The 54,230-nt window shown below is 38.5% G+C and overlaps 4 protein-coding genes, 1 long non-coding RNA gene and 2 pseudogenes across 6 annotated transcripts; all 7 read right to left on the minus strand.

Annotated features, from left to right (window-relative positions):
• Positions 1–2,691: 2,691 nt before the first annotated feature.
• On the minus strand, positions 2,692–3,873 carry LOC144648961 (trace amine-associated receptor 7e-like). Its single transcript, XM_078508412.1, has one exon. The coding sequence runs from the start codon at positions 3,824–3,826 to the stop codon at positions 2,993–2,995; it is 834 nt and encodes a 277-aa protein (XP_078364538.1). The 5' UTR covers positions 3,827–3,873; the 3' UTR covers positions 2,692–2,992.
• A 2,752-nt stretch (positions 3,874–6,625) lies between these two features.
• Positions 6,626–7,861, minus strand: LOC144648562 (uncharacterized protein KIAA1958-like). The gene has a single exon (XM_078508087.1). It carries the CDS (start codon positions 7,859–7,861, stop codon positions 6,626–6,628), a length of 1,236 nt encoding a protein of 411 aa, XP_078364213.1.
• Positions 7,862–10,259: 2,398 nt separating this feature from the next.
• Positions 10,260–12,299, minus strand: LOC144650342 (melanocortin receptor 5-like). The gene is made up of 2 exons (XM_078509998.1): positions 12,210–12,299; positions 10,260–11,206 (listed from the first exon to the last, which is right to left on the minus strand). Exon 2 carries the CDS (start codon positions 11,139–11,141, stop codon positions 10,260–10,262), a length of 882 nt encoding a protein of 293 aa, XP_078366124.1. The 5' UTR covers positions 11,142–11,206; positions 12,210–12,299.
• A 2,963-nt stretch (positions 12,300–15,262) lies between these two features.
• On the minus strand, positions 15,263–16,153 carry LOC144650966 (melanocortin receptor 5-like; annotated as a pseudogene).
• A 2,634-nt stretch (positions 16,154–18,787) lies between these two features.
• Positions 18,788–29,426, minus strand: LOC144650475 (uncharacterized). 2 transcript variants are annotated; one of them, XR_013570123.1, is made up of 3 exons: positions 29,173–29,426; positions 21,298–21,344; positions 18,788–20,222 (listed from the first exon to the last, which is right to left on the minus strand). It is a non-coding gene; the product is annotated as an uncharacterized LOC144650475 (long non-coding RNA). The 2 variants fall into 2 exon arrangements; XR_013570122.1 differs by lacking the exon at positions 21,298–21,344.
• Positions 29,427–40,810: 11,384 nt separating this feature from the next.
• On the minus strand, positions 40,811–41,675 carry LOC144648814 (dopamine receptor 2-like; annotated as a pseudogene).
• An 8,431-nt stretch (positions 41,676–50,106) lies between these two features.
• On the minus strand, positions 50,107–50,991 carry LOC144651139 (histamine H2 receptor-like). The gene has a single exon (XM_078511033.1). The coding sequence runs from the start codon at positions 50,989–50,991 to the stop codon at positions 50,107–50,109; it is 885 nt and encodes a 294-aa protein (XP_078367159.1).
• Between the last annotated feature and the right edge of the window lie 3,239 nt (positions 50,992–54,230).

The raw sequence follows: 54,230 nt of genomic DNA on the forward strand, positions 1-54,230 counted from the left end.
CTGCATATATAGCCATGAGCAGATGGAAGACATTTTGTTCAGGCGATTCGATGAGCAGCATCACTTTATTCGGCAACAACAAACTTCATCTGACTTGCACAATTTGTTAAACATGCGTTTGATCCCGAATTATAGAAAACCTCTCCAGTGTTTTATTTCATCTTTCTTTTGATAAAAAATCTGGCAAAATAGACACTTGTGTTTGAAGAATGAACTGTTCCAATAACAAATGTGTAGTTTACACTTCATTATTTTATTCTGGATGTTTATGTGGCCCAAAGAGTAAAGACCATATTTCAAATATACTGCTTATTATTATTATTATTATTATTATTATTATTATTATTATTATTATTATTATTATTATTTGTTGCCGCATGAGAAAACATTGTCAGTAAACCAACTTGATAGCAGATGTTTTTGTAAAAATCCTAATGAGTTACGCAAAAGGTAGTTGTTGTAAAATTTATTCGCTGAATAATTCCTTTCATGGAGCTTCGATTACCCGCCTATTTAAAACCGACATAGTACTAGGCATTCCACGGGAAAGTGTTTATTTCTTGCTATTCTAGATTGTTGTTAAAGTAAAAAGACTTTAGAGCTATATAGTCTGGCACGAGTCGAGTATATACCACAGTAAAGCGGAATTAATTTGGCAAATGTTTACAGACGTTTTTGAGTTGCGTTTACTGGGAAAGATCAGTACAAAGAACTTGCCTCTGTTTAGCGTCTTAATATGCTTCCGTTATGTTAAGTGCCATATTTTGCACCACTTTAGTCTTTCAGCTAACATCTACCACAACCTGAAGATAGTTCTCAATAGTTCAAAAGAAAAAACAGATGGCCAGAGTTTGTTGTTGGTTAACCTCACGAACGAGAGGCTTTTACTGTTTAAAAATACTCGGCGGTTTTTTTCCTCCTCTTAAAATAATAATAATAATAAAAAAATCACTTACCTCGTAACTTCAAACTCGGCTAGGATAACCTTCTCCAGAATTTAAGGTAATACTTCCTGCTTCTCCTCCGTTTTTCTTATGGGCGCCAAGCGATATTCAGTTCATCTGCATCAAATTTCGTATTCTTTTCGGTATTAGACAGGGACTCTGCCAATTTCATCGAATAAGGAAGACGCCTGTTTATGAAAAATTGTTTTTGTTATTTAAATGTTGCATCAGCCAATAGTTATCTGGCAGGCACATCAATAACAATAGAAAACACGTCCGCTGCGATCTAATAAACGATTTTAAAATGATCACATCACAGAATTGACCAGTTGTCAATAACCACAAGGGGAAAACAGCAATTGCTAAAAATAAAATGACTGCTGTTTTGTTGTCGATAAAACTCGCCTGTTGTCGAACCTTTTATTTTCATTTTAGCGTATTTTTTACCATAAACGAGCTTAACGCTGGAATACCTTTTACAATTAAAGCTAAAGAATGTCAGAGTCATTTAGAGATGACGATGTGAAGATTAACACTGTTGCACGACATTTTTGTATAGTTTTGCTGTTTTATTTGAATATCCTCAGCAAATTAATCAGTCAACTCTTTATGTCTAAATTAAAATGATGAAAGATAAATCAGAACAATAAATAATAAATTACAATTTCTTATTGTTGACACCACACAACAACCAAGTGGGAAGAAGATAAGTTTCGATAACATGAATTATCGTCTAGCTGGTTATATCTATTCTAAAATAACTTCTTATTCGACGTTCAGCACGGTTGCCAAGGTGTCTTCATTTTTATAACCAGCAAATTACTGTGTTTGTGCAGGTACGATGAAGCAATTTCGCATGTATGTCACAACCCATCATAAGTCATATTGTACTTAATTTGAAAAAAAAATTTAATTTAACTTTATTCACTAATTTGTGAAAAAGTACAACAATTATTATTTATATTAATATTTATAGTTTTTTATACTTTTTTAGCACATAATGACGTGTAAGGGCCTGTTTACATGATTCCGGATTGACTTTCATTCCGGAACGAGTTCATTCCATCCCCATACATTTCTCTGTATCTGTTTACATGATACGGAGACGAAATTCAAGTCATTCCGGAATGAGTTCATTCCGGTTTTCATTCCGGAATGAAAGTTTCGTTCTGGAACGACATTTCATTCTGGTATCATGTAAACACAGAACGAATTTCGTTCCGAGATGAAACGCAACTCATTAAACCGCATACGGACTCCACAGTTTGAATTCAGAGCGAAAAAAACGTTATAGCATTTACTGTTTAGCCCAAAGAAGCAGCTCTATGTTCAAATTACTCGTCAAAACTGCAGATACGGCCATTAATGGGCACAAAAACATGTTTGCGCGAAACATGCGCCATCTTGTTTTGATCCCGCGCGAAACATGCACCACCTTGTTTTGATCTCGCGCGGAAATCGTGCACGTGAAAATGCCTTTGGTTGAACCGGTCGACTCTGTCATGTAAATGCAGAACGAATTTCATTCCGGAACGAAACTCGTTCCGGAATGAAAGTCATTCCGGAATCATGTAAACAGGCCCTAAGTTTCTGCATCATACCTCGTTACCTATTGTCGCTCATTGTGCCAGTTTTGAGCCTCAAACATACTTATAAAAGGACATTAATGACCCTTTCAACTCCAGTCTCGACCCTCGGTATCCTTGTTCCGCTTCGCAACAACAAATTTCTACCCTATCGTACGCCATATAAGGGGGTGGGGGTGGGGGTAAAGTCGTCGAAGTTGTTATCTCAGTTAAAGAACATAATTCTGGGTGTACTGTACTTTTTTAAAACGAGCCAGGGGACGAAGTTTTCCATCAAAGACGCAGAGGCAAATAGCTAGTCACACCATTTTTGCTTGGCTCAATGGTTTCCTTTGGTATTTGCCTGGAATTTTTTTTCCTGTAGGTGGATCACGTTCAGAGTAGGTTTTCCTCGTCGCGTCTGTATGAGAGTTATGGCATACTCTGAAGTTGTAAACGATGGACTCTGCTCGGGTTCGTACTTTAAAAGACAAGCTTTCCTATCGCTTTTCTAAACTCCTGTATTCGTATGGCATATACAAGAGGATTTACTACGGAACTGGCAAAATATATCACAGTTAGCGCGTCATAAATAACAACGCTTGTCGTAGTGGACAATTCCATTTGAATGTCGACTGGCATGGACATATAAATAGCCCAGGGCAAAATGGTTAGAACGGAAACTCCAGTGACTATGAATAATGTCATGGATAGTTTCCTTTCGGAGTGAATGGAGCCATGGTTTTGTGAGTGAGGGCTTCCTTGAACATTTACAATGATAATGACATAAGAGACCGTGAGGACAAGGAGGGTGAGAATACCAAATGAAGTCCAGACGTGCGATCCTGCATCTGCTTCTTTCAAAAACAAACCAGCCATTAGGGTAGCAAGAAGGAAACTTATAAACCAGCTAGCTATGATGATTTTAAAGTAAACCCATTTCCTTATTAAGCAATGCCTGAAGGGAAAAAGTGTCGCATGTAGCCGATCTAAAGAAATCAAGCAAAGATTTACTTGGGAGGCTACTGTAAAGGTCACTGCAAAAGCGAAACTAATTAAGCTTTTCCATGTGAAACCAAAGTTTTCTTCCTTCTCGTAGTACACAAACAGAGGTCCTGTCACAGCACCCACTAATAGATCAGCTACAGTCAGGTTTATTATGAGATACGTACTGCGCTTGCGCAAGTGGCGGATTCTGGCGAAGGCGGTGATAGTGATGGCATTGATTATTAATATCACAAAAAATTCAGTGATGAAGACTGGAAACAACCAGGCAATGTGCTCTTCTGCAGGATGGTCCAGATCTTCAGCAGTCATATCTCTGAACGAAACTATAAGTTCTTTCTGCAATAACCTTCTTTACGTACAAATTCCAGAGCAGCTAAAGTACATGAAAATAAAAAAATATATATTTATTCAGTAAATGGGACACGCAACCACGCAAGTTAAGTGCAAACATAGTAAAAAGAAAAAAATCTTCCCTGCTTGTATCGTCCCGACTTATTTGATAAGTTACCTCGTCTACATAATAAAACATAAGAATCCAGATCAAAATTATTTTACCTGCCTCTAAACAACGCGTTTTGCTAGGAAGGTAAAACTCAGTATGAAGCGCGATCAATATTTTGTGACAATTTGTGCTTATCCCGAATAGTTGGATGTTGTGCAGGTGGTCTGATGAACATCACTTTATATTCAAATGGCATAAATAATACTTTTTCACGGTGTTGGGAACAACAAATTTTGCTAACTTGCAAAAATAATAAAGCTTATATTTCATTCCGAAAATGAGCAATTCATTGTTCTCATTCCTCTTGCTTTTTTGTGGGAAATTGCTAGCGAGATAAAAACTGTTTTGGGCAAGCGAGGAGAGTAAAACTTTTAACATGTCTCATTGTTGTTATTTCCCGTTTGAGAAGGAACATTTGTCGATGAGTAAACCCATCTCTCGTAATGATTGGAACTTCAGGTTCTTCAGGTTTTTATTCGTTTACCATAAAAAAGTGCATGAAGTTTTGCCAAGAAGTCCTTAAACACATTTTTCGCCAAAAAGTTCTTTCTTTAAGGACAACTTATCCAGCAGACTGAATGGAAACAAACGACAGGCCATCTACAAAACTGTTTCAATTCTAGATATTCTGAAGTCCAGACATTGCGATCAGTTATAGAATCTTCACGAGTGAAATATAGACCAAAGTATACGCGGAATAAACGCGCTTTTGTGTTGCGTATTTTTTAAAGGATCAGGTGAATTATTCGATGGATGGGTTCCCAAAGTTGAGCGGCTTACGATACTTCCCCTGAAACATTTAAAGTGCTATTTTTCAGTATTATAGTTTTTAGGCCAGAATCTACCTCAACACAACTTATTATCAAACGGAAGAAGACACATTTTCGCTGAGCTTGTTTTTGACCGTTACGACCACATACATGTCTTTGTTTGTTAAAAACGTCGGTTTTAAGGTTTCTTTTTCTTTTTTTGCCTTTCTTGAAAAAAAGTTACTCACCTCTTAACTTGAAACAAGCAGAATTTTCCCCAGAAACTTTACGCTATTAAATTTCCTGATATTCCTTGCGGGTTTGTTATGAACCCCAGACGACATTCACATAATATGCTGTATTGTATTCTTTTCGATGTTAAACAAGGGCATCAAACAATTAACACAATACGTCAATACTTGGTCTTTCAAAATTGACATCAAAGCTAATTGGACTCAAATTGAAATTTCATGCAAAACGGCCAACGATGACGTCACGAAATGGACCAGCTGTCAATCACCATAAGACGTGAAAGCACTTAAAGCAGTTGCTGGAAAGAAAATGGCTCCTTTTGTTGTTGAAAAAACCCTGTCGATAATTTTGTTTTAACTTTTAAGTGTATAGTTAACAATGATGTGACGCTGGAGCATTTGTATCATCGTGCATTATAATATTTGAGAACTTAATAGTTACTGCCAACAATCTCTCGCTTGCCTTTGAGAGACCATCGGTAATTCAAAACTGTATGTATTTTGAATTTTTTTCGGTAAGCGTTTGCCAATGAATATAAACTCGGCTGAAACAGGTGTCGAGAACTCTTCAACCATAAAAGGAGAAGTATTCCACCTGTAATCACAAATAGTCATTTGCATAATCCTGTCACGCGAGCTTGTCAATTAAAAAAAAGCCGTGGATGACAGAAACGGAAAGAGCGCTGGAAAATTTGTAAGATTGCTACATTGAAGAACAGTGATGTCTTGTAATGGCGGTTGAAAGTTTTTTAAAAGTTAAAAAAGATTTGCAGGCATGGCAAACTTAGCCCTCCATGGTACAATTTTTTAAATTTTACCAACTTTTTAAACACCATTGATCTCGAAATTGGTAGTCGTACAGAATTTATCACATTCTTTTGATTTCTAGCATCACTTTTTTTCCAGAACCATTTTAATGATTGACACGATCACGTGACAGGCTTATGCCAGAGGCCTACCCCATTTTTACTTATTTTTTAGGGAAATTAATATCGAAAATGTGGCTGATAAAAATTTCACAAAACCAAAATTTTGCGATTTCACAGGTCAGCGTTACGTTCACGACATTTGGAAGAGAGGGCAAAGGAATTATTACAAGCATTGAAAATGGCGCAAAGTTAAGAAAATGATTTTATAGTGGGTAATAAATTTCAAGTCGTTTATTTTTTTTCGCAGTTTTTTTTATTTCGCAAGTTTTCGCAATTGCAAAAACTGCGAAAAATGTGCGAATAATTAACAGTTATTGGACGAGGTTGAGCAAAATATCGTGATTTGTCAGTGGCGAGAAGATCAATTTATTTGCCGAATTATTTGCCGAATTGATCTGCGAGACACTGACAAATCACGATATTTTGCGATAACCGAGTTCAATAACCGTTTTATCATTCGATCACCGAATTTGTTTCTCATAAGCATTTTCGGGAAGGGGAAAGCGCGCACAGCCTTGCAAAAGTATTCATAGAAATCACTCAAGAATTTATTCCCAGCAATAATTTATTCCCTCATATATTCAACCGTTCACAGTTCTTCGGGGACTTAAATAAACATCGAAAAAGGGGGAAAAGAACTTATTAAAATCAATTTTCCCTGCTCTCGAAAAGTTTCTTCAAAAGTTAAAAGTGCAGTTGTAAAAGTTGTTATTCACGGTTTGCTGCGTATTAGATTGTTCGACACTGAGTTCATTCAGAATATATGCTTCTTGGGATGCTGTTAGAAGTGGCTCTTGAGAAGTTGCACGTTCAGTGTCGCTTGTCCGTCCAACCACAGAGGTAGCCGGCACAATGGCGGTTACGGTCTTCTTGTTCAACGATTCTGCCAATGTTTCTGACATCTTCCAGTTCGTGCTAAGGCTCGTTTGTGAAGCATAACTGCGGATACTGCTTTCGCTCTTGTGGCCAGACAGTGCCATGATGTGTCGGGCTTCGTATCCACATTCGTCAAGGATTGTTATCGCAGTTGCTCTGATGGAGTGATTTGTGTACACGAACGAAAGCTTCGCTGCGATGGACAACTTCTTCATCTTGTCACCAAGCGTGCGTTCACCAACGACCATATTGTCGTACCAAACTTCATCGCTCTCATCAACTGCTTTCTTGTGTCTTTGAAACAGGAACTCGTTCTTCGGATTAAGACGAGACACGTACTTTTCAAACGACAGGACTGGGCACAAAGGCCCGCCAGTTTCAAACATTGTTTGTGATTCCTGGGCTTCGTCGTTTTCTCGCCGATTTTTGGTCAATTCATCCTTCACTTTGCATACATATCTTACACCAGACGAGTCAGTACGGATGGAGAAATCTTCCTTTTTCAATTCTCTCAAGTTCTGCCGTCCTCTTCTACAGAAGAAAATCATAACTTCAAAGAAAACTTTGTTCTGGAGTGTATCCGGCTGAGTTAAACTGAACAGTCCACTTTCATACAATTTCTTGATGTCTTCTTTGTTTATCGGTGGTTTGTGCTGTGTTTGAGCTTTTCCTTCCCGTTTAATCTCGGAAATTTCCGCTTGATAAACTGCGTTGGCTTCCGAAAACTCAGGGTCTTTGATGATATCCATCTTGTACGTGCTAAAATAGCGCTGAAGGCCGCAGCGGATCCCCACGAGTGAAGATTTAGAGTAAAGCTCGCCATTCTTTTTCCTCACCTCCGCGTAAAACTTCCGCAGTACAACTGCCAATTCCTTCTTTGTCGACACGAGAGGCTCCTCTTCTATTCCTCTTTCTTTGAGATATTCACGTAAAACACTGTGGGAAACTTTTGTTGCTTTTTTAGTGTTCTCGCTGCTTTTCTGATCAATTAAAAATTTTAAATCGCTCTCTGACAGGTTAGGGAAGCGTTCTGCCATTTTCATTCAAGAGCAGGAATGAGCGGGAGAACAATTACGCATGAGCAGAATATTATTTGTAGCTAAATCACTGTAAGACGCTAATGCGCGTGAGCAGACCATTATTTGTAGGCAGTTATTTGTAGATCACGTGGTGGGCTCTCGGCCAATGAAAAGGAAGAAAAAATTGCATCAAATGATAATGTATTATCAATGGCGATTGTCAGCAAGAATACCACCTGTCAGGGGGTCTGAGTATTGTACATATATGTGTTTCACCGACGATCTTCGGCCGATCCCCACAAAGTGCAATACGTCAGTTTTAACTAAGTTATGAACAGTAAAATAGAGACAGTACAATTTCTTCTTACTCTAAAAAATTGCTATATTTTGCATCGCTTTAGTCTTCAGCTAACATCTACCACAGACTAAAGATAGTCTTCGATAGTTCAAAAGAAGTAACAGATGGCCAGAGTTTGTTGTTGGTCAACCTTATGAACAGAGGCTTTTACTGTTTAAAAATACTCTGCGGTTTTTTCCTCTTCTTAAAAAAAATCACTTACCTCGTGACTTGAGACTCGGCTAGTATAACCTTCTTGAGAATTTAAGGTAAAAATTTCTTCTTTTTCTCTGTTTTTTTTTTTTTTATGTGCGCCAAGTGATATTCATATGATTTGCATCAAATTCCGTATTCTTTTCGGTATTAGACTGGAAGACGTCTGTTTATAAAAAAAAATGGTCAATAACAATAGATGGCTTCACCGATAACTTCACTAACGTCAACTTATTAAACTTAATTCAAAGTTAACTGAGCTTAAATTGGACGTTTATGCCACATTTCCCGCTTGTTGACCGAATAACGTCCTTGGCGATCGACCATAAACGATTTATGATCAGATCACAGAATTAACCAGTTGTCAATCACGACAAGTGGAAAAAGTAATTGCAAAAAAGAAAATGATCGCTGTTTTGTCGTCGATAAAACTCATCAGTTGTCGAAAAAATTTATTTTCATTTTAGCGTATTTTTACCAATAACGTGCCTGATGCTGGAATTTTTGCATTGTGGATTACGACATAGCTCAGTGCTTACAATTTCTATCGCCTTTTATAAGCTAAAGAGACGACGATGAAAAGATAAACACTGTTGTATTACATTTTTGTATAGTTTTGCTGTTTATTTAAATATCCTCAGCGAATTAAGAAGTAAACATTGTTCTTTTAATGACTAAATTTAAATGATGAAAGATTAACCAGAACAATTAACAATAATTTACAATTTCTAATTGTTGACACCACACGCCAACCAAGTGCGAAGAAGATAAACTTTGATAATTTAATTATATTCTAGCTGGTTATTCTAAAGATAATTTCTTATTCGACGTTCAGCGAGGTTGCTAAGGTGTCTTCATTTTTGTAACCAGCAAATAACTGTGTTAATGCAGGTACGACGAAGCAAATTCGCATGTCAACACCCATCATAAATCATATTGTGCTTATTTCGAAAAGAAATGAATTAGGCCTGGGCCAAACGTCGAACTTAACATGAGTCGAACCTGATGCAAATGACCAAAAACAATAGATTTTGCTCATCGCATTAGGTTCGATTCATGTGAAGTTTGACTTTTGACCCGGGCCTTATTTCCCTTATTTGTGAAAAAGTACAATTTATACTTTTTAGTATAAGGATAGGCAAATAGGTAGTCACACTATTTGCTTGGCTTAATTGTTTCCTCTGGCATTTGCCTGGGATTTTTTTTCCTGTAGGTGGATGACGTTCAAAGTAGGTTTTCCTCGTCGCCTCTGTGTGAGAGTTATGGCATACTGCAGGGCCGTAGCCAGACTTTTGGCATAGACGAGGCTGTATTTTGCTAGGGTGGTCTGGGGTCATCATCATGGGCCAAAGCCCTAAGTGGGCATAGGGCCGGACATTCTTCTCCGCCATGCTGCACGGTCGCGGGCAGCCACCGCTGCCTCGTTCCACGAGCCAAAACCCAAAGCCGCTCTTTCTCTTTCGGCAGTTCTTCGCCAAGTTTCCTCATCTCTCTTGCTACAACTGCGGTTTTTCCTATTTGGTACATCGTTCTGACGTTCCACGTTCCTATCTTTATAATAGACTTGGGTGAAGCCAACGACTCCCTCAGAGAACAGGCTTCCTTTCGGCTTACACCTGTTCCCGTCATTAACCCATCCTCCCATATGATAAAATCATCATTTGGAGTCAGGCAAGTGGTTGTGCTGCTCCCGATGTAACAAGTCTAGAAGCCCTGAAACGCGTTTTCCAACACTTTTCATAATGTATTTCTTGCGAAAAATCAATCTTGTTCAACAGAAAGTTATTTTCCCAACTAAACGTATTTTGTTTTTAATTTTGGGATAAAATCTAGACGAGGCAAGTGCCTCGTCTTGCCTCTTGCTAGTTACGGCACAGGACTGTGAAGTTGTAAAGGATGGACTCTGCTTGGGTTCGTACTTTTACAAACAAGCTTTCGTATCGCTTTTCTAAACTCCTGCATTCGTATGGCATATACAAGAGGATTTACTACGGAACTGGCGAAATATATCACAGCTAGCACACCATGAATATCAACGCTTGACTTATTGAACAAATCTTCTTGTATGTCAACTGGTATGGAACAATAAATAGCCCATGGCAGAATGGTAAGAACGGAAACTCCAGTAACTATTAATAATGTCACGGAAAGTTTTCTTTCGGCGTAAATTGAACCAAAATGTTGTGAATGAGGGCTTTTTTGAACATTTAGAATGATAATGACATATGAGAGTACGAGGATAATGAAGGTGAGCATACCAAATGAGGCCCATAGGTACGAATCTCCCTCCGATTCATACAAAAGCAAGCTAGCCATGAGAGAAGCCAAAATGAAAGTTATAAACCAGCTACCCATGATGATCTTCAAGTAAACGCATTTTCTAATTAGGCAATGCCTAAAGGGGAAAAGTGTCGCATGTAGCCGATCTAACGAAATCAAGCACAGGTTCACTTGGGAGGCTATTGGGAAGGTCAGGTCAAATGCCAAACTAATGAATCTTCGCCATGTCAAACCAAATTTTTCTTCATTGTTGTGATATATGTACAAAGGTCCTGTCACGGCACCCACCAGTAGATCAGCCACAGTAAGGTTTATAATGAGGTACGTACTGCGCTTGCGCAAGTGACGGATTCTTGTGAAGGTGGTGATAGTAATGGCGTTGATTATTAATATCAGTAGAAATTCAGTGATGAAGACTAGAAACAACCAGGCAGTGTCCTCTTTTGCAGGATAGTCGTCAGTGGTCATTCTTCTGAAAAAAACGGACAGTTCTTTTTTGCAATAATCTTCCTTTCGTATTTATTCCAGTCCAGCTAAAGTAAATGAAAATAGAAATGTTTAATTATGTTTAGCAGATGGGCGACACAACCACCCAAAATTAAGTCCAAGCACAGAGTACAAGAAAAAATTCTCTTGGTTGTATCGCCCGACTTATACGTGTACACACATCTTAGACGTAAACCAGGCTAGGTGACACGAGAATGCTTCCGATTCCAGCTTAAATCATTTTACTTGCATCTAAACAAAGTGGTTTACTTGGGCCGAAATTTAAACTTAACATGAAGCACAATATTTTTGTGACAATTTGTGCTTATCCTGAACAGTTGGCCGAAATATTGTGCAGGTGATTTGATGAATACCACTTTATATTCAAATGGCATGAATAATATTTATTCATGGTGTCTCTTAAAAAAAACTTAAAAAGTGATTAAGCACGCATTTCATCGTCATTTTTAAGGAATTTCTAGCAAAATAAAAACTTGAACTTAAGGATAAACTGTTTTTGGCAAAGTGCAAAGGGTCACACTTAAATGTCCTTATTATCTGCGCTGTCAGTGAGAAAGCTATATGCACAATGCTTATATTTCTCCCGAAGGATAACTCATCCAGCAGACTGAGTAGCACAGACACAATCATGAGACCATACGCCAAAAACGTTTTTCTAGATAGACATTGCTAATGAACTTGGGAGTTCGGTCATATAAACTTGTACTAGTCGAATTAATATAGATCACAGTTAAACGGAATTAACGGGTTGCAAATTTTAAAAGCAATTTTTTTGCTGTATTTATCTAAAACGGTCAGATAAATTCCCTATGTCGAGCCGCTTAATATGCCAATATCTTCTTCGTTTAGATGCTATTTTCTGTTTTCTTCGTTTTCAGCTAGAGCCTACCACAAGACAACTAATTACGATCGAAGAAGAGTCTTGTCTACCAACTGTTTTTGACAAGTCTTACAATGACAGGCCTTTGTTAGTTAAAAACACAGTAAAGTTTCTTTTCTTCACCCTTCTTGAAAAAAAAAATCACTCACCTCTTAACTTGAAACAAAGAGAGCTTTCCTCCAGAATTTAAGGTGAAACTTTACGCTATTAAATTTCCTGATATTACTTGCGGGTTTGTTATGAACACCAGAAGGCATTCAGTTAATTTGCAGTTTCGTATTCTTTTCGATGTTAAACAGGGAATCAGCCAATTACACACAATACGTCAATACTTGGTCTTTCAAAATTGACATCAAAGCTAATTGGACTCAAATTGCAATTTTATGCAAAACGGTCGATGATAACATAACGTAAACGGAATTGACCAGTTGTCAATCACCACAAGATGTAAAAGCACCTTAAGCAGTTGCCGAAAAACAAAATGGGACCGCTTTGTTGTCCATACAACTCGTCTGCCGTCGACAATTTTAACTGTTTAGTGTATTGTTAACAATAATGTGACGGACTGGAAGATTTGTATCGTCGACTATTATAATATTTAAGAACTTATCAGTAATTGCCACCAATCTCTCTCTTGTCTTTGAGAAACCAGCAATCATCCAAAATTTCTTTATATTTTCAATTTGGCTCTGTTAGCATTTGCCACTGAATATTCATTCAGCTGAAACAGCTGTCGAGCACTCGGCCATAATGGAGGGATAACTATTCCGCTTGCGATCTGCATAACACTGTCACGCGACCCCTGACTAGTGGAAGCTGAGCACGGAGGGAATTATGGGAAGGAGGAGAGACGACTGGGGACGAGTCAGACGCGACCCTGGTGAAACGGAATGGATGGCAAAAATGGATATTTTCGCTAAACGTCAACACACGGTCTTTTAATCTGAATTCAAAGTCAACTGAGCTTAAGTCGGAAGTTTATGCCAACCCGCTTGTTGACGTCGACCGAATAACGTCGGTGGCTATATAAAATGAGGAGAGCGGAGTGCGGAATCCGAAATTGCGGAGTTTGTAAAGAAAATAAAAATTCAAAAAAATAATAAATAAATAAATAAATAAAAAATAAAAAATAAATATAAAAAAAAAAATAAAAAAATATGATAAAATTAAAAAAAAATATATATATATATATATATTAAAATAAATTTAATAAAAATGAAAACAAATATTACAAAATTAACTAAATATTGAAAAAATAATACATATTTTTGCGAAGCGGATCGTTCAGACCGCGGTCATTCAGTCAAAATTGACTGCAGCTCACGTTTCACGAACTTCTACATTTTTCACAAAAATGTGATGAATCACAACTCGTAATCTTAATATAACTTTAGTTTCTTTTTTACCAAAGAGCCTACTATTCATTCGTTGTCGCACAAAAGTTTATTTTTTAAAATTTGAACTTCGTCAATCAGAATGCGACAAGTTTAGAAGGCGGAGTTGACAAGTGCCACGTCTTTATGGTTCTTTTAGAGGGTTTACTGTGTATTCTTGGAAAGCTAGGCGTATTTTTTTACGAGGCAATACGGCTTTAGGCTCTTTGGTAAAAAAGAAAGTAAAGTTTTTTTTTTAAGTTTGTGAGTCCTGATTCGCAACATTTTTGTGAAAAATGTAGAAATTCGTGAAACGTGAGCTGCAGTCATTTTTGACTGAATGAAATGACCGCGGTCTGAACGATCCGCTTCAGTGCTTCAGGCGAAGCTGTGCAAAAATGTGATTATTTAATTAATATTTAATTTATTTTGTAATACAGATTTTTTATTTTTATTAAATTTATTTTAGTATATATTCTTTAATTTTATCATACTTTTTTATTTATTTATTTATTTATTTATTTATTTATTTTTTTACAGACTCCGAAATTTCGGACTCCGCACTCTGCACTCCTCTTTTTTCGGAACAACCTCAATAATCACATCACAGAATTAACCAGTTAGTCGCAACAAGCAGAAAAAAAAGTAATTGCTGGAAAGAAATTAAAATGGCCATTTTGCAGTAGATAAAACTCGCCTGTTGACGAAATGTTATTTCAGATTTAGTTTATCATCACCAGTAACATGCTTTTTGCTGAAATATTACTGTAATGAACAAACATTATTCCCTTTATTATTGTATTTAAAATATGAAAGATATACAATATGAAGCCCCTCTCTTCACCAGAAGGACGACAAACTACAATTCCTAATTGTTGACCCCAGAGAACAACCAAGAGGCAAGAAGATAAAATTTCACACTGTACATGATATTATAACTAGTTATTCTTATTACATCTTATTTCGACAACGTTGGGATCGGTTTCTATATATAAGGTATTTTGACTTAGCGAAACATATATTTTTAACCGTGCAAATTATTGTGTATAAAAAAGCTGTGACGACAACCAATCCACATGTCATCACCCATCATAAATCATATTATACTTTTTCTGAAAAGAAATTAATTATTTCACTAATTTGTAAAAAAAGTAAAATTTTTACTTGTTAAGCACATGATAATGTGTTGTAAGTATTTACATTATACCGCATTATCTACGGTAGAATTTCCCAATTCCTAACTCGAACAAACTTACACAACTTGTATTGTGGGGCCAGGCTCGTTCCCAGTCGCTCCCAAGGCGGTTTTGACTAGACCGCATTTTATCAAGGGAAGGCCCCCCTCCCTGCCCTGCAACCCTCGCCTCATTCCGCCCCAGTCTTTTATTGCCTTTAGGAACAAATAAGTAGGGATTGGAAACGAGTCTGTTATGGGGCTTCGTTCTATGACACTTCTATAAACACATTTCATAAAATGAATGACACATGTCGTGTTATTTTAGGTATTATTTTTCAGTTTTAACGCAAACGTTTATATAAAAGGACATCCCGATATGGTTTCGCAACAAAAAAGTTTCTACCCCATTGTATGCCACAGATGAGGGGAACTGTCGTTCAAGTTGTTCTCTGGTAGAGGACACATATCGTAGTCTGGATGAACGTTTTTGAAATGTGCTAACCTTTGAAAATGCATTCAAGGCTGAGGCAATGAGATAGTGACGTCATTTTGTTTGGCTCAGTTTTTACCTCTTGGTCTTCTCTCAAAAACTTTTTTCTTTTCGTGGGTGGCGTAGATAAAAGGTTTTACCGCGTCAGTTTGAGGTTTAGAGTTACGGCGCACTGCCAGGTTGTAAAGGATGGACTGTGCTCGGCTCCATACTTTTACAAACAAGGTTCACTATCGCTTTTCTAAACTCTTGCATTCGTATGGCATATACAAGGGGATTCACAATGGAACTGGCGAAATATATCGCAGCTAGCACTTTATCGATATCGACGCTTGACGAATCGGACAATTATCTCTGTATGTCGACCGGAATAGAACTAGAAATAGCCCATGGCAGAATGGTTATAACGGAAACTCCAGTGACTATGAATAATGTCACGGATAGTTTCCTTTCGGTGTGAATTGAACAATGATTTTGTGCACGAGGGCTTCTTTGAACATTTAGGATGATAATAACATAAGACACTGTGAGTACAAGGAGGGTGAGGACACTAAATGAGGCCCAAACGTACGATCCTGCATCGGATTCATTCAAAAGCAAGACAGCCATGAGGGTGGCCAGAAGGAAAGTTATAAACCAGCTAGCTATAATGATTGTAAAGTAAACTTCTTTCCTAATTAAGCAATGTCTGAAGGGAAAAAGTGTCGCATGTAACCGATCTAAAGAAATCAAGCAAAGGTTCACTTGGGAGGCCATTGCGAAGGTCAGTTGAAAGGCGAAACTAATAAATCTTTCCCATGTGAAACCAGATTTTTCTTCATTGTTATTATATATGAACACGTACAACGGTCCAGTCACGGCACCCACCAGTAGATCGGCCACAGTCAGGTTTATTATGAGATACGTACTGCGCTTGCGCAAGTGGCGGATTCTTGCGAAGGCGGTGATAGTGATGGCATTGATTATGGATATCAGAAGAAATTCAGTAATGAAGACTGGAAACAACCAGGCAGTGTCTTCTTCTGCAGGATATTCTAGGTCTTCAGCAGTCATCTTAGCTTTCTGAACGAAACTAAAAGTTCTTTCTGAAATAATCTTCGTAGAAAAAAAGATGTAAATAAATAAGATAATAAAATGTAAAATTTAATAATAAGATAATAAGATGTAAAATTTCTATCTGAAATAATCTTCTTTACGTACTTATTCCAGACCAGCTAAAGTGAATAAAAATAGAAATGTTTAAATATATTCAGTAAATGGGCGACGCAACCACGCAAGAATAATTAAGTGCAAACACAGCAAAAAGAAAAAATATCCCTTGCTTGTACGGTCCCGACTTATTTGAGTGGTTACCTCCTTCGCGCAAAACAAGGCTTTAGTAACACATTAAAACATAAGATACCAGGTCAAAATTATTTTACCTGCATCTAAACGACGCGTTTTGCTATATTTAAGCAATAGACCGCGCTTTCTAGGGCTTTACTGGCGTAATAAAACCACGCGGGATGTTGGGAGAACACGAGAAAAGCTTGTTAATCTCGAGCCGCAGGCGAGTGATTTACAAGCTTTTCGAGTGTTCTCCCAACATCCCAAGTGGTTTTATTACGCCAGTAAAGCCCTAGAAAGTGCGGTTTATTGCTTTTATGAAATTACTATAGAAAACTTTCGTCAAAGACATAGGAATCTATTTTATTTTTCGTGATCAAATGTTTTATTCTCAACAAGTTCATCGGATGACACGGTAAACCAATCACAGCGGCTGAAAGAATAAAACACAGGTTCAGCTCCGCACACAAAATTCACGGATCGACGAGCCAAAACGTTCAAAAGTTGTCTTAAAGCTATGAAAGTCTTAAGAAAGGAAAGGAAAAATGCAAACTGACATAGTACGAAATGTATTCAACGATTTTAAAGTTCTTTGACGTGGAAAACTAGCAAATTGTGGCCGGAGTCATTCATCCCGAAAGTGAGAGACTGCACGAGTTTACAAACTTCGCAGACTGACGAAGGTATTGAGAATAAAGGTTAGTTCCACAAACTCTACTTTAGAAATTTGTTATGATTTTATTTATTCCGTATTCTTTCGTTTTCGCCGATTAACAGACTTGGCAGAAAGCACTGAAAGCATATAAAACTAAAATTCTAATTCAAGCGCGAGGACTCAACGTGAGTTTCTGCCATCAAAATAATTAATTCAAGTAAGCTTTCATTGCGATCAATTTGATGCAGTTTTAATTCCTTTCAAATAACATTTCCGAGTAAGCCGACCTGTTTATTGTGTTCCTTCTCATATGTTTTTCTCTGCGTTTTCGTTTTTTTCTTTAGTTCCTTCGCTCCAACTGTGGTGAGTGGGAAAATTTGTTTTTGTGATCCACCCTCAGTAAATTTTCACATTGAGAACCATATTCTCCGTTTTAACAATCAGATAGACCAAAAGAAGATATTAAACTAACGTTAATTCTTCGTCCTTATGCGTAATCGAGCGCAGTGCGACCATGTCGGGACAGAAGCGGGACTTTACCAGTACAATAGTACATAGGTTTTTTGAACTATTTGACCAATCAGAGCGCGCGTAGTATCTGAGTTATTTTAATATATAGATTTAGGCAAGCCTAAAAGCGGAGCTCCCCGGTTATATGCCCTTTACATTTTTTTTAGAATGATTTTTTATTAGTGTTATTTTCTTTATATATATTATGTATTGTTTTTCACCATGAACAACAGCACCAAATAAAAGTAAAAATAGTTCATCAATCAAAAGGGGATGATCATCTAGCAGTTTGTGCATAACCTCCCAAAGATATATAAACTCTCAAAGAGAAACTAGAACAAAGAAAGCGTTGCTCTAGAAAATATCCATACACCCACCATAACTGGTATGTTATAGCTGTACATAGCATACAACTGGAAAGTTTTGCATGTAGCTTGTCCCACCCCCCCCCCCCCCCTCAAACGGGGGCCCTATTGGAACAGTGACAGTATTATTTCCCGATACTATAAATAACAACAAATAACTAATCTGTGAGACACACCCACAAAACAAAACAGCTGTGTTTAATGTTTTATTATTTAATGACTGAGTTCGGTTTTGGTGAAGTAAAAATTTGCCTATGAACAACATATATTTTATCAGTTATTATTTTATTGCAACATGTGAGATTAATTTAGAGATTGATGAACTGTGTATCTCATTATCATGATTACTGTTCTTCACAGTGTGGGCACTGGGAATTAAATGTTTGGGTAGGTAAAGCCTGCTGTTGAGCCAAGTGGCTCATCAGGCTGGAGCGTAACCAGGTTTCTGCAGCATTATTAAGCGGCTAGGAGTATTTCTACTCCCCCTGGATGGGATGCTAGTCCATCGCAGGGTTAACCCCCCCCCCTCCCCCAGCAGTAAATAAGCCGGTACCCTGGGTGAAGAGAAGAACTATGAGAGTAAAGTGTCTTGCCTAAGAACGCAACGTAGTGCCCGGGCCAGGTCTCGAACCCGGACCGCTCGATCCGGAGTCCAGCACAATAACCATTAGGTCGCCAAACCTCCCACAAATGTTTGGGTAGCCGGATGATTTTTGAGTCTAATGCTTGCGTGCGCTTTGCGCATACGCATTAGACTCTTTGTTATAGGAAAAAAGCTGTTAGCAATCCCAAGGAAATGGTTCGGGATCAATAATCGTTCGCTGTAATGTAGAAAACAATGATCAGCTGCAAGAACGGACTCCGTACGGACACGCACGATTAGTTTCAATTAAAAACAGCCAATCAGCGACACGTGTTCCCACGCATAATTAAAAGTTCTTTCTCAAGTCACGATTATTCAACACTTGAACAGGACGAAATAATTTTCCAGTTAAGACATTTGTAAGCTTTTTGTGAAAATAAATCTTCGTTTTCAGTTCAGTTAAGCACTTGTGTTTTCGTCTTGCTTAAAAAGCAAGACGTCTTTGAGAAAAAGTATTTCGACGGCGACTCGCGTTTATTTACACAATGCGACCAAATATTTATTTTGTTTTAAAAAATAGAAAACTTTACCTCGTATTTTGTATTTAAGTCATTCGAATTTTGACCAATTTTTTCTTTACAGTGCAAACAAAAACCTTCAAAAATAAAAGATGTACATGGATAAATGTAAATCAAGTTACGCGACTAAATCAAAATGCGTTTGTTTGGCCGCTTTGCAGTATTACACTGTCCCGGCCTTTGCCATACACTGAAATCGAATTTCATGCTTTTACGACTCTCAGAGATCTTAAGTTCTTCTTACAGCTAGAAAAATCATAAAATGGTTACATTGATATGGAAGTGATGATTCGCGAAATTTGTACATCATGATAAACAGTCTTCGCTCCTGTGTATGGTAGCTCGATAATAATTGCCTAGTTTCCAGCGTTCAAAAGGTCATCATTATATTGACGTGAGCATTTACACCCGTTTTTAGGAAAATCTGTCACTAAGTGCTTACAGTACAATGGAGTAACAGTCACTATTTCAAGTGCTTTTATTGCAAAATCTGTTTCAAGAGTCATCATCAAAATGGTGAAAAATCTGAAAGAAAACGATGTGAAGTTCTTCAACCCTTGTTGTAATGAACATGCTTTTTGTAAATCGTCACGCAATCTTGTCCAAATGTTTAATCGTTTCTGCTTTTACGGACAATACGGAAGAAGTAACATCAACTCCTGTTCATACTTTAAATTTTGTGAAGCATATAACATTTATGACTGTTTCGTTTTCATCCATAATCATCCACGATGCCCCTAGCTTGCTATAGCATTTTAAATTAAACTCCCGAACACAAACCTCTAACCAATTTTAACCGGCTTACGAAAACCGCGCAATCTGTATCACTATGCCATACGGCATTAGACTCATGTCACCCTTGGTGACCTATTTTTATATTGTGTTGTCAGAGATCCCTTAAGAAATACGTACATGGATGAGCCTTATCTGGCTCTATTTCATTAACTTTAAAATTACACCTGACCACATAAATTGTATTTCACACAGAGTACATAAGTATTAGTTGTACATGCAATGAAGAAATAATATATTCTGATTGTTCATTTATCTCTCTCTCTCTGTGTGTCTGCAACTCTCTGTGGAAATTCTGCTACTCGTGTTAACCCTGAAAAAGGGAAAATAACAGATACCATTTTGTTGATGATCATTGACATCAAATTTATGAATATTTATAATTTTAATTGAATTTATTCAGAACATTATACAGATACATAAAAAAGAGAGTTATTTTTCCAATTTTTGCATGGGCCAGGGAATGTGTTGGGGGATACATGTATGTTTAGAACCAAAAAGTCCTTTCAGAGTGAGTGTGTCAGCAAAACCTTTTTTTACCTACTGAAGACACTAATAGTGCTATCAAAAAGACCCGGCACATGGCAAGGCTTTGATGAATGTTTTGGGGTGTGAAACACCGGCTTAATTCAAGAGTTCCCTACAAAATGATGTGTCTTTTGAGACTCTTATAATTATTTATCTCTGACAGGTGCTGTTGAAAGTACTGTGATTAAGTCCAGGAAAGCTTACATATTCTCCCTAAAACTTTTATCAGGGATGTAGCTAAGAAAACACTTAGCCGGTTCATCAACAAGCCCAGCTGGCTTTTCTGGCCTAAACAGCTCTAAAATTTTACTAAGTCTTTGTGTTCACGTAAAATTTCAGCTGAGTTTAAGTTCTATTTCTACATTTGCCTGGTACCACAACAAGACAATTTATGTTAAGTTAGGGTTTGAGCTTATTAGCTATTAAGGTTTAATTAAGGTATTAACAAAAGGAATTCAAACACAACAGGTCAATTTGCACTTCTCCCACAAAATCATTACAAGTATTCCGGTATTTTGTCGGGTCAGGTAGCAGATCTTGTTGGTCCTTTGCCCTCATACCCCTCCTCCACGGTGGGGGAGGGGTGCATTGTATGAACAACGAAAACATTTTACTTGAACAATAAAAACATTTTATGTACATGTGCTGTTACATATAAATTGTGTATATTAAATTCCTCAATTGAACGAGGATTTTAGGGAAATATACAATGTAAACTTACCAAGGGGTTAAAACGCATACCATTTTTCACACCCAAAAGTTTTACACTTGAAAAACAAGTTTCATGCACTAATGTGTCATGGAGCTTCTTTAATATCTAGCTAAAGAAAGATATAAGCTGACACTTATGTAATGATTACCTGCATCACCAATTTCACTAACTGCACCCCTTGACTGTTTCCCTGCACTGAAAACAAAATTTATACATATCAAAAACCTGTAAAATTCTTAACTTGCATCCTGGCAAAAAGTATGGAAATCCTAACAGCAAGTTTTAGAAAGACAACAGATTTACCAAAATAAATGATAACTTCAAACTGCATCTTACACCCTCCATAAATACTTCTCACTGAAATTGACCTCAAAAAACTTGTTGTACATGTAAATAAATAATACATGTATGTATTATTTACTTTTAATTATATAATCCTCGAGTCATCGCAGACAGGCCCATTTTGAACTTATTGTTTTCACGATCAAAAACTAATCCTACTTCTCTTGTAGAAAAAAAATTGGCAGAAATATTTGATTTAGTCACTGCTTTAAGTTGGAAAACTTTGAAAGGCTTAAAGAATTGTACGAGTCATGTGCAACCTTCCAGAAAGCAATGCTCATAGCCACAGGGCTAAAAAAGTACCCTCTGATTATCTGGGGCAAGTAGATTTTTCTGTCAAGCAATTAATTTTTCGTGCCTGTTTGCGTAATTTAGGTTAAAAGGCCCAGGGAAGTCGTCTACATGTAAATTATACAGTCACAAGTTTACTAAGAAACATAATCATGCACAGTCCTAGGCAAGCAAAATTTGAGAGCTGCTTGTTAACCACAGGGCAATCTGGAATTTATTTTTTTCCAAGCCCTTATCCTACATTATAACTTCAGGATCAGCTTGGTTGTTATAACTTAAGAAAATTTCATGATCTTTCGCATAACATTTTAGAATCTGTGCTATATTCTTTTATGTACCATATTTATTCGATTAAACGCCACGGCGTTTATTTAATTTTTCGTGATTCGAGTGCGGCGTTTATTAGAGGAAAGCGTTTATACGAGGGCGGCGTTCATTTAAAATTCAATTTATTTCTTGTAAACAATTGTATGGTAACTGAACATTTAAATTTAAAAAAAAAAAAACAGAAACATGTTTTAGTGCATGCCTGAAAAGTCAATTTCAATACCTTAAAACCTTGTTACAATCAAGAAAAATATTTTTTTTTGGCCTGCTCAAGCTTGATTATTACTGCATTTGCTTTCCGAGTCTGTTATTCGAATGAATGCTGCATCATCATGATGCAGCGTTTATTTGAGGGCGACGTTTATTAATATTTCTGTTCTAATATGTAGCGCTCATTCGAGGGAGGCGTTTAATCGATTAAATACGGTAAGTTATAAAAATATGAAAAAACTAATCAATTTATTCTGAGAAAGGCTGTAAAATCAGATAAGAAATACAAAACTTTCACAAAACGTTTTCACTCATAACATTCATATGATAAAAATATAAAAACTAAAATAAGGAAGACTACGCAAAGTTCTCAGTGAAAAATAACAGAGGTCATGGAGAAACTATATTTCGCTAAGACTCTCAGCTAGCAATGTCCCCTATACAGTATGGGGCCCAGTTCTCGGCCGGGTCCAGTTCTCGGCCACTTTGTGTTCAACGCGTTTTTTCACGCCTCAGTTGAATTAAAACAAAAAGTTATTTACATCCAGCGATAGATTTACATTTGCGATAGACTGATTCTTGTGCTCTAAGTATCGTTAGTTTGATCCTTCAACACGCTATAGAAAGCTCACACGTCGAGTTTACGCGGAGGTAGGTTAATTTGTTTTCCCGAAATCTTGTTTGTTTACGGCTCCTTGAAATTCTTGGATGCAGTTAAATTCGTATTTTATCCGAAAGCCCCAACCAAAAGAGCTAATTTTTTTGCATGTGAAACGTAAAATAATTCAGCTTTCTGCTTAAGTTAACTTTTCGTTGATTCTTTGTATTTTGTTGGTCTTTAAAATTTACTTCGGAATTTTTCCGTGCGACTTTTGCGTATTTGCCAGTTCTCGGCCACCCTGCTCGCTATCACAGCTTAGCGCTTGGTTTTTAGTGTAGTGTTTGTACACTACACTAATGCAGTTAGTTTAGTGGGGAAGCGAATTCCGCTACTCCAGACGTAAACAGTTAATTGCGCGGTCAAGTGGAACAAGCACGTAGACATACATATGCAAATTAAACTGGAACTGGCTTGTTATTGTCCACGAATGTTCTAAAGCAATGGGTTAAAAAATTCGCGACAAGGCTCGAACGCGCTCTGGGCAATTAATTGAGGGGATAAGGTACTCGCAACATAAGATAAATGTACTTCACCAAAATAAACTGATAAAAAACTAACAGCCAGTGTACAACTCCGTGAGATGGTAACAGATTCATGCGAGTAATAACGCAAACAAAATACTTGATGTAAGACTTCTAAGTGGATTCCGGAGATACCGGCAGTAAAATGAGAGGACATGTAAAACTTATAAAGGATACACGTCACGCAAGCTAGCAGTAAGAGATTAATATTTGAGCTCTGGGCAGTTAATAGGGAAAAAGGTCATCGCAACATAAGATAAATGTACTGCACCAAAATAAACTGTTAAAAAACTTATAGTTAGTGCCCAACTCAGTGAGATGGCAACAGATTCACGTGAGTAATCGCGCAAGCAGATTGGATTCCGGAGATACCGGAAGTAAAATGAGAGGACATTTAAAACTTATAAAGGATTAACGTCACACTAGCTAGCCTCTCTCCTCCGCAGAGGCCTCTTTCGTGTTTCGTACGGGCTGGGAAATGGGGAGAGGTGAAAAGTAAGCGCGCGGAGCCTGGAGAGAAACGAAACGAAAGCGCGCAGGGGACACTGTGTTTTTCCCCTTCTTTCCTCCGTGTTTTTCGCCTTCCCTCACTAAAGAAGCCTCTGCGGAGGAGAGAGCTGTAGCTAGCAGTGAGTGATTAAAATTTGAGCTTGCTTAGACGTCAGCCTGGTAGCAAGTTCATACGGACATCATTATTGAAGAATGTCACGAGGCTGACTCTAATTATTTTCCGTACAAAAGCTACCTTCTTTAGTCACTGAGGTGATGTGCTTAAGTTTTTTTTTAACAAAATTTATAGTTTGCTAAGTGATGCCATTTAACTAGCTACCTCCCTAAGTCACTGCAAGATCTGATAAACCGTTTTCAATGTGTTGGGGGAAATTCTTCTTTAGACAGATCACGTTATTAAAGAACGTGGCAGGATGACTCGAAATATTTTCAGTAAGTAAGCTACCTTCTTTAGTCACTGAGGTGATGTGCTTAAGTTTTTTTTTAACAAAATCAATAGTTTGATAAGTGATGCCATTAACTACCTCCCTTATTTACTGCAAGATATGAAAAACCGCTGTTAACGTGTTGGGTGAAATTCTTCTTTAGACAGATCATGTTCTCAAATAACATGACAGACGTGTCTCGTCTGACAATTGCCAGACATACAAGCTCGACTGGTGACGAGTCACGTGACAACTCTCTCAAACACTACACTGTCCGTTCGGACCGCTCGTTAATATAATTTCATCTACTGCAGCCAGATTAAAAGAAAGAAATGTTTTAAAAATAAAGTTCAATTAAATCTCTAAGTTTTGAGCTAACTCTTGTCTTGTTTATTATTTCTACAACACCTAACTCTTTCAAGACCCTTCCACTGCAAAGTAAACCATCTAAATGCATTGGTCACACAACACAATTCTGCGGTTTTGCAAGAACCTGCAAAAAGCCTCATAAAAATAATTTGCGATCGATATAACATAAATAAGTTTACAGAGTGATTTTATGACTGTGAAAATTAATTGAGCCTTTTTATACGGAAATTACGCATAAGCTTTTTGGTGGCCGATGGTGTGCGTGCTACGACCGCAATGCACGCTGGTAGTTGTTTCGGTTTCGCTTCATTTGCTCATGGCGGCCATCGTGTGAGGATCTCTTGTGAACGCCAAAATTACTTATTTCTGTTCAAAATAACGCCGCTTTTGTGATTCTTTCGATGTATATCTTAGTTTTGACATGTTTTCGATCTTTGGAATCAAAGATTTCCTCAGACTTCAGTGCGTGGAGTTCAAGGCTACGTTTACACGGACACAGTTATCAATCGACACGGTTTCATGACCTCGAAACCGCATCGAAAACGACACGGTTTCGAAGTGTTTACACGGAGCATATTTAACGATTTTCCAACTGTTTTCGAATGTGATTGTATAAGCAAGCGCTGCTCTCTATGCTTGTTTCACCATGTTTACCCTTCGCAAGCCAGCCAGTTCGTGCCAAAATACATGGCCGTTTTCAAATCGATGCGGTTTCGCCGTTTTTGACCGTTTACACGACAACGAAACCGTATCGTTTTGAAAACGCTCCACTTTAGACAGCGTTTTCAAAACGACCCGGTTACAGTAGTGGTCTCGATCGGTGCCGTGTAAACGAAAGGCGTAACCGCATCGCTTTCGATGCGGTTACAAATGAAACCGTGTCCGTGTAAACGTAGCCTAAAATATCGGTTTTGTGTGTCTAGACGGGACTTGCATCAAAGCCAGAGGTAAGAATCATGCTTGTAAACATAGTTGGATAAGCAACCTTTATTTAAACACGATGTAGGATGTGCTAAGCCTAAATATAACCATGTAATGTTCACAAGGCGGTTGCCCTTTAGCTTTATTAACCACTACGAACAAGTATATCGTACCTTGATTTGAAATGAGGAAAACATATTTGTCACATGTTGATGTTATTTATGTTACGTGTCCTGATTTATTTTGTATTACTTTTCACGGCATACTTTTCACCAACCATTAAAGCTAATAATCTTCCTAATTGTTTTGCTCCTGTTTCTTATTCTTTATTTCGAAAAGTGCTTAAGGGATTATAGCTTTCAAAAGTTATTTATTTTTTGCTCTCATAATGACTGATGTACAGTGTTTAGCAGCATCGAAGAAAATTCTGGTTTTACGACACTTCAAATGATCAACAAAGATAATTCCTGCAACAAACTAACTACGATTTCAAAATACAGTTATTAAGTAAAACTAATTTAAAAAAATGTGTTCCTGTAAATTAGTTTGATATCATTGTTTGGGTTTGATTTGATGCTAAAAAATCTCACTTAGGCAAATTAAAACTTGTCTGCTGGGCTGAAGTAAATCAGTGCTAGAGTCTAAACAGAAAATATATCAGCTGAGTTTCTATTAGAACTTTTAATCTGGCTACATACCTTATAATGTAGGCTTGATTACTAGCTGCCATTAGAAAAAAAGATCCTCTGGACCTTGTTCGAAGGCTGACTGGGGGTGTTTTGTGTCATTGAGCAGTCTTATAATTATCTCACAAGTGACTCTCTCGACTATACTAGGGCAACCTAATACAATGCTAGGGGTAACCAGTGATGTACTATAGCTTCCAGGGCTGCTAAGCTCTAATGTTGAAGGCCAATTTGGACCAAGTGCATTCTATTAATTCATGTAATTTTGAGCCAACCACAGTTATTTGCAAAAACAGCTCATACTTTAACTTTTGTGAATATCTCACTGGAAGCCCTCCCCCTGCTACTGTTGTGTGTATACAGACCATGATTGTTTATGGTACTTCCATTTATTACTGCAACTTCAATTATAACAGAACTGGTTTATAATCAAGTTTTTTCTTTAATTTTATTCAGGGATATTACACTGCAACAGCAACTGAATATAAAATGCACAGGTCTGGAGGATAACTTTGGAGACAGAATTTTTTTCTCCAGGGGAAGCTTCAGAATAAACCAACCAGATTGAGGAACACATCAAGTGACAACCTCAGATGCTGAAGGTTGCTAAAATTTGCATAAATAAAACATTGTGAAAGAAACACTGTGTCATTTCATAATAATAATAATTATAATATTTCCATTAGTGTCTTGATAATTTAAGGGTGGTATGGAAGCGTAGTGCACCGGACTCTGGATTGAGCAGTCCTGATTCAAACCATGGCCCCGGTCATTGTGTTGTGTTTTTGGGCACGACACTAATACTCTTATAGTGCCTCCTTCCATGCAGGTGTATAAATGGGTACTGGCAAGTTTACTGCTGGGGGTAACCCTGTGATAGACTAGCTAACATCCCATTCAGGAGGGGAGGGGGGAGAATACTCCTAGTCTCTTCAAGCTCCTGAAACTGGTATAAGCTCCAGCCTGCTGGGCAACTTGGCTGGAAATATACAGACTTAATAATTTGACATCAAATGAGTAGGGGGCAGGACTTATTTTTTTCTTGTTACCAAGCTCAACAAATTAAATGAATTACTCTTGGCCAAAAAGCTTGATGCCTGTGTCAGACAGAGACAAAACTAACCAGGGTATTTCTCTTCTGTAATAAGCAGGATAACCACTTGCAAAATAATGAACAGAACCAATTTGAACCTCATTAAGTTTTAAACAATTTATTGAACTTATCACTTCCACAACATTATTTTGCTGTACATGAAGTCTCCACAAATGTTGTAGTGGAATCACTTTTTAGTTACAACAGATGCAATAAAACATTTCAAAGTGACCTTCTGAAGCTCAAATAATGCAACCTATTATCTTGCTAGAGCCTGGAACAGGCAATACTTGGTTCACTTGGGTAGAAGCAATTTATGCAACAAAATAGCAATTTATTATCTTCTCAGTCCCCCAAATAAACCGGAAAGACTGAAAAATTATTTTGGGTGTTCAAAAGGAACTATAATTCAACCATGACATAAGAATCAGTACAGTACAAACAAATAATTCGCATGCTTCTTCAGTAAACTAGCGTCCTTTTGACATTCATCTTGATCATCTACAGCAACTTTTTCTCTTAAATTGGATTCTCCTAAGTCCCAAAGAACACATAATTAAATCATTTTGAAGCAAACAACATAACTTCCAAAAACATTGGAAATTTGTAGAATAAAAGTGCTGAACTCGATACCAACTCGACGCAGGAAACTTCAATAGTACAAACAATTAACACTCAAAAAGGGACATTTTCGTTCAGTCGAAACGGCGTAAATCGACTGGTGCATACTGGTGCATTATGTTTCCCATATTGGAAATTGTCTAAGCTTTTGTTGTATTATAATTTTACGCCAAGCACCACTAGCTGAAAGCCGTGTTCAACAAAAACGTCCGACCTACTAGACGAAGAGAAAAGTCGGCCATTTTACCTTGTTCGAGAAAATGACCAAATTTACCATGATACGCTTTAAATGTTAGACTTTCGACGCAAAAAACTAACTTACCTATTCCCGACCTATCCAAATCTAATATTTAAGCAGAGAAAAGGCCAGCGAATGTTGTGCAAACGATGATCAAACTCACCCGAAAAACCGCTCGCATCACAACAATCTTCCGCCATGTTGGAAATTGATCAAAATAATGCATTGCGGTCATAGTGCGCACACCACCTGGGGCCCACAAAAGGAGATTTTATTTTTATTATTGTTCGGGATAATTAATTATTAACCGGTCGATAGCTTTACACCAAAAAGCTGAATAATGTAGAAAGCTCTGGGAGAAATTTCAAGTTTCTTTGGTTATTCTGAGAAAAGAAATACTAGTTTACGTCTATAGTGGCCGAGAACTGGGCCCCATACTGTATTGCATCTGACTCGACCACATTCTTACAAATTTTCATGTAAATTTTGTTCTCTACTTGTTCTGTACTCTTTCCAACGTTTAAAAGTGGTGTGTTCTTCCTACTTCGGTGATTTAACTACAGAATAAACAAATTAACGCGGATAGGAAAAACCAGAAGTAAGGTATGCTTTGAATACAACTCGTGTTTAAGACAAAACGAATTTCAGTTCACTAAGTCTATGTCCTTGTTTGACATACCGGTACACGACTGAGAGCTAGAACCCAGCTTCGTTTAAAAATGATGTACAGTGTATTAGGTTGAATGCTGGTTAATCTAAATACCAAAGACTTTTCTAATCTGTTAAAAAATGAACATCAATAGCTCACCTTGTTTTCGTAAAGGAATGTTGTCTTTGACCGTCTTTGCTTCAAACTCACCAAGAAGCTTGGAAGATTTTCCATTTCGATCGGCCACAATCTTTACTCCTCTACTAACTATGGTTGTCATCGCGGGTGAAACGAGGAATATATCCAGAAATAATGTATCTGTAATAAACTGTCTTTAAAACTGAGTTCTTCGTGTGCTTTTCAATCGAGGAGTCTTCATGCTTAGTAGTGAACTCATGCGTACGCTTGGTAAATCGGCATGCTCACCCGATTCACTCGATGAGCACTGGGTAACAACCGTGAAAATGATACCAAAATTACCGGCTAACAGCCGCTGTCGTACGTACTATAGTACGACTTTATGCCAAAGAAAATGGCTGCTGATTATCGGCTGCACATGTAGGACATGTAGTACCGGTAGATGTAGTTAAAACAACCACAGCGAAGTTGTTATGGAGCATATTTTTCCCAGGCGAAGAAAAGGTTTTAAGGCAGAAGTTAAAGTGAGATTTTCCACGATGGTGCTTCGACAAACAGGACAGAACAGCTGAGCTGCAGTGTTGGTTCTGACGCCGATGAAGCAGTTGATGATGATTTGTCGAATGCTCTTGCATGAGCTAATGTCGAATATTCAGTTGACAGTGATGAGTCAGAAACCTCTACCTCCCATCACCATCAGAGGTTATACAAAGAGCCGAAGATGCTTGGTCAAAGTTGCGCGAGCTCGCGTGTTCTAGCCACAACATTCGAAATTTAGGGCTCGTGGTTTGGGAAAAATTGCAATTTCTGCGATTCAAAATCTGGTGTTTGTCTATGCCTGGATTGTGGTCCAACAATCAGTTTGGGTGAGACTTGTGCAATCTCAAGGTAGAGCAAATACAACCTTTTACACCGGGTCGAAATTTTAAAGGGTAAGGACATCTCAGAACCTGTACTCAGTCGACTACAGTGTGAGGAATTATTCCAACTAAAAAGTATAAATCAGCATGAATCAGTGATAGTAGTCTATAAAATTATGCTAAGACTGCTTTAATACAGCGACCAACAAGACCGATTATCCATGACTAATCTAATTTAGCAGAGTTTAGTCATTATGTACAGAATTCAGCAGTCCTTCGTTCGTTGTGATACAGTAAAAACCCGCGTATAAGAACCTAGACTTTTCCAACTTAGCCTAAATAGGTTCTTATAGAAATGGTATTTAGTGGGATTTTAGGCTACTTAGGTTCTTAAACAGGTTCTTAATTTGATTTAAGTGCATTAGCCATCAGCACAGAGAACTACTACAGGGCATATGTGATATGGGATATATTGGTGTACTAAATAATTATCTAGAATACAGTTTAGATCATAACCATACAGTAAATTTATCTTTCCAAAGTACTAGCATGCATGTCTAGACTAAAAGTTTTTTGTACTCTCATATGTGCTTTCATTTTTGTAAAATAAGAACCTACTGAAAATTTTAGGCTAAATATGTTCTTATGAAAAGGGGGTTTAAAATGAAAATTTTAGCCAAACAGGTTCTTAAATTTTAGGTTCTTATACGCGGGTTTTTACTGTACAGCTGTACAGGCTTTTTCCAATTTTCATGCACCTGCATGCAAGAGCAAGCTTAAATTTGGCTGATAAGACATTTATTACACAACTGAAAAAGATTTTTGTACTTCCAAGCTAACAGGAAAAGGATAATAAATAACAGTATTATAACTGAGGACCCACCCAGAGGTTGAGTTGAACAAGCACCACTAATATTTTTTTCTATCTAACTGTAAACTACGTACAGTAGAACCCCGGTAACTCCGACTCGGATAACTCGAAAACCCCACTAACTCGAACAAACTTCCATTTCCCTTGGATTTGGACACCTTTCAGTCTTATTCAATCTACCCCGATAACTCGAAACCCCGCTTACTCGAACTGTGTTTCGTTTCCCTTCAGAGTTCGAGTTACTGTATCGGGTTCTACTGTATTGACATTACCCGCCTTCTATTAGGTTATTGTGCAATCTGATTGGCTACACAGGTGCCGTCTATACAAACGGTCAATAAATCAGTCTTATCGATATTCTTTGTTTAATAGAACAGTCAGTGGGTTATGCTAAAACATCTCCCTCTTGGTTTCTATAGAGTTTGATAGTTGACTAGGGGCTTCGCCGCTCGCCAGCTATCAGCCGATAGAAAACTTTAGCTCGTCTTCTAATTAACAATTAAACAGCAAGCTCAAGGTTCCTACCGGCTTTTGATAGTCGAAAGCAGGTAGAAATCAAGAGTAAGCCATCTTATTGTTTTAGCAAAACACAGTGGCCAGTCTATTAAACACATAATATCATAGGTGACAAATTACTTCTTAATTTTGGCGCGAAATTTTAACCTTAATTTATAATTTCACATGTGAAATTATAAAATTGCCATGGCAACGTAGTTAGCGGCAAGATGGCGTCCGAGATAAAAGCTGTTTTAAAGCTTAAACTTTGTACATTTTCGCTTGAATTTCATCTTAGCCAGCTAGCCTTGGCCATGTAATGAAACTTTTGATATTTTATTTTTCAAAACGTCAAAACGACTTCAAGACCTAGGCCAATTACATAAATGGCATCGAGCGGATTTTTTAGCGTTATACACGGGCGCCGTTTTCAGTTCATTCAAGACGAACTATGGTCATAATGTGAGAAATAATTGGCAGTTGATTCATGTTTGAAACCTTTTGACAACAGCAAAAAGGAATCTCTTAGAGGTTTTCTTCAAAGAGTCAAAAACTTGCGAACTTAAGCAAAATGTGTGCTTTCAGCTTTTCAAACCTCGGAGTTCGCGATGCAATATACCAGTCAAAAACCTACGATTGCAAGCGTAATTTGTCACCTATGATATTAAAATGTAACCAAATGGTATACTCGTGAAATTAGGAAATAATTTCACTTGCATTTTGTCAAAATTCTTATAATTTCCCTCGCCTAAAGGCTCGGGAAATTATTAGAATTTTGACAAAACGCGCGTGAAATTATTTCCTAATTTCACTCGTCACCATTTGATTACCCATACTAATATCGCTAGAGTTGATATTTTGAGGATTTGGTGATAAATTTCATTGAAAAACTGTGGATTTGTTGTAACTTAATTATTACTGTACTTCTGTAATAAATCTTTGAAAGTGTAATTTGCAGTCAACTTAAGTGCATTGTTTTTAACTTTGTAGTATTAAATAGATTTGTGGCCTTTAATAACTCACTTTAATACTCACCCTTGCTCTCTTAATAATATTATGTTTAATAATATTGTTATATTTAGCCTGTGAAGACAGCTGACTCTTTTTGCTTTTTTCGCATACAGATGCAGATGTATTTGCAGGCTATGTTATTTTTATTTGTCATGTTTTATTACTTTTTGCCTTTTTGTATACCAGTAACTACTTAAATGTCAAAATTTACATGCAGGCTATGCAATCTCTAGGGTGCAACACCATCCAAGCCTGAGTTGGCATTTACATTTACTCTCCCTTTAATGAAGCTTTTGCACACCCTAAAATTAATCTTGAGGGTCAAGTTGCTGTTAAAAATTGCTGTGCTGCCCTCCATACTCTTACAGATGATGTTATTGTATTCTCAGTAAGAACCATTAACATGCGAGTTAAGGACCATGTTGCTGCCTCCGATTTGTCTAGTTCGCTTGGCGTTTCTTGTTAAGTATTGTGATTGGAAACATTCGCTTCCATTTCATCGAGATTAGGTGCCAAATTTTACTATGATTGAAATGACCGAAACTGGCGGATCTAGCCCCCTCCCCCCTCCCGGCACCTTATTTTTAGGCCAAACTAAGGGCCGAGAAAAAATATTTTCCAGTCTTGATGATCGGGCCCTACCCCACACTTAGCCCTACCCCACACTTAGCTGTAGCTCTAGATCCGCCACTGGACTTGAATCGAAGATGCGGGTTAGGTGCCAAATTTCACTAACCCAATAATTTGGACAAAACTGCAATGATGTTACGTAAAATGGCCGAAACAGAAGACTACTTCTCTTTCCATACAGTGAGAAAAAAAGGTCCCAAACTTCACTAACAATTCTACCAATCTAAAGTGATTCCATACTACAGCGGATAAAGGTAATTCAACTAGATGCAGCTTAGGTCCCAGATTTCACTACGATTCTACCAAACTACAGTGTCTTTATGGCAAATGAACGAAAAGGCGAACTAGCTTGTACCAGTTTAATTTAAAGATCAGGGGCGTATCTAGCCTATAGGCCCGTAGGCCCGGGCCTACAAATGGCTTAGCCCTTCCGTATTTTTTAAACTGTGCTGTCAGAGAGCAATTGAGGCTGAAGCACTTTCAAGATGAAACAGGAAGCAATATGCAATAAAAATGTTGCTACCTCTCCTTTTACGCCAGAGCTTATCCCGGGTTCGATTCTGTAGCATAAAATGGCTGAAGTATTTTTCTAAACTTCGTATTTTGATTTTGCTTATAGAAGGCACTTTATAACTTGGGTTTGGATACGGTTGATAAGCCAAATACCGATCTTTTGTACATTGTCATTTCGAACCATCCTTACTTAGCTACAGTTGCCCTTTTGGAGAGTTGTTATTTGACCATGACTCGTCCAACAAAAAGTGGCTATTCAGATATACCCATGTTTTTCCTATTATTGTTGGATGGCAATGGATTTCACTGCGTGCAGTGTGTTTCATGAACGTAGCCACATGAAATATATAATGGTCGTAACAAGTCTGCCTTCAACCTTCAACGTGTTTAGGCGATACATATATTGGTGACATCCATAAATTAGTGAATATGCCCCACAGAATTTCCCGTTCCTTTTATGTATGAGTGAGGTATCAAAATACAGTTGAACACCGGTAACTCGAACTCTGAAGGTAAACGAAAAACAGTTCGAGTTAGCAGGGCCGGGTTTTCGAGTTAACCGACTAAAAATGACTGAAAAGTGGGTCCAAGGAAAATAAACATTAGTTCAAGTTAGCGGGGTTGTTCGAGTTATCCGAGTTCGAATTCAAGTTACCGAGGTTCTACTGTATGTCCATCGTGCCATAACGAAATTGACACACCCGTAACGAAATTAGCACATGCCAGAATTACTGCAGAAAAGTTATAATTTGTAAATATTTCCTGATTTAACGGATTAAATTGTTCAAACGGTAAACAAGCAGACATTGCTTCTATGAAAAAAGGTCCTGCTTATTGCGCTGAAGTTTAACGCGGTTATTGAATTGCTGACTCTTGATATATATATTCTTAAGTTTTGTTGCCGTGTCAGTGTACATAACGTAGCAAATCAAGCCCCACAAGTCAAACACAGCGTCGATCGTCGCCATCCCCAATGGTGCTTTAATTTATAACTATTTCTTAAAATATTATTGTTCTGGACAAAGTTAATTATGTTCATTCATGGATTTTACCGACTAGTTTCTTCTTAAAATTGTGCAAAAGCTGTCTTTTTCTGTCCTTTTTAGACGTCGGTCTAGTAGTCAAGCTTAGCACACGATTTCGTTATAGCAATAAATTACCGAATTTCTCGTCAGTGTTAACGAAATTAGCACAAAAAGTCCTGGTGTCGCACTGTGACACCGGGATTCAATTTTCTTTTTAGTTCATTGCAACTGAAAAAAGAAAAAAAAAAAAAAAACAGCACGTAATGTGCGTAGCATATCTGCAAACTGAATTTCCGAATTGCATCTGAATTAAAAGATTTGGATCAATTAAGAACAACAACAACCATTTTATTTTGCCAAATTAAATAGAGAAAAAATTACAGCATAACATAAATTAACTAAAATAGGCAAAAAAAAACTACCCAGAATAGAAATAAACTAAACGAGCTGAGTAGTTACAAAAAAGGAATTTAATTGCTTGACAAGGTTGTACATAAAAGAAGTCAGAAATAAACTAAGACAAGTAATGAGTAATTAAGTACTACGCAAAAAAATATAAGTACAATGTAACTAAGTATGTATAAATCGTAATTTAGATAGAAAAATAGGAAAAAACAGTACCAGTTAATGTTTGAACTAAAACTTGTTCATATTAGTTTGATACAAGCGAAAAGAAAATTAAAATACTAAGCCAGCATTAACCATAAGTACTTACATAATGCTTTTTCATAGTTTGCTGGGGAATGCTAACTCTCTTAGTGTTTTTGACAAGGAGCGGGTAGCAGCCTGTAGCAGAGTTTAAACGCTTTATCTCTGGATATGAATTTTCTGCCTCCTGGGGTGAACTCAAAAAAATCATTTACGAGTAACAACAATAGTTATGATGACGCTGACGACGACTATGATCATGGTTGTTTTACGCATATGACATCATGCACGCATTCTATTTCGGGTGCGGAACCTTATTGGGCTGGGAACCAAACCCCTAGACAAGCCACAGAGCGCGGGATCCACGAACTTTATTATACACTACTCTTTTCCTCCTCTGAAATGTACTTCCATTTTAAAAATGGCTAACGAAAATGGCTCACAAGACTTCTAATGTGTTATTTATGCTCATCAGAACACAACAAGATTCATGGGTATAATGATTTTTGGCAATAGAGCACACTGAGGTATAAAATTGAATTAAAGTTTAGATTTATTACTTCTACACAAAAGCTGATTCACTTCAGAGACTAATTATTACCGGCTCAGCATAATTTAACTGTTTAAAATTAACTTATATTGTTTCAGTCTCTTTTTATATACTGTAAATTCAGGCAAAAAGTACCGACTGCCTAATTTCCAATATTCAAAATAAAAAAAATGGAAAAATAATGCCAAACTGTATCTATAATGCAAAAGGTACATGCACATGAAGCTACACTGTATACAAATTCTTATCTCGACCTCGACTTGAGTCTTTTTCAAACTAGTGTCAGTATGACAGTACCAACCATACCAACCTCTTCGGTAAAAACCCTCTAGATTATCTAGCTCTGTACATCTGAAATACGGCTGCGTTTCGATATTTTAATGCTAAACACAAAAATACCTAACAATTCCAAAATCGTCCGAGATATTTTGCTTTTTGTAGAAAATTTTCCACGAGGGTCTTCCGTAAGGTGATTTCCGTAAGGTGAGTTCATTGGCTTCTCAAGACAAGATGATCATACCTGACGGGTATAACCCATGTTTTCAATTGAGAAATATTGGGTGTTACCCTTTGAGAACATGCGAACGGCGGACTATTCCACAAAAAACAAAAAAATGATATTTCAAGAGAGTATTCATAAGAAGGGATCTTCAGTCTCAAATTAAAATAGCCACAGATTTTTGAAGTTTGAAAATTCATTTTGTACTCATGGTCAGCCAGTACAAAGTCACCCGTCCGTAGTATACGATGGGACGTCAAGTGACACAGTACTGCCTTAAAAACGTTGTCTTAGATGCTAAAATGTCTTTTATTCTTAGAATTAGGTAGGGATCTTGTGTCTGAAAGCGAAATAGCCACAGATTTTTCAAGTTTGAAAATTCACTTTGCACTCATGGCCAGCCGTTACAAATTCACCCGCCCGTAGTATACGATGGGGCATCAAGTGACACAATAGAGCCTTAAAAACGTTTGCTTAAAGATAAATGTCTTTTATTCTTAGAATTAGGTAGGGATATTATTTCTTAAATTGAAATAGCCACAGATTTTTCAAGTTTGAAAATTCACTTTGCACTCGTGGCCAGCCGGTACAAATTCACCCGTCCGTAGTATACGATGGGGCATCAAGTGACACAATAGAGCCTTAAAAACGTTTGCTTAAAGGTTAAAATGTCTTTTATTCTTAGAATTAGGTAGGGATATTATATCTTAAATTGAAATAGCCACAGATTTTTCAAGTCTGAAAATTCACTTTTCACTCATGGCCAGCCGGTACAAATTCACCCGTCCGTAGTATACGATGGGGGCACGACGTGACACAGTACAGCCTCAAAAACGCTCATTTAAAAGGTAAAATGTCTTTTATTCTTAGAAGTAGGTAGGGATCTTGTGTCAAAAACTGAAATAGCCACAGATTTTTCAAGTTTAAAAATTCACTTTTCACTCGTGCCCACCCGGTACAAATTCACCCGTCCGTAGTATACGATGGGTCTTCAAGTGACACAGCTCAGCCTTGAAAACGTTGTCTTAGAGGCAAAAACGTATTTTAATTTTAGAAATAGGAAGGGATCTTCTGTCTCAAATTGAAAAAGCCACAGATTTTTCAAGTTTGAAAATTCATTTTGTATTCATGGCTGGCCGGTACAAAGTCACCTGTCCGTAGTATACGATGGGACATCGAGGGACACAGTACTGCCTTAAAAACGTTGTCTTAGATGCTAAAATATATTTTATTTTTAAAATTAGGAAGGGGTCTTCTGTCTCAAATTGAAACAGCCACAGATTTTTCAAGTTTGAAAATTCACTTTGCACTCATGGCCAGCCGGTAAAAATTCACCCGTCCGTAGTATACGATGGGGCATCAAGTGACACAGTACAGCCTTAAAAACGTTTACTTTAAGGTTAAAATGTCTTTTATTCTTAGAATTAGGTAGAAAACTTGTGTCTAAAAGCGAAATAGCCACAGATTTGTCAAGTTTGAAAATTCACTTTTCACTCGTGGCCAGCGGGTACAAATTCACCCGCCCGTAGTATACGATGGGGCATCAAGTGACACAATAGAGCCTTAAAAACGTTTGCTTAAAGGTTAAAATGTCTTTTATTCTTAGAATTAGGTAGGGATATTCTATCTTAAATTGAAATAGCCACAGATTTTTCAAGTTTGAAAATTCACTTTTCACTCATGGCCAGCCGGTACAAATTCACCCGTCCGTAGTATACGATGGGGCATCAAGTGACACAGTACAGCCTTAAAAACGTTTACTTTAAGGTTAAAATGTCTTTTATTCTTAGAATTAGGTAGAAAACTTGTGTCTAAAAGCGAAATAGCCACAGATTTTTCAAGTTTGAAAAATTCACTTTGCACTCATGGCCAGCCGGTACAAATTCACCCGTCCGTAGTATACGATGGGGCATCAAGTGACACAATAGAGCCTTAAAAACGTTTGCTTAAAGGTTAAAATGTCTTTTATTCTTAGAATTAGGTAGGGATATTATACCTTAAATTGAAATAGCCACAGATTTTTCAAGTTTGAAAATTCACTTTGCACTCATGGCCAGCCGGTACAAATTCACCCGCCCGTAGTATACGATGGGGCATCAAGTGACACAGTACAGTCTTAAAAACGTTTGCTTAAAGGTTAAAATGTCTTTTATTCTTAGAATTAGGTAGGGATATTATTTCTTAAATTGAAATAGCCACAGATTTTTCAAGTTTGAAAATTCACTTTTCACTCGTGGCCAGCCGGTACAAATTCACCCGTCCGTAGTATACGGTGGGGCATCAAGTGACACAATAGAGCCTTAAAAACGTTTACTTAAAGACTAAAATGTCTTTTATTCTTAGAATTAGGTAGGGATCTTATGTCTAAATGCGAAATAGCCACAGATTTGTCAAGTTTAAAAATTCACTTTTCACTCGTGCCCAGCCGGTACAAATTCACCCGTCCGTACGGTACGTTGTAAACGATGAGGCATCAAGTGACACAATACAGCCTGATAAACGTTCTCTTAGAGGCTAAAATGTTTTCAATTTCTAAAATTAGGTAGGGATCTGCTTTCTAAAAGCAAAATAGCCACTAATTTGTCACGTTTAAAAAGTCTCTTTTCACTCGTGGTCAGCCGGCCATATTGGTTTGTTCCGTTGTGCAATGGGTTATGGGTATTGTACTATAGTATACGATGGACGGCTGTTAGCCGCTTACGACGGTGCATTTTCAGCGGCTAACAGCCATAGGGGTCGAGTGAATCGGGTGGCATGCTGTGAGATTGTTTCCTGACTTTTCACACAGCGGACTTCCTCAAGTTAGTCTCCCCTTCATGTAATTCTAACATTGTCAACAAGAGCTAAGAATGATTTTTTTTCCTCGCGTTTAAAACTTCCTACTATATAAAGCTTAGCTGACTAGAAATCGTTTTTAAAAAACTTTTTTGCTAAGGCCTTGATAGTAATGATTTTTCCCGCCAAAAGACGCGGGTTGCCACCGGAGCCTAGCTCGTTCCCAGGCCTAATCCGTGCGTACGGACGTACGTACGCGACAACCAAAATTTCTCGGTTCGATAGGATACCATTTGCCCTGTCTGTTCCCTTGTACCCGCATGTTACCAATGGAGCTACGCTACGCGCCTTCGGCGCGTGGAGCTCCGCTGAAAAGGTGCACTATAGCTCATCAAAGGATCATGGGTGCTTGCCCGTTATACATAAACGACCTATTAAGACTTAATAACAGTCAGCAGAATAGGAATACACGGGGCGCTAATTTTACCATTTTACCAACGAAATTTAATAGAGTGAAAGAGGGAGGTCGCACGTTTTCCGCAACGACTAGTAAATGCTGGAATCACCTCCCCTTAGGTTACGCACCTCTTCATCTGTAAATATCCTTAGGAATGCTTTGTATAAATATTTTAAATTAAGTCAGCTCAAGAATAATATTTTTACTCCTTTTTTAGATAATAACTTTTAGATTGTGTTATTTAGTAATAATTACCTTTGGATCAATATTGTAGATTAGTTTTTAAATTTTTAACTTACATTTCGATTTTAAATTAGGTTTTAACTAAATTTTAAATTAGATTATTGTTTATAGTAGATTCCTAATTTTTTAGTACATTAGAGAGGGCCACAAATTTATTAGTTGAAAAAACTATTACCGTGTAACCCTTTATAAATAAAGTTTGATTGATTGATTGATTGATTGATTGATTCCTTTTACTATTGTATTGAAATTATGAAAGATGACCAAGATAAAGGCCCTCTATTCACCTAATTGTTGACACAAGAGAAAAATCAAGTGGCGAGAAGATAAACTTCCATCCTATAAATTAAATAATAGCTGTTCATTCCAAAATTACTTCAGTCCTATCTCGACGACGTTGGGCTTGATCTGGTACAACATATTTGTTAACCGTGCAAATTATTGTGTATATGCAGGTGTGAAAAAACAAAACCGCATGTCCCCACCCATCAAAAATCATATTATACCCATTCTGAATGAGATTTGACTAATTACAATCCATTGGGAATTAATTATTGTTTTTTACCACATGATTACGTATTGTAAGTTTCTTCATCATATCTCATTACCTACTGTAGAAATTTCCAATTCCTAACTCTAACAAAGTTAGACCAACCGATCACTTGTTTTGTGGGCTACGGTCTATGTTACCTGCATAAAAAGATTTCATAAAATGAAAGACACAGGTGTTTTTTTCCTGTTTTAAGCTGCAAACATACTCACAAAACGACCGTACTGGTTAACCCTGGTTATTCCTGTAAGGCTTTGTAACAATGAAGTTCAGTACATTATGGTATACCAAATGAGGGGTACATTTCGGCAAATGAGGGGTACATTCGGTTAAGAATATTTATCATAATTCTGGATGGGTTTTTTTATACGAACCAGTAGACGAAATTTTCCATCAAAGACGCAGAGGCAAATAGGTAGTGACGCCATTTGCTTAGCTCAATTGTTTCCTCTGGTAGTTACCTGCAGTCTTTTTTCCTGTACGTTGATGACGTGGAAAGTAGGTTTACCTCGCCACGTCTGTACGAGTAGAGTTATGGCATACTGTGAAGTTGTAAAGGATGGACTCTGCTCGGGTCCGTACTTTTACAAACAAGCTTTCCTATCGCTTTTCTAAACTCTCGCATTCGTATGGCATATACAAGGGGATTCACAATGGAACTGGAGATGAAGATCACAGCTAGCACACTATTAATTTCAATGCCTGACGTATTGGACAATTCTTCTCGAAGGATAAAGTGTTGCATGAAGCCGATCTAGGGAAATCATGCAAAGATTAACTTGGGACGCTATTGGGAAGGTCATTTCAAAGGTCGTTTCAATAAATCTTGGCCATTCGAAGCCGTGGTTTTCTTCATCCTTGTGGAACACATACAAAGGTCCTGCCACAGCACCCACCAGTAGATCGGCCACAGTCAGGTTTATTATCATTCTCGTCCCCATAGCCCTTTCGTTTCTCTTAGCCGGCTGAGCCTTGGCACGAGGAAACGAAGGGCTCTGGGGACACAGGATTTCCAGTCCTAGATTCTAGGACTTCCGGTCTTCATGTATGCAGTCATGAAGTTTCAAAAGAATGTATGAGAGAGTCGTTACGTTTTCGACTTCCGTTTAGGAATTCTTTGTTTCAAACAGCCAATCAAAAAAATTCGAATTAATTCAAAAATCCTATGTCCCCAGAGCCCTTTGTTTTCTCGTGCCAATCCGGCTAAGAGAAACGAAAGGGCTATGGGGACGAGAATGGTTTATTATGAGGTACGTACTGCGCTTGCGCAAGTGGCGGATTCTTGCGAAGGCGGTGATAGTGACGGCATTGATTATTGATATTAGAAGAAATTCAGCGATGAAGACTGGAAACAACCAGATAGTGTCCTCGTTTGCAGGATTGTCTTCAGTAGTCATTCTTCTAACGAAATTGATTTTTTTTAATTCTGCACTGATAAAACGTCTTCTTGTACTTGTATTTATCCCAGACCAGCTAAAGTAAATAAAAGTAGAAATGTTTAATTTCTTTCAGCAGAAGGGTGATGCAGCCACGCTTGTACCTTCTCGACTTGTTTGAGTGAATACCTCTAACGCATAAAGCAGGCTAGGTGACACGAGAATACATCAGTTTCCAGACAAAATTATTTTACTTGCATCTATTAATCAACTATTTTGCATGAGGTATGAGTAGGGGAAATGATAATATTGGAAGCAATTTGCGATGCATTAAATCAACAGGTTAAAGCCGATCTTAAAGTTTGACTGTCAAACTTTATCAGTTGATTGATTTTCCTGATTATCAGCTGGCTGGGAATTTTCCCTTGTCAAGTTCACTGTTTAGCCATAAACCAAGCGTCGGTCATTATCGTCTCGAGTTTCACCTTTGTTTATTTATTTTCATTTCACCAGAGGCACAGTGCGGGACAGTAAAAAAAACGTTTTTTGTTAGTAGACCTCATCCTTTTACAAGCGACGAGCAGAAGCCACTATAGCAAAGACTTAAAACGGACAAGATGCCGGTGTTTCCGTGATTATCGGCTGGCTGCAAATTTCTGCTTAGGCTAACGATTTATAAATAGAGGTTGTTAGGTTGTTATCCTACGGAAATTTTCTTTTGGATTGCAGCACGAGCCTAAAGAATCTCTGTGTACAGGAAGAGCCTAACATCACGCAAAAGAGCCACACCTAACCTCAGCCGTTTTCGTTACCGGGGAAGATTGCGTGACGAGCTAAAAATACACTACATTATGTAACGATAGAAAATGGTATTGACCAATATCCCCTGACAATGAAGATTCGCTGCAGCTTTTCAGCATGTTAAAACTAAGCGATTCAATCGATGAATGGCAGGGATCTTTCAAGAATACCCACCTTTAATTTGCCAAAGGCCAATGACGAGTGACGCGTAAAAATGGAAAAAAAAATTAGACTGTAGTCTCGACACGGACAGGCCATCGAAATTGCCTGCCTTGTACCTTTTTCTTTTGTTGAAGCTGAAGGCAGCCATCGGGAAATTGCCTTCCATAGATAACAAACGCATAAAATAAAATAAAATAAAAAACAGAACACAACCAGCAAAAGGTGAGTGAACATCATTTATCTCGCTTTCAATAGATAACACTTCGGGATCGGAGGTGCTGACACATTCCTATTGAGATCCTATTATCACCCACAGCAAAAAGTATTCCATTGAGAAATTAAAATGTTCTCTTGGGAAATTAAAACAGTCCCTTGAGAGTTTACGAAAAAGTTTGAGAGTGATTTCACTGCCCACTAGTCTTAGGCCCGGGTCGCACTTGAGACAAACATTTGAAATGTTGCAAGATGTTGAGGACAATGTTTGTCTCGGAACTTGTCCGAGACAATTTGAATCGTTGTATTTAGGGTCGCACTTGGAGACATAAAATTACCCGTCACTTAGAACTTCACTTTACTGTGTTAATTTCGCAGCAAAAATAATATTCAAAATGGAGAGGAGAACGGGTCGCATTGAATCAAATCAACGCAAACTTTTGTTTCTTAATGCAAGTGTTCGTAACGATGTCGAAGCTTATAAAAGAAAGCGCGCCGCCGTTAGCGGGAAATTATGAGCAAATTGCTGTGCATCATGATTCGGACTGTGGCTACAGAACAGTTACTCTGGCCTATACCGATCTTTCCCTTCATTTGGATTATCTTGGCGAGGGCTCGTTTCCCAAATAGCGGAAATATTCGGTCGAAAACCGCTTGAATTCGTATTCATGACTAGCCTTGACAGTATAATGTGAAGCGAACAATTTTTTAAGGATCACTGAACTGATTGACACTTTTGTCACAAGAAAAACAATTTTTGTTTGTTGTTCGCAAAAAGTCCTGCGTTGAGGCAGGACGACGGCTCCTTTGAAGATTTGTCTCCGTGGACAAGTTTTTGTCCGCGTAGGGACAACTAGGTCGCACTTGGCGTGGTCAACTGATGACAGGAATCTGACAGTTTTTTTGGTTATCAAAATAAACTTGTCCCGATTTTGTCCCAAGTGCGACCCGGGCCTTACTATTTTACTTTAACAAGCAAAATAGTTGAGAAAAAGCGGCTTGCTAGAAAAATAAAACTCAACATAATGCGCAATGTTCTGTGACATTTTGTGCTTATTTTGAAGCCCTGAATTTTTTTCAGGCTTCTTTATTCGAGTTGCTTAAATTGGAAATTCACTGCGACGATCATTTATCACTTTCAGATGGACGAAATGTCGTGCAGGTGGTCTGATGAACATAACTTTTAATTCAAATGGATAAAAAATACCTTTTTACGCTGTCGGGAAAATTGCAAAAATGATTAAACACACATTTTAGTTCCAAAAAAAGCCACTTCGGTGTTCTCATTCTGTTTGCTTGTAAGAAACTGCTAGCGAAATAAAGACTGTTTTGGGTAAGCATGGAAAGTTAAACTTTAAAAATGTGTTTTAATTATGCGGACTGTCAGTGAGAATGCTATATGCAGAATGCTTGTTATTGAAATTTTCTTGTTTGACAAGGAAAATTTGTCGATCATTAAACCCAACAGTTTCTTAATAATGTTTATGTGAAATTTAGGGTTCATACGATTTCACTCTGTTAGGCATAAGAAAAGTCTGCCAAAGGGTAACTCATTCGGCAGACTGACTAGAATAGACACGATTGACTATCCGTGGAAAACCTTTTTCAATTCTTTATATTCTTAATTCCGGACATTGCTAATGGACTTGGGAGATCAGTTACATAAACTTTTACCAGTCGAATTTATATGTATATATAGACCTCATAAAAGCGGAATTAACGGTTGGCAATTTTTTTCAAGCGCTTTTGTATTCAAGAGTAAAAATAAAACTCGTCTGCTGTCAGTAGTTTTATTTTAATTCTGAACTTGCTTCGGTTATCATTTGCCACTGAATATTCACTGAATAGCCACGAAATGAACTGTTCTGCTGGCAAGCGGGCAGTTTAAACCTTAAATATACTTTCAGTTCTTTTTTAATATCGCCCGATGGTAAGAGAAGTGACCCAATGTAGAATGTACTGCTTTTTGTTATTAAAATTAAACTAAAATTACCGACAGCAGTCGAATTTGAACGAGTCGAATATATACCACAATAAAGCGGAATTAATTTTGCAAATGTTTACAGACGTTTCTGCGTTGCCTTTACTGGGAAAGACCAGATAATTTGTAAAAAGAATTTGCCTTTGTTTAGCGTCTTAATGTGCTCCCGTCATTTAAAGTGCTATATTCTGCACCATTTTTATATCTATCACAACTTGAAGATACTCCTCGATTGTCTTCAGTTGTTAAGGCTTGTACGAGTCGAATATATACCACAGTAAATTAGAGCGGGATTAAGTTGGTAAATGTTTACAGACGTTTTTGCGTTGCGTTTACTGGGATAGATCAGATGATCAGTACGAAGAACCTGCTCCTGGCAAATGTCTTAATCTGCTACCGTCATTTAGATATTGGGCTTACATCTACCACAAACTCAAGTTAGCTCCCGATAGTTCAAAAGAAGAGACAGGTGGGCTGACTTTGTTTTTGGTCAACCTTACGATCTGAGGCTTTCGTTGGTTAAGAACAATGTACAGTTCACTTGCCTCTTAACTTGAAACTCCGCTAGCACAACCTTCTCCAGAAGTTAAGGCAAAACATCCTGCTGTTAAACTTAATGCTTTTTCTCTTCTTTCAGTTCGTTATAGGCGCCAGACGACATCTAGTTGATTTGCATCAAATTGCGTATTCTTTTCTGTATTAAATATGAACTTAGCCGATTTTAACGAATAGGGAAGATATCTGTCATTCATCTGTTAATAATTTTGTTTGTTATTTGAATTTGCCAATAAGTTGTATCCGCAAATTTCCTCTTTGTTGCACCGGCCAATAGCTATCTGGCGGGGACCCCAATAACAATATATGACGTCATCGATATTTTCGCTAAACGTCATCTGACTGTCTTTTAATGCGACTTCAAAGTTAATTGAACAAATTGGGAGCTTATGCCACATTTGCCGCTTGTTGCCCGAAACATATCACTATATGGTGGCGATTTGCCATAAAAGATGAATCATGACGTCACGGAATCAACCTGTTGTCAATCATCGCAAGAGGATAGAAGCAGTTGTTCAAAAGAACATGACTGCCTTTGTTGTCGATAAAACTCGTCCGTTGTTGAAAAGATTATCTTAATTTTAGTGCTTATTGCCAATAACATGCCTATTGCTGGAATATTTGCATTGCGACTATGATATAACTCAAAACTTGACAGTTGTCGCTAGCAAATTCTCTCGCCTTTGAAAAGCCAAAGACTGTTGGAAGTGTAAAGTGAAAACACCAGGAAAAATAGATAAACACTGGAGAATGTACTGCTTTTCGTTATTAAAATTAAACTAAAATTACCGACAGCAGTCGAATTTGAACAAGCCGAATATATACCACAAGATAGCGGAATTAATTTTGCAAATGTTTGCAGACGTTTTTGCGTTGCGTTTACTGGGAAAGATCAGATAATTTGTAAAAAGAACCTGCCTTTATTTAGCGTCTTATTAATATGATCCCGCCATTTAAGGTGGTATAATTTATGTACGCAGGTATGACGAAATAAATCAATCAAAATATTTCTTTGTTTCTGATTGGCTTTCAATCCCCGGCTAATTCCAACGAACCGGCTAGCACCGACCAAATTTGGAAGACGCTTCTATTATTGGACGAATGACGTAATAATTATTGGACGATTGACGTCAATCGTCCAATAATAGAACAAATTATTGGACGATTGACGTCACGCAACAACGGATTTGTACAGAGATCAGCCGAAGGCGAAAATGGTCGCTAAATTTCAACATTGCGACGAAAAAAAGACCAAAATATTAGATGATAAAGATAACAAAAACATCAGAAAAGCTTCGAAGGGAAGTCACTTGATTTTTAAGTCGTGAATGCAATGAACGACTTATTGCGGGCAGGAATCGATTAAATTTGTGTAAACTCCCTTGGTAACCTGGCAACTTTATATTAAGTTTGAATAAAGTTCAAAATAGCGGATGAATGTGGACAAGGAGGTCTCCCAAGTTGTAATGCGAACTTTTGGATGCATGTACATCAGGAGAATACGAATATTATTTTTCTGGAAGGAATTTTTCTAGCCAGGCCAGTGCTCGAATCCGCACTTACACACAACGCAACGGAAAGGACGGTCGAGGAAGCAAGGAGCTTACTGCCGATCAGTAGCTTATTTACTTTATTCCAAAAGACCTTGGATATCAAATTATCTTTCATTGAAATGCGATCAAATAGTCGGTAAGTAATATTTAGGCTGTATTTTCCACTACAGATTGGTCTCACTCAGCAAGATGATAGAGATGCGTTTCGAAACAATTAAAGATAATAGCAATATATAGTTGTTAGGTTGCTTCGTCTTTCGATGGATCATTTTGCACTTTCGTCAAGTTTTTGTTCTAGTAATATTTTATATTTGTTGTCTCACTTTCGTTAACGAAGTTCACAATTTCCTCTGACATTCGTAGCTCATTAGGTAGTTATGTGAATGATAAATTTGCTTCTTTTGTAGGCAGACTACATTTGTAAACACAGTATCTTGACACAGTATAACTATTACAGATCAGTCCCTAAAATAATTTTTTCTTCATACACATGGTCTTGCATAAAAGGGGAAATATTAGTTCAACGTGTGGTAATTGTAGTTCTCCAGGGGTGTATCATTGCACTCGTGAATTATTTTTGTAAGCATGCACTGAGTGCTATGGGATCTAGACATTCAAAGAAAGATAACCTTTATAATTTTAAGGTTGAGAGTACTTTAAACCTTAAGGGAAAGTTAATTTAATATGACAAGGGGGATGAAGATATTGAGAGGGGCTCCGAAAATTTTTAGACACCCGAAGTGGGGGCTCTGAAAACATTTTTGTGCTGGGGGGGGGGACTCCGAAAATGTGTAACTTCAAAACCAACACATGACATCATCATACAGATTGGATGATTTTCAACTCAACAGTTAAATGAGCTGTGCAACTCAGCTATATCACATGGTTTACAGACATAACAAATGTAGTCCCAGTAGTTATTACACTCTTGTTCATCCCAAAAATGCTTTAGAAAATTTCAAAAATTAGAAATGCCCAACCAATAAAACCACATTGTTTAAAAATCTTCTAACGGGAACTATAAAAACGATTACTCTGTAACAAGAAATTTTACTGTTTGTTTCTCACTGGATGTCAGATCGATTGTACAAACTTCCTACTTTGCAGCTTTAATAAATCTATCAATCAAGTATTGGTAGTTGGGTCATGGATGAGCCGCTACCATAAAAACTATGTGTGAAGAATCGGAGTAGAGGTATGCACTCTGCGACAATAAATCAATAAATACTAAAGAACTCAACAGGGATCTGATCACAGCTGGATCTCAAGTCTGTCATAGTATAAACCATTGAAGACGATAACGGTAAACGTATTTGATACAGTCTAGCGATCTTTTATCAGGGGAGCAAAGGAATTGAAGGAGGGGGGCCGCTAAAGTTTCAAGCTTCAAGTTTCAATATCTTCATCCCCCCTCCCCTTGCTATATTAAATGAACTTCCCCTAAGGTTACTATTGTTAGTGGCTGTTAATTTTAACAATTTTTTTTTCTGAGTAAGATTTAGCGACTATTTAATTTAGCGATATTCCAAAAACTTAAAAAAATAGTTATATCGTGTCAACCAGCTTTTAATGAACATGAACCAGCTTTTAATGAGCTAATGTGGAAATAAATGTTCAGTAAATGAAGAAACTTTCCTGGTATTAAACGAACATTTGTATTACCTGAAAGAACAGAGTTACCGGTATCCATTTGTTAATGAATTTTTCAACTTGACCATGTTAAAGTGTGTGCTCATTTAGGCCAGGGTGGAAAGGAGGGACCAAGAAGGTACTTGATTTTAAAGAGTGATAAATTTGTTCAAGACAAATTTTAAATTTACAAATACTAAATTTAGCGATTTTCGCTAAAATGTTATAGCCACTAACAATAGTAACCTTTAAGTAGTTTTCTGTACATGTCCAGGGTTATAGCTAGCCGTTTGCAATTTGGCCAATTTCATTGATAATAATGATAAATAAAAAATTGCTTACACTTGATGGTTTGCGTTGTCCTACAGGTTATTTTAACAAGGCACATAGTATTTTGAATTCATTTATAGATTTACCAAAACAATATCCTGCAATACAACACATCACTGAACTCTGTATGAGGCTAGTCTGTCAAAAGGTGTTTTCAACATGTTCCAACTATCACTTACGTTTACAAAAATTGTAATTTCTCGATCAGCAAACATTTAAAAAATTGGCTTATCCTAGATGTCAGTTTTAAATACCACATTCACGACTTTGCTCATAGAGCCTTTGATTAAAGCTATCTTTAGGAGAGAAACATCAAAAATTCAGCGACGCCGGAGGAATTGGCCACTGTTAGCGAAAATTCTACGCCAAAGTTAGTAGCCATTTTAATTCATTTTGTGTTTTTAGAGCTCTTGGAAATATTTTGAATGAATAATAAAACAATTATTGAATTCGGCTTTCGTATGATATGAAGAATTATGCAGATCTAGGAGGGTGTTATCCGCCTCAGCCTTCGGCTTCGGCAATAACACCCTCCGAGATCTGCATAATTCTTCATATCATACTTAGCCTCATCCAATAATTGCTTATTATACCTATTTTGAACACGATTCGACTAATTCACTCATTTGGAATAAAAAGGACAATCAATTGGAATTAAATTAATGATTTTTTTTAACACATAATTACGTATTGTAAGAATTTACATCATGCCTCATTACTTACTGTAGAAATTCCCAATTTCTAACTCTAACAAAGTTAGACCAACTGATCACTTGTATTGTGGGTTACCAACTATGCTACTTCGATTAACACATTTCATAAATCGAATGACACAGTCATGTGTTGTTATTTTAGGTGTTGTTTGCCAGTTTTGAGCCGCAAACATACTTATACATAGACATTACAGACTCTTTCAACTCTAGTGTGACCCTCGGTATCCCGGCACAGCTTCGCAACAATAAAGTTCCTACCCTTTCGATCGAATGCCGTTAATGAGGGGTAAGATCGTCAAAGTCGTTCTCTGGTTAAGAACATATCTCATAATTCTGGATGTCCTTTTTCGAAACAAGCCAGCCGTCGAAGCTTCCATCCAAGGTGCAGAGGCAGTTAGATAGTCACGCCATCTGTTGTGCTAAGATTTTACCTGTTGTTCTTCGCCTGGAATGTTTTTGTCCTATCGTGGGTGGCGTGGAAAATAGGTTTTACCGCATCAGTCTGAGGTTTAAAGTTACGGTGCACTGTGAGGTTGCAATGGATGAATTCTGCTTGGCTCCAAAGTTTTACAAACAAGGTTCTTTATGGCTTTCCTAAACTCCTGCATTCGTATGGCATACACAAGAGGATTCACAATAGAATTGGAAAAATAAATCACAGCTAGAGCACTACCAATATCAACGCTTGATGTATCGGACAATTTTATCTGTATGCCAACTGGAATGGCACTATAAGTAGCCCAGGGAAGAATGGTGAGAACGGAAACCCCAGTGACTATAAATAATGTCACGGATAGTTTCCTTTCGGTGAGAATTGTACCTTGATTTTGCGAATGAGGACTTCTTTGAACATTAAGAATGATAATGACATAGGAGATTGTGAGGACAAGGAGGGTGACAATACCAAATAAGGCCCATACGTACGATCCCGCATCTGATTCATTCAGAATCAAGCCAGCCATGAGACAGGCCAGAAGAAAACTTATAACCCAGCTAGCTATCATAATTTTAAAATACACCCATTTTCTAATTAAGCAGTGCCTGAAGGGAAAAAGTGTCGAATGTAGCCGATCTAAAGAAATCAAGCAAAGATTTACTTGGGAGGCAACTGCGAAGGTCACTTCAAAAGCCAAAATAATAAAGCTTTTCCATGTGAAACTAAAGTCTTCTTCCTTCTCGTGGTATACAAACAGAGGTCCTGTCACGGCTCCTACCAGTAGATCGGCCACAGTCAGGTTAATTATGAGATACGTACTGCGCTTGCGCAAGTGGCGGATTCTTGCGAAGGCGGTTATAGTGACGGCGTTGATTATTAATATGAGAAAAAGTTCAGTGAAGAAGACTGGAAACGGCCAGGCAGTGTCCTCTTTTGCAGGATAGTCTAGATCTTCAGCAGTCATCTTGCTGAACGAAACTAAAAATTCTTTCTGCAATAATCTTCTTTACGTACTAATTCCAGACCAGCGCGGCGGCAGAGCCGACACACAGCGGAAGGACGAGAAGGCGACACGCGAAGGACCGCGAGGAGGGAAGGACGCCCAGAGAAAAAGGGAGGAGCGGAAAAGAAAACCCGGACCACAAGAAGCACACGAACGCCGCAAACAGCGACACAACGGCAGAAGGAAGGAAGGGGAGAGAAGACAGAAGAAAACGCAGCACAGACCGAAAAGAACAGAAGAAGGGCCCAGACGCGCAGGGACCACGATGACGGAAGGGCACGCGCCGGAACACAAAGGACGGGCCAGGAGCAGAGAGGAAAGAAGGGCACAGGAGAACGCCACAACGAAAGCGACGAAAGAAAACGAGGAGAGAATCTGGCAAGTGACCAGGTACAACGAACGAAGATGGATCGCAACCCAACCCCCATTGGGACAACGAACCAGACAGATACGTGGTCAATCAGCTTGTGGCCCTCGAGGAAGTGACACATCGTGCTACTGCCCGACCGAGACAACAAGACACGGCGAGGAAGATATTGGAGCAGCACGAGGTGAATCGAAGGCAAGAGAGGGAACACGCCTCTCGACGAGGCGAGGAGAAAAGGAAGAACAGGGAGGGACGCCGCCACGCAGGGAGAGGTGCAAGAAAGCAAACATCCTCCGCGAAATGGCGGCAAGCACACCCCCCCAAGACAAAGAGAGGAACGGCGAACTGCAAGAGGAAAAAGAATCAAGAAAAAAAAAAGCGCACGTCACCCGCCACCCACGCACAAAAGAACAAGAGAGGCGACCCGTCGAACAACCTCACCGAAGGAAAAGAGCGAGGAAGAGCGAACAGAAGACAGAAAGCGCGCACCAAGGCCCTGACATCCTGCTGGGAACAGCGCAATCCCAACAGGCAAGCAGAAGAGTGTGCAGCGACACACGAGCAGGGAAGCGCGACAAAAGAAGGAAAGTACCAAGAGATAGAGGCAACGTGGCACAAGACAGCGAAGGCGACCCAACAAAAAGCAAGTCGGTGAAAAAGAAGCCAAGAGCAGACAAACAGCGAGCCAATCCGGGCACGACGCGCCGCGAAACAGCAAAGAACGACGAAGCAAAAACAGTCAGAGAGAATCGCGGGAGGGGCCACGGAAAAAGCTCCGAAGGCACCACGAAGACACAAAGAAAAAAATAAAAATGAGAAGCAAGAGAAGACAAAATCAAAAAAATAAAATAATGGCCGAGCGAACAACGGAAGGAAGTACTCGAAGGAGCGCGCCGGGGCGCGCCCGTTTCTACCTCTTCTCCTTACTCAACAACTCCAGACAAAGCCTGCCAAAATCAAAGCGAGTGGCGTGAAGGAACAAACAGCCGGAAGCACAGAAAAAAGCTGCTGTCGAGGCGCAAAAGAAAAGAAAAGGAAAAGAATCCGGCCCCGGGACCAGCCCGACGAGCCTCAGGCAGCGGCCCAAAGGGGCGGGACAACAGGAAACGCGAAGAAAAAGCCACGAAGACAACAAGCCGACCACGAGACACACAAGACAGAGAAGAGAGGAGGCCAGACACGCGAGCCGACAGAAGAGAATGGAGAAAAAAAACAGAAGGAGACGACGAAACACTCCGACCAAGAGAGGTGGTCTCTGGGAGGGAACGAAGAAGAGAGGGAGAACAGCGCGGAGGACAAGCCAAGAAAGAAAGAGAACAGGAGAGAGGAAAAGAGAGAGAAAAAAAAAGAAAAAGAGAAGAGAAGAAGAAAGAAAAAACATAGTGAAGGAAAAGAGAAGGACCCGACAAAAGAACTCAGAGAAGAAAAAAAAAAAACAACCACACAACAACAACACTCATGACCGCGACTCTCACTGGCCTGCCGCGGAATCGGCGGCGAAAGAAGAACACCGACCCAAGCAGCAGAAGAAGCCAGCCGTCATGCTGAGCGTGACACAGTATCTCGAGGACAGACAAAAAAAAAGAAACACACGAAGCGAGGGGGACGCGGCGGCCGCGAGTTGGGTGGGGAGATGACGCGGAGAAAGAAAGACACGAAGCCCGAGGACCAGAGCCGCGAGGGACGAAAGCCGACGATCGAAACAACAGAGACAAGACAACCGAACAGACGCCAACTCTACAACCAGGCACGACACAAAGACCCGAAGAACCCAAGTCTCGACAGCAAGCGAGAGCAGAGAGCAGGCGCTCGCTCTGACGCTGCCGCACGAGAGGAGAAGAGGGAGACGAGAAAACAGTCACAGCCAGGGCACGAAGGGAAGAGGAAAAAAAATAGCGGAGGCTGCCAAGGTCCGAAGATGCCGCAAAAGTGGCAGCAGGCGAGATCTACCTCCGGCACCACGATACGTCCCGCCAAATTCGATTCTCAAACGCGGTACCAGGCGGACCTCTTCTGCACACGACAAACGCGAGGGGAAAGCAAATAGCCGACTGAGCGAAAGAGGCGAGCCGACCCAAGAACAGAAGGAGAACGCGAAGTGCACAAATGGCCACAGATGCCAAGTTGACCCGTCGCGAATCAGGAGCACAAAGAAAGGATCAAAACATAGACGCGGGGACACACAGAGATCAAGCTATGGAACGTCAAACACTGGAGGCGCTGGGATCAGTACGGTGGAGATGAACCTGCATCTGGCCAGGTCGACAGCGTGGGAAAAGGTCCGAAGTTGTTACCGCGAACAACGAAGTAACCAGTCTCGGAAAAAACCTGCCGCAATCAAAGAAAAGGCCGTCAACCGCCCAAAAACAAGGCCGTGGAAGAAAGAAAAAAAACCCCTCTCGTATGTGCGCTTCTCTACCAACCTGGAGCTGGAAGGCGGGAAAAGGACACAGATCCGATGAAAAAGCACAGCAGAAAGGCGCAAATCAGCCAGTCATACTGCACGAGTCAAGCGCGGCTGGGGAAGAATGCTTCCCAAACACAGACCACCAAGCACTAGGCGAGCCCGGCAGAAAAGCAAAACGTCGAGAGGCGAAACACCCGAAGCAACCCCATCCCCATGCTGAGTCAAATGGCGACAGCGAGACCACTACGAATACACCGTGGGAAGCCCTCAGCATTGCACGGAAAGCCCAAAAAGTGACGAAGAGATCCGCCACACCACCCCCTTTGCCTATATTGTCTTCTCAATGAATACATCCCAAACAAACACACTCTGCGCTCTCTCACTCTCCCAACACCTTTGCGGAATAAAGTGAATGCTCTTGGGTAG

This window comes from Oculina patagonica, chromosome 4, assembly GCF_052425735.1.
Source record: "Oculina patagonica isolate OP01 chromosome 4, crgOcupat, whole genome shotgun sequence".
In the NCBI taxonomy this organism is placed as follows: Eukaryota; Metazoa; Cnidaria; class Anthozoa; order Scleractinia; family Oculinidae; genus Oculina; species Oculina patagonica.

What these genes read in the sequence shown, in the direction of transcription:
- LOC144648961 (XM_078508412.1), bottom strand. Translation starts at nt 3,826, where the DNA reads ATGACTGCTGAAGATCTGGACCATCCTGCAGAAGAGCACATTGCCTGG.
- LOC144648562 (XM_078508087.1), bottom strand. Translation starts at nt 7,861, where the DNA reads ATGGCAGAACGCTTCCCTAACCTGTCAGAGAGCGATTTAAAATTTTTA.
- LOC144650342 (XM_078509998.1), bottom strand. Translation starts at nt 11,141, where the DNA reads ATGACCACTGACGACTATCCTGCAAAAGAGGACACTGCCTGGTTGTTT.
- LOC144651139 (XM_078511033.1), bottom strand. Translation starts at nt 50,991, where the DNA reads ATGACTGCTGAAGATCTAGACTATCCTGCAAAAGAGGACACTGCCTGG.